This window comes from Erigeron canadensis, chromosome 6 (genome assembly GCF_010389155.1).
Source record: "Erigeron canadensis isolate Cc75 chromosome 6, C_canadensis_v1, whole genome shotgun sequence".
NCBI lineage: Eukaryota > Viridiplantae > Streptophyta > Magnoliopsida > Asterales > Asteraceae > Erigeron > Erigeron canadensis.
This window is the reverse complement of record NC_057766.1, coordinates 37,442,761-37,514,849: the sequence shown is the minus strand read 5'-3', so window position 1 is coordinate 37,514,849 and position 72,089 is coordinate 37,442,761. Positions and strand designations below refer to the sequence as shown.

Below are 72,089 nucleotides of genomic sequence, written 5' to 3'. Positions count from 1 at the left end.
TACGTTAAGAACATGGAATTTAAACACACACATAACTTATCAACAAGATAACCATACTACATTGGTTAATTTTCACATAATAAACATGTTGAGTCTTCATAACTTTTTGTTGATAGACCATATCCTTAATTCCTGAAAGTTCCATATTTTTATTAAAAACATACAAAAACAAAAATAAAACTCACTATTTTTTGTTTACCTTTAAAAAAATTGTTGTGCAAATCCAACGGTTTGGTTTCGGACCCAAAAAAAAGGGGCTATTTGTTTGGAAAGTTTTTCAACTTGTCCAAAATAACTTTTTTGAGGTCCGAACAAAAAACTTATCTATTGTAGAGATTAAAACCAGCTAAAATGTATATATGGGGCATGTACCGGCTAGAACCTTATGTGTATCTGATTGATGCCTACCTAAAAGCCATGTGTATATATCTCGACCTACTTCATCCCTATTTATTTATTGGAAAAACAAATATGCTGAGCAGCCTGTTTCTAGCATTAAGCATTGTCCCTCACGATCTCCCCATGCTAATTACGTGTATAAATATAAAATCTCCCTCCTCTTAAAATCTGAGTGGCAATACGCAGCTAGATATATACTTGTTAACCCTTTATTTATTATATTAATAGTAACTTTAAATTCATATAGATATAAAGAAACTCTTGGGAAGGGTCTGATCATATTGAATCAATTTAACCCAATTAATAATCAATTTCATATTTCCAACAAAAACATTCAAGTTCTTCTCTAATTGATATTTTCAAAATAACAATTGATTTATCAATCAAGATGTAGTGTTACCATTCTTTAACCCTTATCTCTATTCTTCTTCCCCTTTTCTTTTTCCGGCCACTTCAACTGCAGGACCGCCGCCCCATCTCGCCGGAAAAAATGGGTTACACCTCAAAACACTATAAAAGTAACCTCCATCATCATCATCTATGCAATAAAGAGCAGCCATCCAACCCCCAACACAATCCGATGCCACCTCTACCGCCACACCCACGTTGCGCAAGGTAACACCGCGCCGCGACAGCCCCCCAACACCACTCTTTTTTGGTTTTTTTTGTTTCTAAAAACCCACCAAAATCCGTCTTCTCTTTTGCTCAACCACCCATATATAATCTTGATTAAAGATTCAATATTCTATTTTTAGTTTAATTTTTGGGTTCAAGAAGATAGAAATTGGTAAGATTGATTGTGTTTCACATGAATTATGATTAGATGATGAAATCCCACATAATATGTATTAAATCACTAGTTGGTTTTTGGTCTCTGCATTTTTATGAGATGATTTTTGAAAATAGATATAGATACATATTTGGAAGAGGAATTGGTAGGTGAAGACCAGGGACAATCATATATGTGTGTATCTATATATGAAAAAAAAAACAAACTCAATATAGAGTAAAAGAAAAGAAAAAAAGAGAAATGAGGTGGAAATTATAGATCATCAACTTGGCTAATAAAAAACATTCAAAATTCAATTTAAATTTAGAAATGACTCGTTACCTTGTCGCGGACCCTATAAAGAAGTTTTAGCCGGTTTTGATCCCCACGATAAAGAAGTTTTTTGTTCGGACGCCAGAAAAGATATTTGGGACAAGTTGAAAAACTTTCCAAACAAATAGCGAGGTGTTTTTATTTTTCCTTTATAAATACTTTTGAACTAACCAAAGGCATGATCAATAGCGTAGCCACTAGGAAGCTGGCCGGTGCTTAGCCCCACCAACCGACCGGTATTTCCAGTTATAAATACTTTGCCAATCGAGCCACCCCAATCTCTAAATCTAGGTGGATCATAAATAATCCCACATCTACGTGGTGATTGTACTAAAACTATATGAGCTTTAAGATGATTGCAGTATGCTTTATATTATATTTAATTATGCACATTCTTGTCTACCTTGTTGAATTGACTGGCTCGCTGCCTAGCTTTAGGCTAAATAGAGAGAAAAAGCATATTCAGGGATATTACAAGTCCCCAACCTAACCATAAACCCTTTATAATTGAAAAGAGGGAGAAAGCATATTGAGAGATATTACAGGTCCCCAACCTAACCATAAACCCTTTATAACCGAAAAGGTAATATTTATATTGTTTATACATATATTAGATTTAGACTCATGTCAAATACACGGGAATTTGAGGGAATTTTGACACGAGTATAAATATAGTTTATGTGTAAAAAGATATAGATATCACCTTTTCAATTATAAAGTATTTACGGTTAGATTGGTACGTAGTACCTCTCAATTAGCTTTTTGTCTCTAGTCGGCCTAGAGTCATCTGATTCAGCAAGTTACAAGAATCCGCATAATTAAATAACACATAAAGCATAGAACGATAACCTTAAAGATCATATAGTTTTAATACAATCCGGAAGGACAACTTAGATCGGAGATTAATTAATTTTGTTCCACCAAGATTCAGAGATTGGAAGTGGTTCGATTGACAAAGTATTTATAATTTCGAACCTTTAAGTGAAAATAATTGCGAGGCTAAGCATCAACCAGTTATCTAATAGCTACACTATTGCTTAAGCCATTGGTAAGTTCATATATATATATACCATAGAGGAAAGTTAATTTGAGTACACATGGAAAAAGAAGTACAAAAGTATACTCCACAGACGTTGGATCAAAGCTTTGGGCGGATCAGATCAAGCCTTCTTCCTCATTCTTCCTCTTTCTCCAGTCAGCAGCCCGCTTTTTCTCCAACGAGACTGTCGCCGCCAGCCACCACCTCCTTTTCCGACAAGACAACCACCACCAGCCACCATCATCTCCGACCACCCCGTAGCAAGGGTTTTGCCCGTACCGTAGCAAACCGTCACCATTTATTGGACCGCCGCCCATCAAATCCATATGATTCTCATATGCGTCCCTTGACAACCAGTTTAGAACGGATGAGGGTCACTGGCCCGTACCGTATCCACCCGAAAACGAACCTGATTCTCGCCTGGAAGTCGCCGGAGATGTCACTGGAGGTGGTGGCGGTGGTTGTTCGCCAGAGAAGAAGGAAGAGGTTTGGCGGTGGCCGGAGAAGAAGGAAACTTTGGACTCAAAATAACCCACCCCACTTACCATATATATACAAAGATTCATATCATTTGGAGATACAGTAGCACCTCGGTTTTTATAATATCCGGCTTGGTTGGCTAAGACTTAGCTAAAGTACATCTTTTGTCTTACTGGCAATGGCAGTATCGTAGTTAAAATAATATCTAACCTAGAATACAAATTAACCAAAAACATATACCTATATATTACCATCGCCACGGCCGCTAAACTCTTTTGGATTTATAACATGTTTGCCCAATTACCACCCACCACTTTCATCAACTTTACAAGACACATCCAAACAAAGTTATAAGGCCGATGCCAACGGCTCTTCGTGGGCTTGTTCTTCAAATTCGTCGACGAGGAAGAGGTTGGCAGGGAGGTGTTCGTTGGCTTCGTCGATGGGGGTGCTTCGTTCGGTTGAACTTGGACGACGAAGGGGAGCGTGGTGATGGTGGGTCCGAATAAAAAAAAAGCTTTTTTATTTTTAAAATCTAGCTAACGGCTAGTTGTTTTTATTTTTATTTTTCTATTTTACACCTCTATATAAACTAATCCATTCATTTTATTCTTTTTCATTCCAAAAAACACATACAAATAAAAATCAATCATCCATTTTATACAACAAAAATGTCAAGTTCCGACGAAGATTCAACAACCTACATTCAAAGGTATTTTATAGATCCACAAATGTTGAACACATTTGTTAATTTTGTAGAAGAAGAAGAAGAAGAAACAGAGGCCGAGAGTTCCAGAATGCCAAGAGCACCAAGAAGATACATAGCCAGAAACCACGCCGATGCGGCATCCCGTCTTTATAATCATTACTTTGCCCCGGAACCCGTCTTCCTTGCTGATTATTTTCGCAGGCGTTTCCGAATGCCCAAAGAAATGTTTATTCGTATAGTGAGGGACATACAAACTTTTGGTGCCATACAACCATTACCGCCTCACTTTCAATACTTTCACAATCCCCCTTTCGATGTCGCGGGTGCTCCCACTCTAAACATTTTTCAAAAATGTACTTCCGCTGTATGCCAGCTGGTGTACGGTGCTTCCGCCGACCAATTAGATGAGTATTTGGAAATGGGTCGACAAACGTCATATGATGCTTTGAACAATTTTTGTAAGTGCATCGTTCAATTGTATCACGATGAGTATATGAGAAAACCGACCCAAGAAGATGTTAATCGACTGACCGCGAAGCATTTGGAGGTGCATGGTTTCCCGGGGATGCTCGGCAGCGTTGATTGTATGCACTGGCCATGGAGAAACTGCCCCACTACACGGCAAGGCCAATACACTCGTGGCGACAAAAGACACCCCACAATCATGCTTGAAGTAGTTGCCTCGTATGATTTGTGGATTTGGAATGCTTACTTTGGACCAGCCGGTTCGAACAACGACATAAACGTACTCAATGAATCTGACTTGTTCGACCAACTCCTTGAAGATAAAGCTCATGTGGTAAACTTTAACGGCGAGCAGTTTACAAAGGGGTATTATTTAGTCGACGGTATTTATCCTGAATGGTCTACACTCGTGAAGTCTTTCAAGTGTCCCATGGACCCCAAGACCTTAAAGTTTAAGCGCTATCAAGAAGCTGCAAGGAAAGACGTAGAGCGTGCATTCGGAGTGCTTCAAGGTCGTTTCCATATCCTCACTTAGGAAGCGCGTCCGTTGAGCGTCAACAAAATTAAGCGTATGATGTACAGTTGTGTGATTTTGCACAACATGGTTGTTGATTATAACGGTCGTGCAATTAGTTCATTCGATTAGATTTAATTCCGGAGGAGAGGCCAGTTCATACTTGGACCCAACGAGTTGGAACACAGTTACATATGATGGGGGAGTTACGTGATCGAGCGACGCACCACCGTCTTCGAGGCGCTCTAGTCGAACACATTTGGAACTTGCCTGCACAACACCGTCAACGTTGAAGTAATTTTTTTTAAATAATAATAAGTTGTCTTTTATTTATTTATGAAACGTGTTTTTTAATTTTCTAATATGTTTTTTTTTTAATTAATGTAATGTGTTTGTATTTAATTTAATGTAATGTAATGTTTTTTTATAAAAAAGAATTTAAGTTTGTGTTGTTTATTTTGATATATTAAAATAAATAAAAGTTGAGGAAGAGGTGGGGTTGGTAGTAAATGAGGAAGAAGTGTTTTAGGGGAGAGAAAAACTGATGTGACAGTGAGGAAGAGGAAGGAAGGAGTTCATGATTGACAGAGGCATAAGAATAGAGAGAAAAAAAGAGTAGAGTAGTATTTAGGCCATCTAAAAAGAGATGAGGAAATTAGCGTTATCAGAACCCGTGTCGGAGGTTTGAGTGATGAGAGGATAGTAGTGGAAGTGGTGACGTTAGCATCGAGAGTTGTGTTACAACCGCCATTACTTCTCCGGTATAAACTACAGTCAGATCCTTGTCAGTGAAGGCCAGGTTACGATTAAGTATATATAGATTTTGGCCTTGGGAGTTTGACAGTAGTGTCGGTGAGAAAAGAAAAAGGAGAGGACCGAATGATAATGGATTTAGTTGTTTGTGGAATTGGTGTTTGACACTTTTTGACTAAACGTTTTACATGGAATTGTATACAACAGCTATGTTCTGTGTACCGTAACTGCACGAAGTGTTTTTAAATTTGAATGTATTTCAACATGTTTCGAATGTAGGAAAAGTGAGTATACTTAAGCTTATACTAAATTTTTAATATTTTTTGTTTAGTGAATAAATGTTTGGGTCCATGAATTTTATAAATTAAAAAATTTAGTATGTAAATATTTCAAACTTAACCTTGTGTACCTAACAGACGTATATATCCATTCCTTTTGAATATTATTACACATTTTATTTTGAACATTGTTGAATAAGTATTACTTTTGTTAAGAAAAACTTACACTTCGTTTTTAGGCAATGTAACAACACTTTTAATCTTATTAACCTCTGTATTATAGTTTTTAATTAATGCATAGGTTTTACATATTATACATATAGAGATTAGTGAAATATTCAATTGAAAACTATTTTTTTTTTGTGAAAACTAAAAAACTGACCAAAACACACTGTGATCTAAATTTTACACAATGTGTTTTTATTGTGTAACCTAAAATACGTTGTGTTAAGTTTTAAATCACGGTGTGTTTTTGATAGCGTTGTAAATCGAAAAATTGTTCAAACACACTGTGATATGAATTTAACACAATGTGTTTTTAATATGTTTTTCGAAAACACATTGTGTTAAATTCATACCACAATGTGTTTTAGCAGTTTTCTAGTTTTCACGAAAATTTTAGTTTTTAAATGATCATAACCCATACACGTTAAATAAATTAACTGTAGTGTCAAATGACTTTTAATCTGATCCGTGATATTTGTTCCAATGCAACATAAAATTTTAACTTTGCCACAAGGTATTATTTCTTCATAAATATTTACTTTACTTATTTCTAAGTATATTTATTATACACATCATCATTATTTGAAAATAATATGAAATTACAAATTACGTTATAATCGTCTATCCAATCTTGGGTATTTTGTTGCTTCAAACCACATCCCACGTAAATGTCTTTTTGTAATTAAAAGGGTCTAAAATAAAAATGGTATAAGAGTTTAAACTTTAAAGCAAAAGCTATAGTATTTAAAAGGGTCCAAATTAAAAAAAGTTATTACAGTATAAAATTTGGTAGGTTAGGTGTTATTGGTTTTTGCCAAATAAATCAAGTGTGTCTTGTCCACCCGCCGGACTTCAATTATGTGGCTCAGCTATTTAAATTTTAAAACCGTTTGTTAATTTCATTTACTAGCTACACGTAAATATTAATGCAACTACTCACATTTAATGATTTTTAAACAACTCCATTAGTTTGAAAGATCATAATAAGACATGAAAAAATTAAATCGGGTATAACAATGCAATGAATGAACATACTTGCTAACTACTCTAATTGATTGAAAGTTAAAGTCGGTATGCTTTTCTTATTTAAATTAAGTTTTATGTTTCTTTTATTATATTAAAACATAGCTGCTCTAATAATTTATTGACTAATCACAGCTTTTATTTCTTAATGTTGACTTTTTTTCAATTTTGACTTTAGTTTACACTTTTTTGTTTTCCATCATATATTTACACTTTTTATCCAATAGTTTTAATATAATAAATAAATAATAATAACTTATATATATCCGATAAAATAATAGCTAATATTTATTCAATAAAATAATAGCTAATATATATCCAATAATATGTTCTATCATATATATAAAATTAATTATATAAAAATAAATTAAATTTATTGTAAATATATTAAGATTTTAGTAGTAATTGTATAATTTTAATTTTAATATACATTAAAAGACAGTTGAAATAATGACTTATTAACCAATCATATGGCTCGATTTCATCAATTTGACTCTCGCTGATTTTATCATTTAGTTTTTACATAATTTTATTTAATTAATAAAAAACAAATAACTAAAATAATTATTTTTACAATGTTATTAAAACTGGTTTCTATCTATAAAATCCGGTTTTCACACACGAACAGTTGTATATTGCAGTATCTCGAGTTAAGTCGAGAAGGGGCTTTAAGGTGCTAATATGTGACAAAGATGACAAGACAAAAAACACTACAACAAAGTTCGTATATAAATAAGTCTTTCAAATGATGAAGGAGGATATATACTTCCAATATTCATTTATTACATTAGTTTCTTTTTATAAGCTTAACATTTTTGGCATTTGAATTGAACACTCAGTATCTACTTATATCTTCAACTTTCACTTTATAAACTTTTATAAATTACATGTATTAATATCTAATATTAATAATATCGTAAGTCTCGTGTTCAGTGTTGGACACGTGTCTAAAATCTAATACCAACTATGTCACAAAGTTATGTAGTATGCTCATCTATTTCATTCTTTAAAACATACCTTGAAAACCTATCCAAACAAAATAGTGGTAGCCACGTTTTTAATTTTGACATTGGGGATGTCACACTTGCCTTATTTTGCGAAGTTTGGCGTTTTAAACACCTAACTTTTTTGTTTTACAAAAAGTTTTGGCCAAAATACTAGAGACATCATAAAGGATGAACATATTACCATCCGTACCAATTATTCCAAAATAGGTTTACATTATATTTCTTCTATACACCTTTTGATTTGTTTTAACATAACAATGAAGTCATACAAAATGCTTACTTGGAATAATCAAATCAAAATTTACACTTATATTACATACATTGTTTTTAAAAGTTCATTATATTGCCAACATGAAACAAAGATATATTATAGAGTTAATTTCAAAAATCGTCATCGTGGTTTTACCAAAAAATCACGTTTCATCTTTTAAACTTCAAAATGACATAGTCCTTTATACGCCGATAATTGTCACGTTTCGTCCTTTAGTCGATCGTATAAAGGATGAAACATTACCATCATCCGTTAGATTAAAGGACGAAATGTGACCATCATCCGTTATATTAAATGACGAAACATGACTATTATCCGCGTATAAAGGACTACCAGTGTCATTTTAAAGTTTAAAGGATGAAACATGATTTTTTGGTAAAACCACAAGGACGATTTGTGAAATTATCTCTATATTATATTTATAATTTCTTTAGTAACGCTCTTATGAGTTGTTTTATCGCACATGAACACTTATACCATTTCATTATTTAGTTAAAAAAGTCGTCATTTTAAAACTTAACACCTTTAAAACATATACCTTCTAACAAAATCCACATTGTTAAAAAATTGTAAAGAAAGATATATGTCCATTTATATTTTCAGTCTTAAACATCCTTCTAATCTATACTACTCTATAATTAAAACTAGCTGGGTATACGCCCCAGCTATATGTTTTTGTTATGTATGTATTTGCGTTAAATCAATAATCACTTAATTAAACGCCACTTTCTTATGAATGTGATGTGACAAAATTCAGGTGGTGCGATGTTTTACTTTAATATAAAATTTTGTTTTAGGACCAAACTAAAACATTTGAAAGTTTTGTGATAGAATTTGGAAATGCTAAAACTCTATTAGTACATTACTTTAATTATAAAATTTTAATACAGTATAAAAGATGAATTTTGGAAATCCTAAAACTCTATTTGTACTTTACTTTATCTATAAAATTTTGCTATAAGATTAAAGTTAAATGTTTATAAATTTTGTAATAAAATTTGAAAATGCTAAAACTCTATTATTCTTTTCCATTTCCTTTAATATAAAAGATGAGAAATAATTAATCCCCATAACATAATAGCCTAAAAATTTTTCTAACTATTAGATGATGACATATGGAAAAATCAGAGGGCAAGATTAAGAAAGAAAATTAGTGAATACCACATGTCACCTTCTTAAAGTGTTACGAGGATTTTTAAGATATTTTGTTAAGAGGATTAGTCATTTTCCATTAAAAGATAATTCAAAGGTAAAAAGACAAATACCAAAATTCTCCTTTTTCGTTGAAGCAGCGGGAAAACACATATACATTAATACATAGTGGAACATAAAACCCTTGTTTAGTTTATTTTAGAGTTATTTGCAAAATTGGTCCCTGTGGTTTACACATCTTAGCAATGTGGGTTCCTTTTTAAGTTTCATTGTAATGGGAGTCTCTATTTTGAGAATTTTTTGCAAAATCGGTCCCTTTTTAACAGGACCGTTAGTGGATGTCATCAAGTCTTAACAGAAGGGACCATCATTGCTAGTAAACTTAATAAGGACCCTCATTGCTAAAATGGAAAAAGCCTAGGGACCAATCTTGCAATTAACAATTTGATATCTTTTTTGATTTAATTCAAGGGATTGAAACATACAATTGTCAGTGCGTCAGATCCTTAACTATACTTTTTAACTTTTCTATAAAAGAATGAAAATTAATAAATACTTAATTTAAATATAACTATTAATATACTTTAGAATTTCATGATTATTGATAATTAAACTATTAAAAATATTATTCTACAAAAATATTCTAGAATTTGTAAATGCTCCAATTGTTGATGATAATCAAAGGGTAGAGTTCCAGATAGAAAGTTCTTTAGCATGGAAGGGAAAGAAGGTCCATTTTTTTTTTTAGTTTTTTATTTTCATTTTTATTTTTTTCACTTTTTTCATTCTTTTTTTAATTAACTCAATCCATAAAAAAAATATTAAAAAAAATATTTAACCCGAGTTAGTGAGTTATACATGTAAGGGTACCGTACGGGCTTCGCCTTTAAGGATATTAATAAGAGGTAGCTCGTGGGAGTGACAGGTCATAGAGGGTGATATGTCATAAGGGTGATCGGTGATGGGTGATCTACCTAACGGGTTTCGCCCTTAGTCATCATGGCTCCGCCATAAACGGAAAGGCTTCGCCTATAGTTTACGGGCTATGCCCTTTAAAAAAAAAAGTTAAAAATTTTTAAAATTTTTATATGAAATTAGTTAATTAAAGAAGAAATGAAAAAACTGGAAAAAACAAGCTAAAAAAAATAAATAACGAACATTTTCTCCTTTAGACCATTCTTATTTGATCTCTATCCGATAATCAAATCCACATAATAATTTATATTCACGTCTTAAAATAACAAACTGTATTACTTGATATATAAAAAACATATTAAAAAGTTTGTTATGATCTATATTAAAATAAACTATATATTTAGTAATTAATATTTATTAATCCACCAACTACATAAATGTTTAACATATTACATAGGGAACTAAAAAACCATATATGGTAATTATATTTTTTTGAACAAGTTTACTTTTTGGTAATATCAAATTTCAAACATATAACCTCTAATTTCGTAAATATAAATAATAATAATAATAATAATAATAATAATAATAATAATAATAATAATAATAATAGTTTATATATCAATTATTTTTCAAAGTAAAAAGATTATACAAGGTACATATTCATTATTAAAATTTTTGAGTACACATAAGTTACTAGTTAGGGATCTAACACACTGACAATTGTATGTTGCAATCTCTTGAGTTAAATCAAAAAAGATATAAAGTTGTTAATTGCAAGATCGGTCCCTATGGTTTTTCCATTTAAGCAATAGGGGTCCTTTATGAGTTTACTAGCAAAGATGGTTCCTTCTGTTAAGACTTGACGACATTCGCTAACGGTTATGTTAGAAAGGGACCAATCTTGCAAAAAATTCTCAAAATAGGGAGCCCCATTGCAACGATACTTAAAAATGGACCCCTATTGCTAAAATGTATAAACCACAGGGACCAATTTTGTAATTAACTCTTTATTTTATTTAAAGGAATCTACACCCACATCTTAGTTTATTTTATTTAAAGTTAAAGAATTTTTTTTGGGAAATGATATTACTACAACACATTTTTGCCATCTACAACAATACATGTATCATGCAGTTGTATTCTGTGCATAAAAATCTATACATTCGTTGTACATAGCAAAATTCTATTGTAGAAATATCACTTCCCATTAATTTTATGCATTGCCAACGGATATGACATTGGGTTTTGAAAAAAGCAATGTGCATTCTGCCTGTCTTGCAGATTCCGCCTAATTATCATTTGATTTCTCCTAGGGGCGTGGGGTTGATGGCGGCATAGGCCAGCGACGCTACCCACTCTCCCCAGCATTGTCTCCCTTTTTTGTAAATTCTGGTCATGTTGATCGTTTTTTTTACGTGTCACCGCAACCGAGGTTTGTTATTTGACTATGTTATCCAACTTTTTGTCATCCGTTATTATATATGTATGTGAATTTGCAATAAGTGCAACATATATATGTTTCCATCAAGTTTGATGTCAAAGAGGATCTAAATCCTCTTCAATATGTTCTTATTATTTAACCCGACACTCTAACATATGTATCTCCTATTAAGTTTTTCCTTCATTGCTTGTTTATGTTGCAAATGGTTTAATGCTTCCACGCTAACAATTACATGTAAAAAATGACAACATGTTGTAATTATGCCCCATTTGACCTTCAAAGAATTTTATACCTCCCGTTTCACAATTATATTTTATTTGAAAAAGAAGACAAATTTTCCCCCTTAACAAACGCAATAGCTAAAAACTATGATGACCAAATCGTGGCTACATGTTCAAACAAACCATGAAAAGTAAGAGATTGTCGAAGTTGTGCATGTGTTTTTAGAATAAGAATTTAACTAACACTAGCTATCAATTTCTTACACAAATGTTTATTTTCAAATTGGCGTTGTCCCGCCACCTAACACGTTCTATATTGTATCCGTTGTACCGTATAGGTACCCAATTAATGAAAACAAAAATGAATACGTATATTAATTTATTTAGTTTATTTTTTTGGTCCCTTACAATATTGGTTGGGCCTTAGGCTTTTGTCTCTTTTGCCTTGCCTCAAAACTGACACTGCAACAAATATGTCATTTTTTCATACTTATTTTTTCATACTTTTAAAAACTGTGAAATTTTTTATTAATTTAATCACATTTAAAAATGTATAGAAATAAATTTCATTTAAAAGTGTGAAAAAATTTAAAAAATCACAATATTTATATACTTATACATGTGGAAAATAAAAGTTTATACTTTCAAGTGTGTAAAAATATAGCAATTATTCACACTTAATAGTGTGAAAGTTAGTTATTAACACCTATTTTCTTCACACATAGAGAGTGTCAAAAAATCATTTGTTAGAAATTGATTTTCACACGTATAAGTGTAAAAATATTTGACAATTGTTCACACTTTTAAGTGTTATAATTTTGTTTGCACATTTATAAGTAATAAGTGTGAAAAAATTACAACTTTTGAAATTTATTCACACTTTTAAATGAATTTTTTCTCTACACAATTAGATATATATGTGATTAAATTCATTAATTTTTCACACTTTTTATAACCAAGTGTGAACAAATGAACTTTTATTTGCAGTGCGGCTTTGATACTAGCACTACAACAAAAATGTCAATTGCTCACATTTATTTTCTCGCATTTCTAAAAAGTATGGAAAAAATATTTTAATTTGTTCACATTTAAAATTGTATAAAAAAAAGTTCACACTTAGAAGTGTGAAAAAAATTTAAAAAGTCATACTTTTTTCACAGATATAAATGTATAAACAAAATGTTCACGCTTAAAAGTGTGAAAAAATATCAAACATTTTCACACTTAAAAATGTGAGAGCTAATTTATCACACTCAAATTTTTCGCACTCCTCTTGTGTGAGGAAATTTTGTGTCACAAATTACTTCCATGCTTTTAAGTGTGAGCAATTATATATTTTTACACACTTAAAAATGTGAATTTTTTGTTTCTACATATATAATTGTGAAAGGTTTTGATTATTTAACTTTATTCATACTTTTAAATATGAGTTTTTTTCAAACATTTATAAATGTGAATAAATTAACAATTTTTTTAACATGTTAAAAAAATGCGAAGAAACGAGTGTTAATAAATAACATATTTGTTGTAGTTGTTGGTATATGATCACGTTACATAAACGCATGTCCGGAAATCATTTAAGCCTACGGTGTCACACAAAATGACACGTAAACACTATGTTATTAATTAGTATATTAAAGTAATATATTAATTAATATGATCATAAAATAATTAATAAACATAAGTTAATAGTTATATAAATGTTTATTAATAAAAAGAGATGGTTTAAATTATAAATTAGAAGTTTCCTAATTATACAATTTAAGAAAGGGGGCCGAAAATTAGAAGGAGGTTTCCTAGATCTCGTCCAACTTGGTCACCAAGTCAAAAACCCTTTTAATTAATCCTTATAAATAAAGATCAAATACTAAAGGTTTTCCATTAATTCATTCAAAACAATTAGTTTTGAAAACCCTAAAGAAAATCTCTATCTCTCTCTTGGCTTCGGCCGATCCTCACACACAAATGGGGTTTTTGGGTTTTGTGATTTTCGGTTTTATGCCATTCGACTATCTATATGAATCTTATGTATAATTAATGCCTAGCATTAATTGTGGTGTAATTTTGTTTACGACAACTATTTAGTTTCAGTTTATGGGGTTTCGAAATAAGGGAGATACACAACGGGTTTGTGAGTTCGTGATCGAATAATAGCATAGATCATATGGGTGTCAAGTGTGTGATCGTTAATTGTGGTAGAATTATGTTTACGACAACTATTTAGTTTCATTTCATGGGGTTTCGAAATAAGGGAGATACACAATGGGCATGTGAGTTTGTGATCGGGTACTAGCATAGATCATAAGGGTGTCAAATGTGCGATCGTAAAAGGATTTTACTTTAAACCTTAATTAACATAAAGAATCGAGTAAAAATAACATCCCTCCTAACATGATGAGTCAACCAAGTGAGTCATTCTTGTGTCTACCCCGAAACATTACTAGACTAATTATTCAAATTTTAGGTGGGAGCCTTTGCCCTCCATATGGTACCACGAAATGTAAATCAAGCATCAAATCAAACAAAATTACACAAGTGTATGTTTGCTTTTATTGCTAAAATCCAAAGAGAAAATAGACGAAATGGTGGAAACAAGCATGTTGGCCCTATATAAGTGAATTATTAAAAGCGTGCAATTTCTTTTACCACTAACAATAATTCGTCACAATTTGTGCATAAACTTTACTACACTTCGTTACAAACAAACATAAAAGATATATTCCCACACGTGTTTTCTTTACAATGTCAAGTTTGTAAAATGACAATATGCATAAGTATTTAGCAAAGAAAAGAATAAAATACTCTATTAATTACTTGAGAGGGAGAGCAAACATAAATCTTATGAATGTTAATTTGTAAAATGACAATATATATGAAAAGGATACAAAATCCTTATGAACGTGGTTAATTATTTATATTACATAAGACAACTTTTGATATAAGAAGATTATCTTTGAGCCCAAATTGAAAAGTCAAACTACAACAACTGAAGTACACTTAAGAGCCGTTTGATTCGCAGAATTTTTTTAAAAGTATTGGAATCTGTTAAAGAAACTAAAATTTAATTAAATTGGAATCTAAATAGATTGGAATATGATGGAATTAGAATTCGATTGAATTATAATATTTTATGTTTGGTTGAGTGGATTTGAGTAAAATTCATAATAATAATTATAAAAATAATAATAATAAAAATTGAAATTGAAATATATATTTTTTTAATTTGTAATATTAATAAATTTTACAAAATATAGAAATTTATATAAAATATTATTAATTTTCTATAAAATAATACATTTTTTATAGATTAATATTAAATTTTATAAATTAAAGTTACTTTTTATTAAATAGTAATAATTTTTTATCAAATAATAAATACTTTTATACAACAATATTATAGTTTATAAATACTTATATAAAATATATTTTTTTTCCAAATAATATTAAACTTTACAAGCTAAAATTAGATTTTTATATAAAAAATGACTTTAATAAGTAGTAATAAACTTTATAAGTATTAATAACTTTTTATAAAAATCTAAACAACTTTTAACTAATACAAAGTAATTATTAACAATAATATTAATAATGTAATAATTATTATTATTATTATTATTATTATTATTATAGTTTTATAAGTATAATAATTATAAAAGATTTAGTTTTATCAAAACTTGAAATTCAAAACAAAAAAAAAACTTGAATTCTAAAGGAATTTCAAACTTTCTATAAAAAATGTGAAGGAATCTTGAATTTCATCATATGATGGAATTTGAAGGAATCCAATTCCATACGAACCAAACAACTAATGGAATGGAATCTGAATTTCATTCTACCAACCAAATAGGATATGGAATAAAATTCAGACTCCAATTCCATCAAATTCCTTGAAACTATACGAACCAAACACCCCCTAAAAGTTTGAATCACATTTGTTATTCCACCTTCATAGGGTCTGGTTTTAATCAAAGTGATCACTGACCATTTTTTTACTTTAAGAAAGTTTTGAACTTTTTTAAGAAATTAGTTAATAATTATAAAAAGTTATTGTTTTTTTATCATAAAAACACAATAAATACGCTTCCAGTTTACCTAAAACACTTAAAAATATGTTATTTGTTGTTTAAATGTCTTCTCTTTTGTTTTAAACTTAGTGGTCGAATACGTAAGTTGACAAGAGGTCTAAGGTTCTAAAATAACATCTTAGTTAAAGATTTATAAGAGACTATAAAAAAATAATAGAATATAGTCACAAAAATACCTACGCGGGATTAATTAGGTCGGCAGAAGATATCTATCAATAAACTAAAACAGGATTGAGATGTTTTTAAAACGACACATGACGTAATCCTTGATCGACATGTGTCATTTTAATTTATTTTATTAAATTAGTTTTTTTTTAATTCTATATGGATTCAATTTCCTTATTAGACTTAGGATTAAAGTCTAATTTTTGGCTTATAGATACAAAACTCATTATAACCTTATTTAATTGATCGTTTTCTCATTAATAAAATTATGTCTTTCACTTTCTAAATTATTCAACTCTTATTACTTATATTAATTGTAATAAGTTATTAAAATGACTTTAAAATTTTGAATTTACGATCAGAAATCACAAGGTTATTTATCGTCATCCACTATGTTTACAATTTTCGATTTTGATGTGATCGTAAAAATTTTAGGTAAATTCAAAACTTTAACTAAATATATATATATATAAATATTATTTATCATTATTGTTTATTACAATATAATTTAGCTTCAATTATCGATTTACTTTAACCACAATTTTTTTTGATACAATCATACCTACGAATTGAGGTATATTCGAATTTGTTTATAACACAATCTATATAATTACCGTATATCGTACAAGTATTAAAACTATTATAATATATTCAACGTAAGATATGTTCATGGCACCCATGAAATACGTCCCTATGCACGCAACATGTCGGCCTCACTGAATAGACAGAAACGAAATTAATTTTCCACATGAATGTAGACACACCAATGGGATTTAGCCATACATATCAATATATCTACTTAGAAAATAATGGAAATATAATTATTGAAAGATATCTATCTATGATATCATTTGGTCATTTGGTGCTAGCTAGCTATATCAATGGTGATAGCAACTGGATTGATGGTGAGTGCAAAAATTGATTACCAAACAAGAAACATACCAGGAACCCAGGAAGGTGATATATATATATATTCCATTATAATTACCTTACTATAATCTATATATCTTTACCGGTGAAACCAACTTAGAGGTAGAGAGACTGCTTGCATAAAGACCTCCAGTCAGACCCAATCCTTATATGCTTGTGTTTCTACCGAGAGGTAGAAAGACTACTTACATAAGGACCTCAGGCCAAAACAAAGAAATAGCAAGTGAGCGTAATGAATTTAGTAATCATACTTGTCGACTAGTATTTTACTTAGAAGACTGGAATCAAATGCCAACAATGGCATTTACCATTACCAATGTATGAAGTACCGGAAAATCTTGATTATTAAGTATGCATGCTTTACAAGACAAAAATGATACATTTTTCTAATAAATAGCCTAATAATCCTTTTAAAACCTTATAACATGACAAATGTAATTCACTCATTCTCTATCCTAATCTTATCATTTGATTCTACCAAGTGTCATGATTATATAGTTAGGGGAATTTTTAAGAGATTATCTAGCAAGATTTATGATTTTCCTTTACAAATAATGCATATTTCCTCCGATAATGAGCCCTATGCACGATCAATTTGTCGTTTATCGGAATGATGATGTGTACAAATCTTCATTCTTACTCTATCATCTAAGTTTTTTTCTTTGGAAAATGATAAATTCTCCTAATCCAATAACCTAATAATCCTCCTAAAGCATTAAAAAAGTGACATGTGGTATCCATTAATTGTCTTTCCTAATCTTGCCCCCTAATTTTTCCACATGTCATCATCAAATAGTTAGAAAAATTTTTAAGCTATTTTGTTAGAAAGATTAATCATTTCTCTTTTTCTTTTATGTAAATTTTATGCTCCATATGATCCATAAAACTGTTGACCAACCTTTTGAATCTAGTCTTTATCAACATGGAACCCAAATCGAGAAAAATTTCATCCATTTATCTCTATACAAATGTAAAATTTCACAAGAAAAGTAGAAAACCGAATATCATGGGAAACTTGAACTAGATAAAAGGTTTCGAAAACACTCAGTGATCAACTTATGTTGAAAGTTGAAATTAAAACAATAAAACACCTAAAAGTGGAAGCCCATCACCCTCACAGCAAATAAACCCAAGAGGAAGTAACTGCCTAGTGGGCCCTAATGAAATAACGAGACAAAATATCTACACGTTGTGCCGATAAGACGGTGGAGTGATAAATCATAGGAGTTGATATGTTCTAGTGTGTAGTAGCCAAATGCCTTAGTCGTACGGGCTCTGCCCTCAGATTTAAAAATTCGTCGAAATTATATCGAATGACATCTCTAATAAAAGAGTATGAAATTTTAAGAACAACCATATAATTTTTGTAATTTATCGATGTACAGTTTTTGAGATAAAAGATTTTGAATGAATTAGATGAATAAACTGATTTATTGATGAGAGAGAAAAAATGAGTGGTTGAGATTTTGAAGAGAGAGAAAATGAGTAGTTGAGATGTATATAAATGTATTGTACCTTATGCATTTGTAGGTGTACATTATTGAAAAAAGTTTGAAGGGAATAAATGTTTTATAATGAAAATTCGTCGAAAGTATATCGAATAACATATCTAATGAAACAGTATGAAATTTTAAGAACAACCATATAATTTTTGTAATTTATCGATGTACAGTTTTTGAGATAAAAGATTTTAAATGAATTAGATAAATAAACTGATTTATGGATGAGAGGAAAAAAATGAGTGATTGAGATTTGAGGAGAGAGAAAATGAGTAGTTAAGATGTATATAAATGTATTGTAATTTATGAATATGTAGGTGTACATTGTTGAAAAAAGTTGAAAAAGTTTGAATTGAATAAATGTTTTATAATGAAGTAGAGATAAGTACAAGTTTCTATAAATATATAGAAAAGTGTGATTCTTTGTTTTAAGATATCAACTTTTATGTACACGAATTTTGCAGTTTTATCCTTGTGTTTAATTCAATATTGGAATTAAGTAAGTTAAACAATTTTATATAATTTAATGCATTATCAATTAGTTAAAATCAAGTCAAATCTCTTATATATAAATAAAATAAGATTCTTATGACATCATTATTTTTTAAATAATGTTTACTTGTTACTATTACACTTATTTAAATCAAGTTTATCTTTTTTATCTTTTTGATTTATGACATCATTATATTTAAAGTTTAAATTATTTTCTAACTGATTTATAATTTATGTCTTTTTCTAACGTAAGCCCAATGTAAATTAAAATGTAATTATTTAATTTATTTTTTTCAGATTTTTTTTGTTTAATTTACTTATGATACTAAACTTTCCTTCTTTAAGTTTATTTTATTTTTATTTTTTTTAATTTATGTTGTCATTTTTTATAGAAAAAAAAAATTAAGTTCTTATGTTCTTTTGAAAACTCTAACAATTTATACATGGTCCTTTAAATTTTCATTATTTAAATAATTTAATCATGATAGATTTTTAAATTATCTATATATTATGCAGGTTAATAAGCTAATTATATCTATACTCATTTATAAATATTATCACACCCTCCATTTTTAGAGATAGTTACATACGGAATTACTAAAGTACCCTTAATAAACACCCATGATGGAAAAGGTTTTTATAAAAAACCAAATTTGCCCTTAATGAATTAATTTATGCTCTAAATCTTTATTTTAATAATCAACACTTTAAGTCTTTATCTTCTAAAAAATTTCCACTATCACAATTACATAAACCTACACCACTTGACATCGCCACCATCACCAATAGTACCATCACCGACACCACTAGACCGTCTTCCCCACCACCGCCGTCGCATTGCTCAGGTACCATGCTCTTATATTCGAAATTTAAGGTATACTATTTCGAGATTATGAGTATGGTTGAACTATCTCATAGTTCTTAGAAATCGACGTAATTTAATATTACAAAACTTTTATTAATAAGCCCGGGTTGAACCCGGGTTATTAGCTAGTTAATTAGAAAGTCAACATTGTTATAAAAGTAAATAAATTAAAGGAAAATGATTGATTATCTAAAAAATCCACTTAAAATTACAAAAACATGACAAGTGGATTTTACATCCTCTCTTTCCTACTATCATCTTTTGATATTAACACATGTCATAATCTTATAATAAGAAGAATTGATTAGGAGGATATATTTTCTCTAAATATAAATAAAAAATCAACTAGTTTAGTATATAATATCATATTAGAGGTTAGTTATTATAAAATAAATATTAAAGTAATTAAAATAAATAAGACAAGATTTTAACCCTTTGATCATGATAAAATTGATGCACGGAAATTCACATATATATTGATGCACAATGATTTTTATAATGTACAGTGATTTTTATTAAAAAAAACCTATTATTTTATTTGTTTTACTTTAATACTTATTTTATTTTACTTAAAACTATATCATTATAACACCCTCATTGTACTTTTGATAAATGTATTACAATATACAAATTATATACCTGGCGGAGTGACCGGTTTGTATAAGCCAGTAATATCACCTCCCATTCTTTATCTTACGCAACTACCACAATCCAAACCTGTCGCGTGCCCTCATTAAATAACGTAACTTAAAACATCATTACATCAAAATCCATCTTAATGTTACTATACAAGCACAGTCTTATTTGTTTCGTTACCCTCATTTCTCCGAATGGTTAAAATTTAAATGAAACTCACTCGACGTATTAATTTTTAGTTTAAACAATTCCGTACGAAATTGCGTATAGTTGTCATTGTATACATGAATCTCTAGCGGAGAAAAAATACGGAGTATTAAAAAGGTGAAAGGATAATTTGTTATAGAATATATTCTCTCCGCCACATTTTAAAAGTCTTAATTAGTTTGATTTTATTTATTTTAGTTTTTTTTAATTTCAATTTCAATTGTAAATATTTTTGTGTGTATTATATAACAATAGATATATAATTTGTGAATTAATTAGGTTTAAATGTAATCTTGCAGTCACAATTTAAAAAAAAAAAAAAACTTAGAATATCAGAGCAAGAAATTTATAATTCAAAGATATGCAGTATATACTACCTTGGTTAATATCGTCTTGATTGTTAGTTGTAATACTGGGCGAAAACTGTACGGGAGCAACTACTTTAAACTTTATATGTTGTACAAGACATGCCAAATATACTTCGGATTATTTGTAAATAGGAAGATGCTATAATAAGTTCTTGGGGGCTAAGGTTTTACATAACGTGCATAAAAAGATTGTATATTTTCATATTAAAAATCCACCCCTGAATTTTATAATTAATAACTTTCTTTACTTGTATGAGCAGACACGATTACACGACGAGAATCAATAGTACGTATCGATATCATATCAATAGAAATTTGAAAAACGCTTGGTTTTAACTCTCGTACATACCTTGGCATGATGAAGTATGAATTAATCATCTCTAGCTTCTTCAATTGCTCTAATTACCATTTCCTGATCACCCATGTGACATGTAATATAAATAACGACTATACTAGAAATAATGTGTGATGAGTCGAAAGAGAGAGATAGGGAAATATGTATATATACAAGATGTCATTTAATTTTGTCTGCAGATACATCTGCACCTCTGTGCATCTCAAGCCTCGAACCCCTGATGAGAGAAATTAAGAGGGGAGTGGTGAGTAGTAAGGTGCAGGTGCAAATGCAGATAAAAAACTGACCATCTTAATTAAGGAAGACATGTATAGTACATACACATACACCACCATATATCAAACACACACACATATATATATATTGCTTTTTCCTTCCTTGATGAAATTATACAAGCAACAAACCGAATTTAAGTGAAATATTCTTTTTACTTCTCATGTGTGTACTTTAGGCATAAAAACTTGCACCAAAGCCGAGTGTACGCAAACTATTTGACCTTTTATATAAAATGCAAGTAAAATAGTCAAATTGAATAATACGAGTAATAATATATATAATAAACAGGGGTCGGATAATGTAAAACAAGTATTAAAGTAAAAACAAATAAGACAAGATCTTGACCATTAGATCATGGTTAAATTGATACACGAAGATTCACGGAACAATTGATGTACGATTATTTTCATGATGCACGGTGATTATCACTGAAGAAAAACCTATTGTTTTACTTGTTTTACTTTAATACTTGTTTTATTTTACCTAAAACCATAGTATATATATATATATATATATATATTACAAACTCAAAATTCGTATTTAATGTAACGAACATGTGTATGTTTTTATCTATACGAGCATGATACCCGCGCAATGCGGCAGCGGCGGTGGGAAGGCGGTCTAGTGGTGCCGCTGATAGTACTATTAGTGGTGGTGGCGGTGTTAAAGTGGTGTAGATTGATGTAATTGTGATAGTTGACATTTTTAGAAAATAATGACATAAAGTGTTACAGTAATTATAAAATAAATGTTTAAAGTGTTAAATTAATTTATTAAGGGCAAATTTGATATTTTATAAAAACTTTTCCATAATGATATTTTATTAAGGTTAATTTAGTAATTTTGTATGTAACTATTCTATAAATAGGGGTGTGATAATTTTTATAAAGAAGTATAGCTATAATATAAAATGTCAATGATAATTCTGGTAATTCAAAGACAGAAATTACTAAAAATAAAAATGAACTTTTTACTTTATAAGAGAGTAGAGATAAGAGCAACAAACCGGCACGCGATAATTAAATTTTATACCATCTCCATGTGGTTAAGCTAGATTAGGGTTGTAAACGAATTTAACGTAAATAATAGCTATGAGCTGTTCAACGAAAAGTGCATTCGTAATTTGTTTAAATAATAAACGTGCATTCACAAAAATCCGTTCGTTTAACTAAATGAAAGAACATGAACATATATAGCTTTCATTTGTTCATTTATGTTCATGGATCTTCAATATATAATATGTTCGCAAACATTCATTCGTTATGTTCATTCATGTTTGTCAACATTCATTCCTATATATTCGTGAGTATTTGTTAATTTAAGTTTGCTTTTATGTATATATAATTTTATTTATTTAGCTATATACGAGTATATACTTTTAAGTAACACTTGAACATTTGTATTGAGTTTTACTAAAAATAAATATATGCTTTTTAATTTGTGTTCGTTCATGTTTGTTCGTTTGAGTTCATTAATATTCTTCATTCACGAACATAAGTGAATGAATATGAACACAATTTTATGTCCGTTGATCTGTTTGTGAATTGTTTATTATAAAGGAACGAACATGAACTATTTGTTTGATATAATTGATATTAATAACAAGGAAGCTAGTCTTAGAATTAAGTCTCACATATGACGAAAAAGATAGATTTAAAACATAATTATTACCGAAAACAAGTACATTAAAATATATTAAACTTATCTCATATAAGTATTTTATATGATATAATAATTTTTAAGAAGATTAATCATTTAATAAATGAATGATTAATCTTCTTAAAAATTATTATATCATATAAAATACTTATATGAGATAAGTTTATTATTAAATGGGGATTTGTAATGATAAAAAGATAAAATATCATTTGTCTCTTGAAATTTTAACAAAGGTATACATTGACTATTTTTTTGTATGTAAGAATGACAATACCCAACTACGATGAATTTTTTTTTTTTAACAACTAGGATGAATTATTTTAGCTAGAGTGACAACCTTTTTTCTGAGTGATAAAGATCTTCTAAAGTTGTTTTTAATTTTATAGGTAAAGTTCAACACATTTTGACTTTTGGATTAAAATCAGGGTCAAGATTCAAATATGACTTTTGAATCTTGACTTTTGATTTTAATCCAATGATAAAGATACCAACTTTACCAATAAAGTTGGTTTTAACTTTAGAGGATCACAATCCATAATTAAGTAAAATATATAAGTCACGATATACAATAAATAAAATAAATATCAAAAATTTCATCATAAAATTTAAAAGTCTTCATACATTTTTTAATGGCATTCTAATCATACTCCTACTTCTAAGAGGGTTGGCAACTCACCTCCGACTCCTTTTTTCACCACTCACTTTTAACCAAACATATTATGTCACCTCAACTCCACCACTCATCCAACTTTTATTGGCATCCGACCACTCACTTCACCACTCATTTTACAATTTTCATTTTATTTAAACATTCAAATTTCATCAAACTAAAAACATTACATAATAAATAAAAATAAAACATACATAATACTTAAAAAACATTACGAAAACATTACATAATAAATAAAAACATAACTAACATAATAGTTTTAAAATACATCAATACTAACACTCGGAATAGCCCAATTCCACAGTACCATCGTTGTCGTTACAATGAATGTAGCGGTATGGTTCAGGTGACCCGACAACGTCGCCAGGTGAAGGAGATACGTATTCCTCCCACAGGTCAGAGTAGTAAGGTACATCCTCACCCTCATCGACACTGCCTTGCCAGAACACCCTGTGGTCTAGCGTGGATGTCAAAGTCGTAGAGGCGGTGGTAAGCTAAAAAATAACTTGATTCAGCCAATCCATCTTCTGACGAAGATACACGAGATACTCACTTTCGTTGCGGTTAAGAACCCGATTGGGAGTCGTCAATCGGTCAATCCAGGCTTGGTAAGCCGCCTTGTTTTGAGACACACTCTAAATGACGTTGTTTACTCCAGTGCGGTGTCTGGAGTCGTAATTCAGGTGGATTTGGATCGCCATTTTAACATCACGAAAATTCATTAGATTGTTAGCCATAAAGAAGGAAGATTGTGGTAAAATGAGACTTGTATTAGGAGGTAAAGTATTTAAATTTAGAGAGTTGTGTGTTTAAATATGTAGTGTGTAGTATATATGGCAAAGGTGAAAAGGTAAAAGAGAAAAAGAAAAAAAAAAGCGGCAAACGGCTCAAAAGTTTCAAAATCCAACCGTTGGACCTCGATATGCATGCAAGTATTGGATGGTCGAGTGCGTGGTGTGACAACTCGTTTTCATACCACGACGCGTAGTAGAGTGTTGGCGGCGGTGTTGAGTGGTGGTGCCACATCTATAATGCGCCCATATTCCATCCGTTGTCAACCCCCTAAATTACACGTATGTCTCTTAACCATGACACTCGAAAAACCCCAACAAATGTGAGAGGTGTGACTCGAACCCAAATGGATCTTTCCAAAGTCAAACACCTTGTCAATGAACCACCAACCTTTTTGGTAAAAAAAAAAAAAATGTCTTCATACATTTAACCTTTGTTATTGGCTTATTGCTAATATAATTAATATGCATGGTTGAGTTAGCAAATGTGCATTGTATATACGTATTCTAGAAATGTGTACGTAGTAGCTCTCCATAAACATAATGTATATGTTTAAAACCGACATTAATAACTTTGGTTTGAGGTTTTCATGATCAAACAGATATTGTTTTAATAAGGCGTCTGGTATTCCGACCATATTTTTGTAACCCGATCAGACTATTAATGATAGGGAGCCGCTTTTACTCTACCAGATTTACCATTACAGACAGGGGGCCTACACTATTTTGGAACGATATGGTCGAGATACCAAAAATGTTGGTAGGGATACACTAGGCGTTTAATTATAACTCCACATATTATGAGGGCATTTAAATATAATTTGATTTTATAATGATACACCACAATGAACGTGTTTAACTTTTTATTACGTTGAACATTATTATATTGTATATTTTGAGTAAGCTAATATTATAATAATCAATTTCGATCTACATATTTGTTTTCCGTTTCAATAGAAACTTTTCAAGATTATCTACTAAGAATATTTTAAAGTCATGATATTTTATAATAAATTTCCATTATTCTTTTTTTGCCTACTTTTAATTAATATTGAATGATGTCATAAAAAAATCAAGAGTTATATATTAAGAAGTTTTCTTTAATATAAAATGACATCATAACAATCTTGTTATATTAATATAAAATAAGAGATAGTATGGAAAAGACATATATAATATATAGTTTTGATATGTATCGAAAATCTTTACTTCTCCTTAAGGAAAAGATGAATATTTGTATGTGTCATATATATTTGTATCATTATCATTATTTATAAATTAAGAGATATATCTCTCTATTTTTTTTTTCTTTTCCTTTTTTGAATATTAATATATGAGTTTTGCTAAACAAAGCCCTAAATGCTTTCGTTAAGGTGCATTAATTAGTTGTACACTTATCATAAAATTCAGGGGGCCGACATTTAATATGGAAACGTACAACCATTTTATGCACGTTAAATGAAGCCCTAATGGCTTCCTTTAGTATTTTCCTTAATATATATATAATGTAACATAAAGAATTAATGGCATCTAGCTAGTTTTGAGTCTAACTAGATTATAACCCGTGTGAAACACGGGAGAACTTATAAACATATTACATTTATACGTATAAAAAGTTAGCACAATGATATTAAAAAGAAATACTTAAAATCTATATAAACTGACACAATTATAAATAAACTAAGAACAATCACAAATAACCGGTTATTTATAAATCAACAATAGTATAAATATAACTTTAAAGACTAAGGTTTGACACTAGTTTTTCATCCACCTGTCAAGTGTGTTTTAGTTTCTATGTAATATCACAAATGATTATATTTTTACATATTACGACATGCTCTTTTTTCCATTGAGTTGAAAGCTAAAAAGTTTAGCCCAATGTAAGAAAGTAGTTAACTACGTATAGACGTATAGTCACAACATTATAAGGATCTATGATATCCACAAAATAATTCACAAACATGTAATCACCATAGCGAAGTTATTGGTTTCATAACGCCTCCTTCATCAAATTGATACTTAAATGGGAAAATTTTTTGGGTTGTATTATATGTCTGCTTCAAAAGTAAGACGCTTTTACCCCGAATGTTCCAAGATTCATTGGATGCATCGATGTAAGTCACCCTATCAAACACAACTTGATCTGTCATGATATTATATATAGTAAATTGAGAGCAAAAATTTAATCTTTATTTTGCTAATGTGTAGTTAATGTACCAAACTCATACATTTTTTATATCATGATAATGATTGTATATCAAAATATCTCCGATCAGCTCATTAAAACGATTCACATTAAACTATAATAATCATATTTTTCAACCTTGATCATATATCATCAAGTATATAGTTATATTTCATAACGTAAGGTTAATTTAAACTATACTCCAATACAAAAATTATTTGTTATTAATTATATGTAAGAAAATTATTTATGAAAAATAAAATATCATGGAAGATGGATCATAATATTACTTGACACAAATCAAGAAACTCTACACATAATTGCTAATACTTGTTAGAAAAAAGTATTAAAAACTTAAAGGCATATATAATTTTTGAAACAATCACTATTTATAACAAAATAAGAAAACCTAAACCTTTTTTTTATATATATATATAATATTAATTCAATTTATAAGAAAATCAAATATGAAATTAAAAAATAAAATAAAAATGATAATACATGTTGTATGAGATTGATAGTCAAAAAGGGTAACAAAAGAATTAGACATATTAATTTTAATATGGTTAGATAAGTAAAATATTAACATTAATTAATATGTATTGTTGAAGCATTATATATGTAGTTAAAAGAATAAAAGAGTATTTGACTAAAAGTTGAGTCAAAGATGATGTCATCATGTTGATTTAAGGGTGGATAAAAAAGAAGAAATTCAATAGGGTATAGATTACTTCATTTTTGATTTAAAGTTTCTCTTTTAATCTTTACCAGTTATTTAACCCGGTTTCAACCTGGGCTTATTAGGAGGTAAAGTTTGTAATATTAAGTTACGTTGATGTCTAAAAACTTTGAGATAGTTCAACCATACGCATAATCTCAGAATAGTATATCTTATATTTTGAATATATATAATTAGCTTATTAACCCGCATACCATGCAAATAATTTAAAAAATCTACTATGATAAAACTATTTATATGATGAAAATCTAAAAGACCATGTATAAAATATTAGGGTTTTCAAATTAAAAAAAAACTATTTTTTTTAGTAAAAAAAGACATCATAAATAACAAATATAAAAATGAAATAAACTTAAAGAAGGAAAATACTTAATAACATAAGGAAATTAAACAAAAAATCTAAATTTAAAATAAGATGATGTCATAAATTAAGAAAATAAAAAAGAAATAATTCATATAAATAAGTTTAATAATGAAAAATAAGTAATAATGATGTCAAAAAAATATAGAGATACCATAAATCCTTTAATTAATTAATTAATTAACTAACGTATAAATGCATCCTTATATTTTTAGTTTAATGCACGCTGAAATGAAAATATAGATAGTATATAAACTCAATGGTGTACGTTATGCCTGTGATATATATATATATATATTTTAACAACAAAAGTAAATTTTATTGATCAACAAAATTGATCAACAAAACTAGCCAGGAACTAGTTAAATTACAAGTACAATACATGTAAAAAGAATAGAAAAGTAATACAATTTTATTGATGGCTGATATATATATGTAGAAAAGTAAAGCCACAAAAAGCAAAGTACATACGTGAAGACTGTTAAGAATCACGTGACTGTTATGTACCAGTACTACTCATCGGCTAGCTAAGGATCACGTGACAGCAAATGGAGTCCCACGTGGGAATAACACTTGCACTGGCCCCAAGAGCCATCGGTGGTCCACCCGGCCCGTCTTCAACCCGGGTTTTTGACGCTTTACACTCTCCACCTACTTTCTTGGGTTTTTATGTTTTTTCGCCATTCATCTCATAAATTTAGTTTTTAATTAAACAAATAAGTAGAGAGTTAATGTGAAAACTAAAATAAGGTTGAGAACGGTGAGAATCACAATTTTCCTTCTTTTTTTTCCCTTTTAATATTTTTTTTTTAAATTTTTTTTTAAATTTTTGGTTTTAAAAAAAAAATATAAATCTATATAAAGGAGAACAATTAAATAAGAACATTTTTAAAATAAGAATACGGTGGGAACACTTAAAAGCTACATTTTGATACGTTAATAGTCCATAAAATAATGTATTGTATAACTAATTATCATTATTTAAGTGTTTAACAACATATTGATCTGTCAAAATAAAAAAAATCATGTTTTTTGTTTTGTGCATCCATCATCTTGGATGCATATTCATCAAAATGATGCATCCAATAAAAAATGTGACCTTTTTCAATTTCGACGGATCAATGCATTGGTAAGCACTTAAATAATGATAATTAGTTGTACAGTATGTTAATTTTATGGACTTATAATGCATCAAAATGATGTTTTTAAGTGTTCTCATCATTCTTATTTTAAGAGTGTTATTACCGGATTGTTACCCTCTATGTAAATCATTATTTAAAAATATACGAGTATTTATATATATGAGTTACATGTTGAAAACGTATATATGTCTTTTTTACAAGAGTTAAGAAAAAAAAAATTTAAAACTTTTGGTAAAAAAATGTGTTGTCAGTTAATTATCTCTTCTTTTATAAAATATTAATAGATTTGTAATTTGTATGATTATTATAAAATTTTATTAATTTTTTTTTTTTTTTTAGTTATTTCTTTAATAATGAATTTAAAAATTTAAAATCATTTATCATTTTCTTCTATATAACTAAATAAGGGTAATTTAGACTGATGTGATATTCCTTTTCTTTCTCAAAGTAAGATTATTACTATGTGACATATTGTTCCTAAAAGGAATTCTTTTAAGTAATATATGGAACTTTACGTGTAACATAAATTTCGAAAATATTTACTTATTATTATACTAAAGTATTTTTTGATAAGCTTATTACATTATAATCGTTAATGGTTAAAGTAACATATATTATCTACGTATTATGATATTACCGCTTATTTAATATAATATTACCGTCCAACGAACGAGTTTAATTTAATTTTTCATATAAGAAAGAGAATGATTGATCCTCGTAATATTTATTTGAAAATCATCTTAATTCATGAGATGATGATATATGAAAATTTAAAGAGTGAAATTAATAAAGAGATTAAATGAAATCTGTTTGTCACACTCATATAGTTTTATAAGAATTTTTAGATTAAAGTTTAAAAAGATTAATACGGAGTATTTTTTTTAAATAAATAAATACAAAGGTCAAACTTCCAAAAGGTATGCGCATAGCAAGTCCCACAACCCGCTTCTATTTCCCCTCCCTCACCCCAGACCCCACCTGACTTTGTCGCGGATGTTTGTTTGTATTTTGCACTTTTGACCCCCTTCCCTTTTGGTTTTTTGTATTCTTTTCCTTTTCACTTTAGTGTGTGTGTTTGTATGGTAGCTTTATATTCATGGACGTGCGGGCCTCTTCGGCTCCAGTGTTTCTTCCATAGATAAGAGTTGAATTATGACTTTCATATTACCCCGTACTTTAAATTATTGATCTTTTTCCTTATAAACTTGGTAATTTACAAACTTCCAATACAGATTATTATTATTATTAAGACTCATAGAGTACATAAAGTTGTTTTGAAATTCTGACCCCTGTGATTATGTTTTACTCGTGCTAAAACGCTATAATTGGAAATAAATATTTTTTTTTATCTTTATCTTTAAATACAAAAATACAACTGAATTTACAAGTTTATCTTTATAATATCAGTTTGTTTTTTATATATCATGTCTACCAATATACTAAAACATGATTGTAATATTCTTGAAACGACATGTGGTGAGATTCTTGATCGACACTTGTTTTTTTGATATTTTTTTTTTTAAATACGTAATTACATAATCCTAATCCAATTATGTTTCTAATTTGAAATTAACTAAAATAGTAAAAAATTATTTATATGTAAACAACAACATATTGTAGTTTATACGATTATCTATATAATCTTTTAACAAGTAATAATATAAATTCATCTATGGAAATAATATTTTTATTTTCTATAATCAGTTCCATACAATGTTTTGAATATTTAATAGGTAATTAAGGTCATGAGCAACAACAGTTGAACCGGCCAGCTGGTCGAGATGCTGCCAAGTCTTGATATTAAAGATGATCGAAAACGACTCTTGGCAATTAATGGAATTTTGAAGGTAACTCTGTTTTCATTAATGCTCATTTACGCAAGTTCATTAATTGATCATCACCTTCGAGTAACATTATCGATCTTTCAATGGAACAAACTCATTCCAAAAAAAGTTAACATATTTGCTTGGAAGGAGATCGAGTCGTTCATAACGACTCCAAGTTAAGGAAATTAAGTATCGCAAATATTTTCAACTCGATTGTATCCTCTTCTTTTCTTTAATTTGGATAACTAATCACAACGTACAGAAAATATCAAGCTCTTGGTGAAGATTGGATAGAGAATCCCGGCCTATTGGATAGATGATCGACTTTGTGCTACAAAATGCCGGTTTCAAACTGTTTTGTTGTGGTTTTTGATTGATTGGCTTCGACTCTTTTGGAATGCTGCTGCATGCTCTAAAGATCGAGAGACATCATATATGCACCATATTTTGAAGTGAACTTGTGTAGGATCGTCATGTCTTGTTATTGCTAGCATGGTGTTATATGTTGGTGCTTTCTTCGGGACTAGTATGGGACTACATCAAAAACACATGGTCTCGGAAGCACATAGTTTATGAACTTTGTTGTATCGTTAGAATTAATTTGTATCTCTTTGTACTTGTGTTTTTTAATATAATTTCAGTCTGTTGTTCCCAAAAAAATTTAAAAACTCCATTGATTGTAGAGTAAATTTTTTATTTTAATTTATTGATAGATTATTATTATTATCAAGTTAATTGATTTGGGCTTTTCAAAAATTACTTTTTCATAACAAGGATGTTCATTTATATTTCCTGAATGATTTTTTACCTTATGAAATTTTAGGCTATACGTTTAATTTGGGTACGAGCATATGATTAAATGTAGGTTGATATATTTAGCTTCTTTTTTTTTTTTTTATATGCTATAGTCTTTTCAAAAATTATTTATGGTTTATAAATGTTTAAACTTACATTACATGGTTTATGCATATATAAACTTTAATATCATAAGGTGTAACATAGATATAAATGACTAAATCTAGTTTAATACATGACTAAATCTAGTTTAAAAGTAATAATCGACCCTAATGTACAATACATTACACTCCGCGCGTAGTATATGTATAGTAACCATAGCTTCAAGACTTATAAATCCAGATAAAACTAATAATGATTTCAAATAATAGAGAACCTGAATTCTATACATTTGAAGTTTTCGTAGTCTGATTGATTTAAAATCTCAAATATTTTCTTATCCAGTACTTGATATAAGGCTTGTGATTCTTTTATGCTATTTTTAACATCAAAAGATTATGTTAAAGTTGTTGTGATGACGGGAAATATTCCAGGGAGTCCCTCATGTACGCATGGCACATGTACATATATTCCGTTATAAATCATTCGGGATTGTGTTTTAAAATTATATAGAGCATCAATTCTATATATTGTTCCATGCATATTATTATATTAACTTACTCATTCTATGATTTGATATAAATTTGAAGACTAAAATAATATATACCGGCCGTATCATATCTATTAATGATGATGACGAGGATGGGAGGTTTAATGAATACGACCATTTTCGTTATAAAAAGTGCAAGATCATGTACGTCCATCGTTTGCTATGGCGTAGCCACCGTTTGCCTTGAGAACATGATTATCATCGTGTATCTGATCAAAAGGGGTGCTGCAATAGGGGTGCTGCAATAATGCCACATACATATATTGGTAAACCAAGCTCAGAAGTGGTAATTAAGTATATCTGACCAGATCGATGGCCATGTGTTCTAGTAAAAGGATCAGGAAGGCACACCAGGGTGACCCTTTAGCTAGGACCGAATAATTAGTGAAACAACCAATTGAGTACCTATTAAAGTCAAAATGGACCAGCTGCACATAACGGGCCGAGCCAGGGAATTGCTAGGTTATGCCATTTATGATTTACCTATCATGTAGCGACTAAATTTCATACAGCGTTTTAATCACCTTGAACAAAATTTTGCCTGTAGCGGTATCAAACTGCCTAGTCGTATCACAAATACATCTATGAATATGATTATATGAATGATCCTTTTAAACCAATTCGAGTTGATTACACTAGTCATGGATACCGAACAAAATTTCTGTCAAGATTACATTGTATACATATGCTGCCTGTGCCCATTGACGACGCACACTCATGAACTTTTTAGATTGATTTATATGGCCACATACAATGCGTACCTTTCCAAAATGACAAAATATAGGGAATTATCCTTTGTGGTCCAAAATCAATATATCATACAAAAATGCCATGCCTTTATGATGAGAATGGGGCAAACGGACTAGTTTCATAGATTTTGTCGTTCATAAGACCTTACTGCGAATCATATTGATCAAGATTAATGGAACCTGTTCCTATTTTTATTGGGGAATAAACATGACTCATGCTTAAATTGAATCTGTTTTTTATAAGTTTGTTAGTGGAATTCGGGTTGTTGGCTGTTTTTTCTGGAATTAAAAGCAAAAAAGATGATAAATTAACAAACATATATTGTCAAACAGTAGTGGTATCTGCACCGGCCACAGTATAAAAAGGAAAAGCCACTCCACTGCTTGGACGAATGTTCTTCTCATGATACTGTTGTTGTGGTGAATATTTTAGCTGATACAAAGGTCAATGTGCAGCTCATTCGACTTATAAAAAGAACTTCTTTTAGAGCTTAAAAGCTAATCAAGTTCACTTTAATTAAGCTCTGTCGAATCGATAAGCTCGACTAGCTTGTTCAACTTATAGTTAAACGTTACAAACGAGTCAAATTAAAAAAAATAATATTTCAAGTTCAACTTATAAAACTAATCAATAAATTAGATCGACCTTCAAGCCTCCAGGAGCTCGTTAATCTCTCAAGTTGTTTACACCCATAGTAGATTAATTTTGCATTAAACATGTGCATCAAGTGAAAATAAGTTTACAGAAAGTCAAAAATCCATTGGGAATATATGACACTGAGAAACCCCAACCAAAGCGGAATTATGGTAAAATACATGGCATACATATGAATAAAGTTGGATCTTTGGGCTGTAAGTGAGTAGGTCCTAATCGACCAAAGAAAAAGTGTATTGTATATCGCAACCCACCCATTTTGCCATCTCTCTGATAAACTAGCAAACCATAAAAGATTTGTGTAATGTGATAAAATTAAATGGTACCATAACAACCTCTAATAACCTTCAAGAAAAACAGAGCAAATCGATAAACTAACAAACCACATTTCAATGCTAGAAGAATGAATTGATGCATTAGAAATTTTTAGTAGCCCGTTATTCAACTTCAATAGATATAATATATTTGAGATTTCATATGTACTAGAAGATTTTTATGTCTCACTCTAACTCATCAACATTGACTTCAAACTGTTCCCTGGTTGAGAGGATCTTGACACTAACCATACCTCTTTGCCACTTGGAGCTTCCCACAAGTATCAATCTGCGTGCATTTATTCTAGCTGCTTGCTTAAACACCCTGCCACAAAAACGGAATACAATTAGAAATCCTTACATCTGTTTTTTTTTTTTTTGTCTCAAAAAGAATATATAAATAGCTCAAGAAAACGGCTAAAACAGGTTCAAAATCACCAAAAAAGATCTTAGTGTTTGATAAAAATAATACCTTCAAACTGCTAGTAACGAGCTTTTCATTAAGGGGAGCCAAAAATAATACCTTCAAACTGCGTCAAAGACTTCATGGACAGAAATTCTAGTAGATCCTCGATAGCCTCGTTTGATAACTCAGCTGACATCAGCTCTTTCTACATCTCCTCCATGGGTATTTTACCCATCTTTTTCAAATAAATTTCAAAACAGACATTAAATAAACAAAAGTGTAGGTACACTATATACAAATATGCAGTTGGTCAATATTAAATGAAACACAGAAGGCAGAATACGTTTGGTCTCACCGATGTTTGTAAACAATTGCAAATGGGAAGCTAAAATAAATCAGAATAACAAAATAACAGATTTGCAGAAGAATGGGAACCATTTATAGTTCATAGTTGAATATAGCAATTCCATTATAATAGTGTGAAAAGTTCATAAGATCGATCATCTTTACTAACCTTGTCTACAACAATGAAAGTTTTGGCAAATGAAGTTTCTGGTACTGAATACAAATTCAGCACTTCCTGCAAAACCTGTATGAGAGACATGGAAACAAGCTGATTAGTAACTTCAGAGTTAGTTTCAAGACAGATTAAGTCCTGCCAATGAAATTGTACTACTTAAAGAGAACCTGCAAGAAAAGGGGGGCATATTTACTATGGAGTATATCTGGGGAATTTTGGGAGCTAATATGCATTAACAAAAAATAAAGTAAGAAGATAATAATGAAAATCAATCCACACCTTTCTGCTAAATATCTTCAAGACTACATCTTTCGCAGTTATCCCAATTCGCTTGAAAAGTGTAACAATTGCTGAGATAAGCTCAGCTTCTCCGTGTTATAAAACAGAAAACCCATTTTAACTTACTATATTATATACTATTATAATTATAATACAGAATACAAGAATATAGCCAACTACCTACACAGCTTGAGATTATAGCATGTCTAAAATGTAATAACGGAATTTATTGCTCTGATTAAAGTAACATTTTTAAACCACGTGTACAAGACTACAAGCACATGCTACTTGTGATGTGATATAAACAATGTCCCTCCTGGATTTTTTGTTGGGACAAAAATTGTTACATCTAATTATCAAACATAAGTACACGAGACATAAAACAAATCAAAGGTTTATGGAAACACACAGAAACACAAAAAGGAAAGAATAAATTAATAAGAACATACGGTTACATTAAGCACACCATATATATCCATGTTCCATTGGTAGTGCTCACGACGCCGTCCCCTGGTCATGTTCTCATACCGCCAACATTGTCCAACAGTAAACCATTTTATTGGGTGGGGTGCACAATTTCTGGACAGAAAGAAAAAAACAGGGAGATCAATTCTGGCATCCGTGTACCTGGATAGACTAAATCAAATAACTAGAACCATGAAACACTAAGGAGAGTACGTACCCTTCTGCATGACAAGTCTAACTACAGAAGGAGTAAGCTCTGGCCTCAACGCAACTCGTCGTTTTCCTTTATCCTCAAAACAGTAAAGCTGCATTGAAGTAGTTGCAACCATCCATGAGAACGAATCTTTTTCAGTTTAACTTGAAAAACAGATTAAGCTACTTATGTCCCAAATCCTTTTAGTCATTTCAAATTCCAATTATTGAATTGATGTCTGTTATCTTACTGTACAGATTTCAGACTACACAAATTGGAAAACTAACCTGCTCCGATATTTCCTCCCCGGTTTTCCTTTTATAAAGATCCTCTGGTTCTAGCACTGGAAAATCAATCTCTTCAAATCCAAACAACTGAGATACCTGAATTTTCAAGGAACCAGTTAGCATTGAGCGAAACTATCTATACGAGCTACTTGTGTATTACGAGTATACAAATAGAGAAAATAAATCCTTAAAATTTAATGAAGAAGAAAAAACCTCTCGGAAGTTATTGAACAGCCAATTACGAAGTCGCATTTCTTCAGGAGGGAAATCTCTTGTTCCTTTAAGAGGATTCATGTCTATCTTTTGGACTTGATTAGCCATCATATATATACTCTATAAAATTGGATACAAACTGTTAGTTATATAAGTACCGGTTAATTAACAGATCAACCCGGTACACAATAGTAATAGTATTGATTACGGTATAAATCAGCAAATTACCTGTCAGCAGGAAGCAATCGAACAATAGAGCAAAGGATAATAGAAGATATCACAAAAACATAAAGCCGTGCAACTGAACGACTGGAATTAGAGCTCCAGTAAATTAATTTTTGAGAAATACTACAAAAGTCTGGAGTCTGGAGAGTGTGGTATGGTGTGTTTATATATATTTACATAGGAAAGTTTTATATCTCGCATTAATTAAACTTGGACACCAAGTTTAGTTTTTACATTCTCACGTAATCATCAAAATTAAATTGGAAATTTTTTAGGGAAAACATGCTCTGCAAGTAATCCTTTTTTGGGTTTTAGATTATTTTATTTTTGCTAGGCAATATCATTATGATTTTAAATTTAAGTACTTGCTATTATTATTATTATTTTATTATATATATAAAAAAAAGCAAGAATAAATCCATGATTTTAGATTGACTTTTCAATATTGATATCGAGCTTCATGTTCTACGTTCATTAATATGGACCTTAATTATTTAATTATTACATTTAAAGATTGGGTTACCCATTTACAAATATTAGTTTGTTGGATAAACGAATCTAAGAGCCCAAGTTTAAGCTCAAAAAATCGCATTTATGACTATAGGGAAAAAAAAAACCTTCTTTTGGAACTTACAAGCTTTTTTTGAACATTCAAATTGCTTTATTAATAACAAGACCCGATAAGAAGCTAGGGAATACAAAGGGGGGAGAAGTAGATTACATAAAGATCAGGGAACATATACTGGGATAGAAACGCAAAACCAACTAGAAACGCGAAACCAAAATACATAAACGAGAAAAACATGGGGTCTAAAGGGTAAAGGAACACCACTTAGGCCAATCAATTACATGTTTGCCTTGTCTCAGTGAAAGCCATTGGAAGCTCAGGTTCTTGATTTCCTTGAAGCCATAGCGAAGTGAGGGTTGTTTGCTAGAGAAGATGCGTTCATTCCTCGTTTTCCACAAAACCCAGCAAAAAGCAAAAACGATGAGGTTGATGAGCTTCCTGTTTTCTGTCCGAATGAAGGGATCTTTGTAAATGTCCAGCAGCTCTCTAATGGATCGAGGTCTGGGGGCAGGAATCTTGCACCAGCTCAGGACGTTCGTCCACACAAGGTTTGCAAAAGAGCAGTTCAGAAATAAATGGTCAACAGTTTCTTCAAAGCTGTTGCACAATGGACACATTTTGGAGGTGATTTGGATGTTTCTTTTAGCTAGACAATCTAAGGTCGGGAGTCGATTTAAGTGCATTCGCCAGCAAAAAACATTGATTTTTAAAGGTGCAACTCTATTCCAGGGAAACAACCAGTTATGTGGCCCATAAGCTGCCATATGGAGTCTCTGATTTAGGGATTTGGTTGTAAAATGTCCACTCGGGTCTTGTAGCCATCTCCAGGTGTCTTCTGAGTCGGTAAGCTGATACTCCTCAAGCAATGAAAGTAGTGTCTCGAACTGATGTACTTCAGATGGAGTAGATAATGGGCGAATCCAATGCCACTCCCAACGGGGATAAACACCGTTTCCAGTGCATTTCTCACTGATATAGCATGCCTTGGTTTTTTCTAAATTGAAAAGAGCTGGGAACGACCTATATAATGGGGTGTTCCCAATCCATGTATCTAACCAAAAACGGATCCGGTCTCCTTTACCTAAACAGCCTACAATCATGTTCTCCAAAGAAACATTAAAATGGATCAAGTGGGTGTTTAGCTTAGCAATGGTCTTCCAAACACCCACAAGATTGTTTCTAATTGGAACCGGGGAGCAATTCTTTTTGGTGGAATGCAGGGTTGTAATTACATGCCCCCAAAGACTATTTGGATCTTTGCGAAGACGTCACCACCATTTGGCAAGAAGTGACAGATTCTTTTCATATAGATTACCCAACCCTAACCCACCCGATTCAATTGGACCAGTGACTAAATCCCAAGCAACCCATGGGATCTTTTTACGTGATAAAGTACCACCCCAAAAGAAATTCCTACGGATAGATTCAAGTTTTGAGACAACTCATACCGGGGCCTTATACAGGCAGAAGTAGTAGGCTGGGAGTGTCAAGGCTGGAACTTACAAGCTAATCAAACTCACTTTAATTAGGCTCTTTGGAATTGATAAACTCGTTTGACTCGAAATAATAAACCAAACTTATAAATCATTCAAGCCAAATATTAATATTTCAAGTTTAACTTATAAAACTAGTTAAAATAAATGTAGTTGAAGCTCGAGCTTCAAGCCTCTATGAGCTCCTTACTATTTCAAGAAGTTTACCCACAATATAGCTTCAATTTACATCAAATATGTGTATTAAATGAAAATAAGTTTACAAAAACCATTGGGGATATAAGTATATTTTTCGACTTGATGATACAATGGAATCCCCAATTTTAGCAAAATTATAATAAAATAGGACTAATTATTTAGAAAGTCCCTCAACTTGTTACTCAAACCTTCAAACCTTTTCTGAGGCTTGAACAAAAAAAAGTTTTATTTGAGGGTATGAAAACGGCTAAAATTACTATAGTAGGACCGTGACCACTTTTTGCTGACGTGAACAATAACTAGCCGGTTTTATCCTTATATTTAAAGGTTAATTACGTGAAAAGTCCCTCAACTTGTCACTAAAACCTATTCTGGGACTGCAACAAAAAAAGTTCAATTTAGCGACTTTTTAATATTTCCTTGTACCATATCAACATGTAGCCACTCCATTTTATAATCACCGCTGTCGGCGACATAAACTTCATTGGATACGAAGTTACCAAAATCTAAACAATGATTTCATCCCAAATCACTGGATCTGCAAAACCCATCTACCAATTTTACAAACACACACAACTATCAAGAACTACCGCCACACACACTCGCTTTCTCCGCCATCCCAATTAACCCTTCTTTCGCCTCTCCGACAGCAACCACCGGTAGCTTCGCTACCCTTTGATTCCAGATCTAGTTTTGGCTTCCTCACAACTAATTAGGTCTCCCGTGAAGAACTTTTTTGGGTGAAAAACAAATAAGATTGATCAATTTAAAAGTGTCAGATTTGGGTATTAAGGTTCATTATCGGAATAGTAGTGGTGTTTACGGTGGCGGCTATGGAGATTTTACGGTGGTGTTAAGTAAAAACTTCACATCGTTAACTTGGGTTATTTAATAAGAGTTGAACATGAGAATGGTTAGATGGGGACAAAAATACAATCACGATTATTCAAATTGTTTTATGAGTTTTGTAGCTGGATCTTTGGTGTTTTGTATAGAGATATGAGTTGGAATTTCCATGTAATCCATAAATGAAATAAAATAAAAGAGAAATTACATTTAATTTTTTTTTTGACCGGCTACTTACACTTGACCCCATAAAAGTAGTTTTAGTCGTTTTCATACCCTCAAATACAACTTTTTTTTGTTCGAGTCCCAGAAAAGGTTTGAGTGACAAGTTGAGGGACTTTCCAAGTAATTAGCCTAATAAAATACAAGGCATCAACTTCTATCCATCAGAATAAGGCAGACTAAGAATGTTATTAATATTGGAGCCCAATGGAGATTGAAATGGATGAATTGTTGGCTTGTGTAGTATTGATTTGTTGTATTGAGTGTGTTATGCATGAAACTGAGTTGTATAAGGTTTGTTGTTGTTCTTTTATGTTCTCTTTAGTTACATTTGACATTGTCTTTAGTTTGAGTTTTGGGTCTGTCCAACTCTCTTTTGTTGATTATTGTACATATTTGATGAGCTATATAATTTACAAGTCTAATTAAAAATAATAAAATAAAAAGTACAATAATAACAAAGTCTTAAATTCATTCATAAATAGATAAGAACTTTTAGATGAATTTCATATTTGATTTAAAATCATTAGATCAAATTTAATTATTTTATTTTTGTTAAAAGACAATATTAATATTTTTATTTTATATGATTACATAAAAAAACTCCCTTTAAATTACAAACCACTTAAATGATGTTAATATTATTTTGGTTGGATGATATTTAAAATCATATGAACTTTTTGACATGAGTAAAAAATGATTTAAATGATTTTGTGAATCAACATCATCTAACAAAGACATCATATCATTTTCCCTATTATTATTAACTAACTTTTAGTTAGAACTTTTATATCAAAATAATTATATCTTTATTAAATGTATTATTGAATTAGACACTTTAAATAGCTGCCTTAGTTTCCAGCAAACCCTAACTCCCTGTATCCCACTTTCCCCGCCCTGCCTTCATCAACCGCCACCGCCACCCCCACCCCTGGCCAGCCAATCGTCAAAGATCTGGCAATCAGCCACCATCCCGTACCTCTTTTCATCATCTTTGAAGATACAGGATTTCAGCTCACTTCATCAAGCAACACTGATCTTAATTTTCTATAATAATCCAAATCCATAACAGAAAATCATCATACATTTTGCACTCTTGTTTTTTTATATTTTTCTGATATCAAATCCACCGAGAGAAAGTGAGAAGATTGTTGCCGTACCCAAAAGAAAATGCTAATAAAGGTTGGTACAGGGGAGCCCCCTCCCCCAACCTACAGTTCTAGGTTTGGTTAGAATTGGTGATCTCGGAATACTTAAATGTAAGTCTTTGTTCTTGTTCTCCTCTTTTTTTTTGAAAGTCTGTCATAGTTAAGAACTTAAGATTATACAATCCATGGCCATTAGGATATGCTGATAGTCTGATACTTCTATTAACATGTTTTCCTAATTCAAAACAACTCTGAATAACAACACTGTCGATTACGGATGTGTGTGATAAACTCTTTTTTTTTTGGCACCACTTTTTATCCATTATTCGTTATATAATCGGCTGGCAGGTGTCAAAACAACGGAACACTTACATTGGATGTACAAGAGAATAGGACCAACATAATGTGATGAATATTCTTTATATTTTCTAGGAACGTAAAAACGGAAGTCATTGACCTTTCAGTACACATGGCATTAGGATCAACATATGTGATGTATATGGTTATGCAAAAAATAGGATCGCCTGTTTTATTAAGATCTAATTATGATTAAATATAAAAACTTTACAAGTGCTAGGGGAAAGGATAATACTCTAGAAATATAAGTTGACATGGAACTAGGGCTGGCAAAACTTACCCAAACAAGCAAATGCGGGTAACATTGGGCAACTTTTTCCACTCATGTGGGTATTCTCCCTAAAATCATACAACGGGTATGAATGGGTATTTCAAATAAGCCTTGAACTTTCTGTGCGGGTCAAGCGGGTCGATCGAGCGGGTTAACATTGGACATCCAAGGAATCAAACATGGAAAAAGTAAAATAAATCTACAACGTACGGAGATGTTGGTGGCAAACCAGCCAATTGAATGACGATGATGGTCGCCGGTGACGACAGCCAACTGAAATCGATTGACGGTGGCGGGGATGGCGATTGTCGCCGGTAATGTCGCCGTAAGTCTGAGTTTGACTTTCTAGTTTCTGATGTTGGAAGCGACTATGTTCTTGGTGGTGGTCACGGTGGTTGGACCGTCAAAGCTTTGGACTGTTGAAGCTTAGTTACAATATATTAGGGGTATTTCAACTTTTTTGCTGATAATGGTCGTGATCTCCAAAATATGTATGATTTTTTAGGGGTATTACAATATAAATATAATATATATTTACTGTCATAGAATCGTACAATACAAATTTGATTTTTTCTGTATGATTTTTAAGTTTATAAAATGATGGGAAGTGTTAAAATAATATTATTAATTTATTTCATTAAATAATTTAATTTATATTTTATGAAGACAAATTATAAAAAAACTAAAAATTATTTTAAAAAATTCGGGTTGACCCGTATCCGCCCCGCACCCAACCCGCTTTGACCCGCACCCGTTCGACCCGCATTCCAAAAATTGCCCGCTTAAACCCGAACCCGTTTTGACCCGTTACCCAAACTTGCCCGCCCCGCCCATTTTGCCGGGTTTACATGGAACCAAAGCTTCGTGCATGGCTTTATTCAAAAGGCAAGACAAAAAGTGCTAGGGGAAAGGATTGAACACTCGCACCAACTCCTTAGCCTTATGAGCTATATTGGTAGATATGATTAGTCATTAGCGTGTTCATCTAATTTTATGTTGTTTTATGTTTTCATCAGGAAAATGAGACAAAGTTGCTTTCGACTAATGAAGTTAAAACTATGGGAATTACGTTCTTTTTGTGACCTTTTCAATATTAAAAGAACCACTCGTGATAGTAAGGTAAGTCTTTATCCAAAAATCACTGGTGTACCATATTCTTTGGTAAAATACTATATGTTCGAACCATTTGTCGTGTTTGTATTTTCAGGAAGTCGTTGCGATGAAATTGATAGCTTTTCTAAAATATCCACTTAGAAACCGTAACGAATAAAAGGTTTGTTTTCCAACACTCATGAGTCATGAGTACCAGTGACTTTAGAGTATTTACGTTCGTTTTGTCACTCAGCTGCCTGAGCGACTGAACCGGTTGAGGATTTACGTTCGTTTTGTCAGCTTTTCAATATTAAAATAACAACTCGTGATAGTTGGGTAAGTCTTCATCCAAAAATTACTGTTGTACCATATTCTTTGGTAAAATACTAAATCTTTCGAACTGTTTGTCGTGTTTGTATTTTCAGGACGTCCTTGAAGAGATGTAATTAATACATTTTCTGAAATTTCCACTTGAAAACCCTAACGAAGAAAATGTTTGTTTTCCAACACGCATGAATCATGAGTACCAGTTCATACAGATACAGGAGATGAGGAGGATGTAGAGTCAGATACAGGAGGGAATGCCCAATTCATGAAGTTAGATAAAATGTTTGTTCCAACACGCATGAGTCATGAGTACCGGTTCATGACGAGGATGTAGAGTGAGATACAGGAGGGAATGCCCAATTCATGAAGTTAGATAAAATGTTTGTTTTCCAACACGCATGAGTCATGAGTCATGAGTACCCGTTCATACAGATACAGGAGATGAGGAAGATGTAGAGTCGGATACAGGAGGGAATGCCCAATTCATGAAGTTAGATGGATAGAGTAGCATTGTAATGCATTGTGATTTAGATTGCTCGTCATAGTTTCATTTGTTAGATCCATGTATTTTTGATATAGTTTGCGTGATCTGGTCTGTCTAGTCACTCGGTTCATTTCCTGCATTACATGTCCCTTTTATTTACTATGAGGGGGGCCGTGAGGGCATTTCTTTGTATCTCTTTTATTTCAGTAATGTATTCCAAAGGGCGCAAGTCCTTTTATCCAAAAAAAAGAGTACACTATGGAACCTGTTTGAAGTTAACCATGAACTCAGGTAATTTATTTTTTTATTTAGCCAAGTTGCATATGTTATTGATCTTTTAAGTTTGCCCATCAAATTGTAAAGAAAACTTTAGACAAAGTGATTGCAATCATTCCAAATGACCCTTTTTGAATATCCCCACCCATTTCTCGCCTTAAATAAATAAAATGCATTTGCTAAAATACATGTAACTATCAGGAAAGGAAGATAGTTGGACTGGCAATGAAGGGGTTTGACTTAGGGGTCATTTTTTTGCATTGTCGCAAGCTATTTACGCACTTAATGACAACACTTGAGTTCCCTATAGAGACAACAAGTTGACACGTATTTTGCAGGATTCACTTGGAAAACAAGTCACGCCCTCATGGTAGCCTGTCTGGTATGACATACCTAATTTTTTCTGATTCATGTGAGATTTGACATTTTGACTTTTATGTTTTGTAACTAATGATTATCATATTACCATAATCCAAGGGAGTATGAACACTCTATTCGTAAAGTTAGTTTAGCAGCAAAATCATGACGTATCTCTAATTTTTGTGGCTCAGCTCAGAAGCATAATACTCCAGAAATCCAAGTTGACATGGAAGCAAAGCTTCGTGCATGTTTTTTTCAAAAGGCAAGACAAAACGTGTTAGGGGAAAGGAACAAAAGAAATCGTTCAAAGCAACAATCATCAAACAAAAGGGGACATGAAACGAGTCTAAAAAAATGAACTGATGCATTAGAAATTTTTAGTAACCCGTTATTCAACTTCAATGGATATAATAATATAATATAATTGAGATTTCATATGTACTAGAAAATTTAGATGTCTCACTCTAACTCATCAACATTGACTTCAAACTGTACCCCAGTTGAGAGGATCTTGACGCTAACCATACCTCTTTGCCACTCAGAGCTTCCTACAAGTATCAATCTGCGTGCATTTATTCTAGCTGCTCGCTTGAACACCCTGCACAATAATGGAATACAACGAGAAATTCTTAAACTTAAAATTTCTTTTTTCTCAAACAGACTATATAAATAGCTCAAGAAAACGGCTAAAACAGGTTCAAAGTCACCAAAAAAAAATGGTGAGCATAGTTGACGCAACAAATTTTAGAGATTAAAGACGTGACAAAAGAGTCAACCTGACCCGACCTGCACACAAAAATTACATGTTTTGACGATACGAGGACAATTTGCCACCACTAGAACCAGTACCGTATCTGATACAATAATACAGTGACACGAAAACATGTATTCAATGGGAAATTAGAGCTACTTACCATTTAAGCGGCTTGTTTTCCAAAACTAAATCAACACATTGACCCTTTCCTCTAAGAACAGTAGCAACTATCGCAGCTGCACCTTGAAGATCAGGATCCAGTGAACAAACAATGTTCTCCACTTCAAGAGGAACTTCTGGTAAAAGTTGCCTCTCCTTCAGCAGCTATAATAGTTATCCATTTTTAATGAAAGTAGTTATGCAAAAGCTGGAATATTTGAAAAGAGGTTATATGACACGCAATGAAATAAAGGTGGTTTAACTCACTTCTATAACGACAGCATCACCGAAGCCAAAGCCACAGGCAGGAATGTCATCACCCCCAAAAGTAGAAAGCAAGCGATCATATCGTCCACCGCCACAGATGGCACGCAGTTTACCTTCTCGATCAAAACCCTGAACAGATAGCAATTATAATTTAAAATGATTAATGTAACGATTCATGATCACCTCAAAAAAGAAATAAAAGATATTCAAGGTTTTTATCTTTAGCAATAGAAAAAAATTGACCTCAAATACAATTCCAGTGTAATAAGCTAGGCCCCTAACAATGGAAGCATCAAACTGAATCCATTCCGAATAACCAAACTTTTCAGCAAGTGAAAATAGCTGTTTTAGTTCACCCACAGCTTCCCCTGAACCTCCAAGTTTCTCTATGGAAAACAGACAAGATAAAGATGAGAACTACTACGGTAATGTAACATATCCTCCAGTTTTCCAGACAATGCCAACAGTTAGAAAACACAAAAATATACCTCTAAATACCAACTACGCTATGTATATGAGCATGTTGAATGTCACCAGAAAACTAACTTCAGAGGTATATTAATAAACTTTAAATTCATTATTCAAAAAGCTAAAGTCACATCACACACAGCAACCATGTAACAAAGATTACAAAAATAGAGCTTCTAATATTTTCTCATAGTTCAAGAAAGCTCTTTACTAGGACAATGTATTTATTGATATTTTGGTGATAATTAATAGATTAAGAAAAGCTAAAGTCTCATTACACAAAGCAACCATGTAACAAAGGTTACAAAACAAAGTTTCTAATATTTTCTCAAAGTTCAAGAAAGCTCTTTAACAGGGAACACTATTATTAATTGATATTTTGGTGATAATTACTAGATTGTGAAAAATAGATTGCATGTCAATTAAAAATATTTCATCAGATATCATAAGATAAATTTTCTGTAGCAGAGCCAAAAATAATACCTTCTAACTGCGTCAAAGACTTCATGGACAGAACTTCCAATAGATCCTCGATTGCCTCGTTTGATAACTCAATAGAAATTAGCTCTTTCTTGATCTCCTCCATGGGTATTTTACCCATCTTTTTCCGATAAAAATTCAAAATAGATCATTTAATCAACAAAAGTGTAGGTACACTATATACACAATATGCACATAAGAGGAGATGCAAGGGTTGACTGTGCTTCATATGCAGTTGATCAATATTACATGAAACACAGAAGGCAGTATACATTTTTTCTCATGAAAATTAGTGAACAAATGCAAACGGGAAGCTAAAATATCTTGGAATCACATACCAAGGGATTTACAAGAAGAACGGTAACCATTTGTAGTTGAATATAGAAATACTATTATAATAGCGTGAAAAGGGCCTTGTTGGCACGAAGTCGACTCTTGATGTTTGAGGTCATGATTTCAAATCTGAGGGTAGGTACACATATTTAACTTGGAAGCTCAAAGTTCATAAGATCAATCATCTTCACTAACCTTGTCTATAACGATGCAAGCTTTGGCAAATGAAGTTTCTGGTACTGAATACAAACTCAGCACTTCCTGTAGAACCTGTATGAGAGACAGGGAAACAAGCTATTTATTAACTTCAGAACTTGTTTTAGGATAGCTGTAGTCCTACCAACTACATTATAGTACTTAAAGAGAACCTGCAAAAAAAGGGAGGGAATTTACTATGGAGCATCTAGGCATTTTTGAGATAGTTTATATCATACCAGCTAATATGTATTACAAAAAGATAAACTAAGTAAACTGCCAGTGAAAAAGTTCATCTGTTCAGAGAGTACATAAACAATCCATTGAGCTATTTAGCTTTTTCATTAAGGACATGTAATAAAAGTTGCACCAAGTGTCCATTTAAGAACTTTTTCATCTCCGAGCAAGTCATTTTGGCATTAACTCCTAATAAGTTATAACCATCTTTGAGAAAAATAGACGGATAATGTAATTATGACCTATGAATGGCATGTCTAGTATAGATGCAATATAGGACGAAAGTGTGCGCTAGAATTACATTAAGTATACACAGCAAATTTCAATCCAAAGATCAACAGAATCCTTTCTAGAACAGTAAGACTATGCCATAGTATAACCTTATTCCCCCTTATGCAAGACACCTTAACCATCATATAACCAGCAATCAGTCCCATATATAGTGCAAGAAACATCTTCCTAGCTATATCTGCTAATATATTTGTATGAATATTAGTTTTTTTTTGTCAGAGGTTTAAATCAACCCCAAATCAACCTTTTCTTTCATGGAACATGACAAAACAGATAATTGCTAGTCATATTTGAGCTTAAGACCTAAGGAGCAATTAAGCAAACTAGCAAAGCAAAAGTAACATGGGTACAATTTTGTTTGCAGCATTATAAAAGCTGCTAGTTACAGTTATGCTTTGCACAGCTTCACAGAAAGTTAAGGCACATGTTATAAAGTGACAGAAGACCTCAAACACTAATAATGAAGATCAATCCACACCTTTCTGCTAGATATCTTGAAGCCAACATCTTTCACAGTTATCCCAATTCGCTTGAAAAACGTAACAATTGATGAGATAAGCTCAGCTTCTCCCTGTTATAAAACATAGAACATTATCACTTGCTAGATTAGAAATAAGATACAAGAATAACTAACCAACTAGACAGCTTCTCAACAGATTATAGCATGTCTAATAAGTGATACGACGGAAGTTATTGCTCTGATTAGAAGAAAACCTTAACTATTTTGTTGGGACAGTTGCATTTCTAAACCAAATGTGCAAAAAGATAAGAACATGCTACTTGTGAGATGTCATATAAATTAAGAGTTATCCCGGATTTTTTTGTAGAAAGTAAAATAGTTACATGGAATTATCAAACATACGTACACGAGACACACAACAAATCAAATGTTTGTGTAAACACACAACAGCACAAAAGAGAAAAAAAGAAACTAGTAAGAGCATACGGTTACATCAGGCACACCGATTATATCCATGTTCCATTGGTAGTGTTCACGACGCCGTCCCCTTGTCATTCTCTCGTATCGCCAACATTGTCCAACAGCAAACCATTTTATCGGGAGGGGTACAGATTTTCTGGAAAGAAAAAAACAGGGAGATCAAATTCTGACATCCGTGTACCTGGATACACAAAATCAAAGATACCAAATAAATAACTCAACACATGGCTCCATATTTTCAAACCATAAAACACTAAGGAGAGTACCCTTTCTGTATGACAAGTCTAGCTAGAGAAGGAGTAAGCTCTGGCCTCAACGCAACTCGACGATTTCCTCTATCTTCAAAACAGTAAAGCTGCAGTAAAGGAGTTGAAACCATCCATGAGCACAAATCTTGTTCAGTTTGACTTATACTAGTAATAGATTAAGCTATATTCCAAACCTATTTACGACATTTTAAATTTCTATTATTAAATCAATATCACTATTCTACCGTACAGGTTTTGGACTACACAAATGAATAAACTAACAAGTTAAAGCCTTGATACGTGCCACAAGAATGAAAGTATAGCTGAACCTGGTCACGTATTTCCTCCCCGGCTTTTCTTATAAAAAGAGCCTCTGTTTCTAGCACGGGATAGTCAACCTCTTCAAATCCAAACAGCCGTGACACCTATTTTTAACAGAACCAGTTAGCATACGTGTGTTTCAGTCAAACAAGAAATAAAGAAATTAGCTTTAAGCGACAAGAATATCCACAAGCACAAGCACTAGAGTATTCACTGCATTACAGACAAACCCAACAGCGATGGTCGGTGTGGGATTATACATAGCTTAATTGACTATACTCTATGAGCATTCCTATTGATAATTCACTTAAAGGAAGGTCCACTTGCATTTGTCAACATTAGGGATAGATCAATGTTATCAAGCATTCATGCAACAAATGAGCAGAATCTGCAAAAGAGATGAGCCCATACATAATGGTGTTACGATTCCACATAGTCCAAGTATGGGATTGGTTGGTGGTTTAAAAGTTTTGGTGTTCCCTCCTCCGCTGAGCTAGCTCATTGAAGTGGGTTATACACCTGGCTTATGGCTTGACACGAGCCTATTATGGGACGGGTACATATCAAATAGTCTCAAAAGTTAGGATGAGAAATCCCAAAAGTTGGATCATTTCTTTAAAAATGTCAGCTCTTGAGTCTCTTAACACTGTAGAGTACTAACACTAGAATAATCCAAACACCCTTTAATAATTCAATGTTTTTAGTCATCGCATTGTGCAGGTACCGAGTACTAATTAAAGGCTACTAATGAATTATAAAAAAAAAAAAAAATTCAATCTATAAAAATATAAATAAAAAATAGATAAAACCTCTCGGAAGTTATTGAACAGCCAATTACGAAGTCGCATTTCTTCAGGAGGGAAATCTCTTGTTCCTTTAGGAGGATTCACATCTATCTTTTCTACGTAATCGACGGTCTGAACCGGTGGGGAAGATACCGAACCGGACCGGCCGGCGCGTGGGGTTTCAATCTCAGGTGAGGTTGAAAAGGAACGGTGTTTGTTACGAGTGAAGAGAAGCGAAAGGCGGTGGTGGTGGATGGCAGAGAAAGGGCGGAGAGTGGCGGTGATACGGTGGTGGTGGTGGAAGATAAGGTGGAGACATGGAGTTGCCGCACCAGCCGCAGCCATTTTTGCAACAATCGTTAACCGTTTGTTTTGAGAGTTTTGACTTTTTATCGGATTTTGTTGTGTTTTGTGTTTGGAGCGTATCGACGAGATTGGTCCCTGTAATTTGATTAGTTGCACCTAAACGAACAAGGTTTTGCAAACTTAAAGCTATAAGTTATAGTCGTAACTATTTTTACAAAAATTGTAGCTAGTACTTTTAACTTTTAGAAGTATGTAACACGGTAGTTATAGTTATAACTTACAAATATAAAACGACGAAAAGCAACACTAAAAGCATCTAGCCAAAAGGATAGAGTATTGTAGCAAACAGTTTCCAACTTAGATTGTTTCTATCTCTTTCATTTGGATCAATTGTCATGGTAAATGTAGTAAAATCGATAGAGTTCTAGTATGTCCTGATTTTGTTGCTCGGTAACCATGCCTTGGTAAATGTAGTAAAATCGATAGAGCTCTAGTGTGTCTTGATTTTGTTGCTTGGTGGTTGAATGCCTCGCTACCTGCTCATAATAGAAATCTATCTGGCCATTGTCCACTCACTCTTGAATGCTTCAACGTAGATTTTGGCCCAATACCATTTAAGTTTTTCAACTCTTGGTTATCCATGGAAGGTTTCAATGAAGTTGTTTTTAGTGTTATTGATACTGATTTTGGTCAGGGTCATCCTGATTATATATTGGCCAACAAACTTAAAGTATTAAAAAAGAAAATAAGATCATGGATTGCTGCGGATAAAGAAAAAATGTTAGGAGACTAAAAAGAGTGGAGAAAAGTTCTTGGTTGTATAGAGAAAAAATTTGAGTCAGGTATTATATCGCCTGGTGATCTGAGCATTCATATGGATTTGAAAAGGAAGATTTTGGAGGCGGAGGCAGTGCGGACTAGAGATTTAAAACAAAAGGCAAGGGTTAGATGGGGATTGGAGGGTGATGAAAATTCAAGTTTTTTCCATGGTTTGTTTAAAATCCATTCTTCTGTAAATAGGGTTAATGGAATTGTAAGTGCAACCTAGAGGGGGGTGAATAGGTTGTACTCGATTTTTAACTTGGTTTACAAAACTTTTTGATTAACAATCAATCTTAACTTACTAGTTACAAAACTTGCATGATTTGAACAACAAAGAAGTTAACCCTTGTAGCTATAACAACCAATTGAATCCTTGAGAAGCAAATATGATAACAAGATAATGAACAATAATACGAAGATAAGGGTACGAAAGTATATCACCACATGAACACCACGATATATAGTGATTGGGGTCGGATGTTAACTAATCCACCTTAATCCACTCCTCGATACGCAATCGAGATTTTATAGCACTGTCTTTCTCCAAAACCGGTGGAGAGTCCGCAATACAATCTTGACACTTCAAGATGAGCCAACAATTCCTAACCACTAGGAATTTACCAAGTCTTGACACTTCAAGACACACCAATTATTCCTAACCACTAGGAAATCTTCAATTCTTGACACTTCAAGAATTTGCCCAACTCTAACCACTAGAGTTTAATTTACACCCAAATAATCTTGACACTTCAAGATATAAAGTTTCCTAACCACTAGGGAACACAAGCTCTTGACACTTCAAGAGAATACACAACAATCACACTCACTAGTGTAATTGAATACACAATTCGTAGGCTCTCAATTATTTCACTAGATAATCTCCTCACTACAAATTTGACACTCTTGCTAATAATCAATGATATGAGATTTGAAATATAAGTATGAGTTTTTCCAGGAGTTGTAGATGCAAGAGGTGTGTTCCCAAAGTCACCAAGTCTTCAATATATAGCTCAAAAATGTTTTATGACCGTTTGATCCGGACGGCTCTTAACTGAGGCTGTCCTCCAGGGCACAAGAGCCGTGCCTTAAACAAGAGCCGTGCTATACCTAGAACTTCACAAAAAGCCATGAATTCTTCCAATGATGTCTCCACTACAACCAAGCATCTTCCCATTGCAAGATTAATACAAAAGAGAATAGGAGAAAGAAAGAAAGATGCTTACCATGTATGGAAGAATGGGGATTGAGAAAGTCACAAGACAAGATATGGAAATGAGAAATCCATCCACTAATTTTCAAATATATATCCAATATATCCAGATGTTGACTAAGTTTGACCACTCAATTTTGACTATGACACATATTGACTTTTATTGACCTCCAACACTTAGAAATATTTTGGCCTCCAAATTTTGGTGACAAATCAAAGTGTTTGGATTTGGAATTTGGAAATTGCAAACATCTTAGGATGGTAATATATGATTTAGAAGCAAGTATCGGGTCATGAACTTAAGTAACGAACGCTCGATAAATCTCATTGATTTGTACAGAAGGAGCACGGCCTTTGTTTCAGTAAGAGCCGTGCTCAGGAGTCGTGCCCTGAACAAGAGCTGTGCTCCATGATACTTAGAAAAATTTTCAACCTCAAATTTGATGAAAAAAGAAACTTGTTATTTTTGAAATTTGCCACTTGTAAACATCTTAGGATATCAATATAAGGTTATGGAGCAAGTTTGGGTTCACAGAAATGTGTAACAATGGCCCGGTGAAAAACTAGTGAATTGGACAGAAGGAGCACGACCTTTACAGGACATGAGGCCGTCCTCTGGAACCGTGCTCTGAACTGAGGCCGTGCCAGGGTTTTTCGACAACTTGCTACATTTAACTCAAACTTGACGTTTTCATCATTTTTGGTTCCGAATTAGCGTATGTGTGCCCAAATCATTATTAATATCATCTTACACATTCTATAAATTGTTATGGCACACCACACATTGATCGACGCTATAGATAGTGCTACTTTGCGTCTTTATAAATCGTTTTATAGAGGGATGTTGAAGAATGTAAGAACATACGTATGATCAATTATATATAACACTTACTTTCATGTGGTATGTTCTCAATCAGCATCAAAACTAAGGAGTGCATTATAAATGTTATAAATCTATTAAACCATGTACGCACCAACAATAATGTTGATAGAGAACAAATGGACTACTGACCCTAAAATAATCAAGTAGGAAGCCTTCCGATTTTTTTCTAAATGCTTTTCCGAGCAGTTTTCTTGCAGGCCTACTCTGACCATTTCCACACATAGACAGGTTTCTGTTGATGATTGCAGGATCCTAACTAAAAGATTTACTATGGAAGAAATAAAAACTGCTGTTTGGGATTGTGGGTCCGATAAAAGCCCAGGACTATATGGATTCACATTTGCCTTTATCAAGCATTTTTGGCCTAAACTATCTGGTGACTTTGCTGCGGTTTTTCATCATTTTTTTATGCATGAGAAACTTAACAATAACTGCAAGTCCTCATTCATTGCATTAATACCAAAACGAAGTACCCCTTCTTCTTTTGGGGATTATAGACCCATCTCTCTTATTGGTTCGATACAAAAAATTATTTCAAAGGTCCTGGCCAATCGACTGAAACTGGTAATTAGCTCGGTGGTTGAAGAATTCCAACTCGCTTTTATTTCTGGGCGTAAAATTCTTGATGGCCCTTTGCTTCTAAATGAGCTTATCTCATACTTTAAGGCTACAAGAAAGAAGGTTCTTTTGTTGAAACTTGATATAGAGAAAGCTTTTAATTGTCTAAGTTGGGACTCTGTCTTCTCTATTCTAAAGCAAAAGGGATTCCCTCAAAGGTGGATTATGTGGATTAAAGGTTGCCTAGTAGGATCCAAGGCGTCGGTGCTTATTAATGGATTTCCCACCGCTGAGTTTTTATGTTCCCGCGGTTTTAGGCAAGGAGATCCATTGTCGCCGTTCCTATTTATTCTGGCTATGGATGCTCTTAGTTGGATGTTAGATAAAGCTTCGGTTTCTGGGCTGTTTCATGGCATCTCATTACCTAATGGAGGTCCAAGTATTTCTCATTTGTTATACGCGGATGATCTCCTTATAGAAGATGAATGGTCAAGTGCAAATGTTGTTGAGTTAAAAAGAATAATGTGCTGCTTCTATTTGGTGTCAGGTTTAAGAGTGAATTTAGAAAAAAGCTCACTTATTGGAATTGGAGTTGATGATTCTCAAGCTGCAACTATGGCTGAGAATGCGGGTTTTAAACTTGGCAGCCTTCCCTTGGACTACTTGGGGTTTCCAATAGAAGCTAATATGTCGAGAGTTTCTAGTTGGCAGCCTGTCATAAATTCTTTCCATAGCAGATTGTCTAGATAGAAAGGCAGACACCTCTCTTTTGGTGGAAGACTCGCCCTTATCAAGTCGGTATTATCTAGTCTTCCTCTATACTATTTCTCACTTTTCAGAGCCCCAAAAAAAGTGATCGAGATATTAGAAGGGATCAGGAGGAAATTTTTTTGGGCAGGGGGAGATGAGAAACGAAAGATTCATTGGGTTTCATGGGGTCATGTTGTGGCTCCAAAAGATAAAGGCGGACTCATAATTTGCTCTCTTGAAGCTACAAATCAAGCTCTCCTTGCTCGGTGGTGGCCTAAGTTTTTTTCAGAACCACAAAGATTATGGTGCAGAGGTATCTCAGCAATTCATGATGGTCACGAGAGTTTTCTTGGCTTACCCTTGAACAAAAGGGTTGCTGGATATTGGAAACACATTATGAAAAATGGAGCAATGCTACAAGAAAAGGGTATTGATATCAGATCCTCCCTTGACAATAATAATGATGACGAGCTTCAAGTGTGTTTCAAGTGTGTTTTATAAGGCGTAAAATTGAGGAGATTCAAGGGCCATCATTTGATATCAAGTTTACTTGGAACAATTGGGTCCCTAAAAAAGTGAGCATCTTGGTTTGGCGATCTGTTTTGGATAGGATTGCAACGAGAGTGGGGTTGCTAAAAAGAAATATAAACATTGGAAATGATTTGTGTTTGAGTTGTAATTCTGGTTCTGAAACTACCGAGCATGTGTTTATTACATGTCCCGTGGCAAATGAGATATGGAGTAAACTAAGTGTGTGGTGTAATATTTCTCCTATATACGCCTTCTCCTTACAAGACCTAATGGATATTCCAAAAAGATGTGTCGGGGACAGTAAGAAAAAGAAAGCAGTTCATGCCATCATCATGATAGCCTTTTGGTGTATCTGGTTGGCCAGGATTAGGCTTACTTTCAATCACATTAAGTCGTCTCCAGATTATGTTATGGCTGAGATCAAGGTGTACTCCTTGTTATGGTTATCCTCAAGATCTAAAGGGGCGGCTACTAATTTTATCTCGTGTCTGGCTTAGGAGATTTTATCTTATTTTTGTTTGGGACGTATATGGTATATTGAGGAGTTGATGTAGTCTGTGTGCTATTGGATTGTTAGGTCCCCGGGCTACTTGGTAGCTGCATAAAAAGTATTGGTGTTTGTATCTTGGATCTTCTAGCATCTTGCTAGTTCGGTCATTATTTATAATATTTCATATTTTCCGTTTAAAAAATAATAATAATAATAAATAAATAAATTGTCATGACAAAAAGAATATACTAGTTTGACCATTATGAGTCCCGCATACATGTTGTAATCTTTACTTTCGGTGCCTTGCCGCAGACTTCTTTTAATATAATAATATTAAAAACTTCGTCGTTAGAAAAAAACGTCCAAAAAAAATATGGAAATAATACTTATGTAATTTTTAAAAAATAAAATCTCCAACTAAAGCAAAAGCTACTTGAAAATTTTATTTTAGAATTTTTTCTTTAAAAAAATCCTTGATTTGTTGAATCCAAACAAAGTTTTTAACCTAATCTTTAATATATACTAAAAGAGAACCCTTAATTCAAAAATAAGGTAATCTATACCCTTTATTAAATTTCTTTCTTAATTCTCCACCCTTAGATCAAGATGATGACATCATCATTGATTCAATCTTTAATCAAATACTCTTTTAGTCATTCAACTATGAATAAAATGTTCCAACAATACATATTATTAATTAATATTCTACCAATCACATCAAAATTAATATTTTTAACTTTTTGGATACCCTTTAATATGTTTAATTTTTTTAATACCCTTTTTGATCCACATCATAGTCTATCATTCTTTTAATTTTATTTTGATTTCATATTTGATTTTCTTATAAATCTTCTTACAGATTAGTATTATTAAAAAAAAACGTTATCTAGATTTGTTAACAAAGAATGATTGTTTCAAAAAGCTATGTCGATCCATCTTATAACTTTTTTAATATTTGATTTTTTAATAACTGTTAGCATTTATATCTACAGTAGCTAAATTTGTGTCAAGTAATATTATGATCTATGTTTCATTATAATTTATTTTTCGTATATGATTTTCTTACAAATAATTAATAACAAATAATATTGTATTGAATTATGGTTTAAATTAACCTTATGTTATGAAGTATAACTATACACTTGATGATATATAATTAAGGTTGAAGAATAGGGTTTTTATTGTTTATAGTGAATCATATGAATGAGCTCATAGGAAATATTGTGACAAACAACCATTATCGTGATATGAAAAATATATGAATATTTTACATCAACTAAAAATTAGCATAATAAAGATTACATCTTTGCTTCCATATCACTATATATAATATCATGGCACATCAAATTGTGTTAGATAGGATGAGTTACATCGATGCAATCAAGGAATCTTGGAACATATGTGTTAAAATTGTATATGGGTTAAAATTGTCTTAATTTGGAAGCAGAAGTATAAGTACAACCCAAAAATTGTTCCATTCGAGTCCCTCTTTAATGAAGGAAGCGTTAGGGAAATCAATAACTTCGCTATGGCTTCAATGAAGGTGATTACATGCTTGTGGATCATAAGCATAAAATCAGCTTTTACAAAACCACTACTATTTGTGTATTCAATTATCTTGTGGATACCGTGAATCCTTATAACTTTTTATACTATACGTAGTTAACTACATCCATGCATTGGACCAACCATTTTTAGCTTTCAATTCACTGGAAAAAAACGTATGTTGTAATCTTTAAAAATATAACCGTTGGTGATACTACATAAATCTATAAAACACTTGTAAGGTGGATGAGAAATAATTGTCAAACCATAGTCTTTGAAATTATATTTATACCATGGTTGGTTTATGAAAAAAACAACCTGTGTTTTCATTATTTTCTTTTATTTATTATTCTGTCATTGTTTAATAGCTTTTAAGTATTTATTATACCATTGTGTTAACTTTTTTATACGTCTAAATGTAATTTCTATTATATGTTTATTTCACGTTTCACACAGGTTATAATCTAGTTAAAAAGTAAAAATCCAAAATTAAATAAAATTAGGAATACACTTGTCTTTAAGTCTCACTCCTTATATGTATGGAGGTTATAGGAGGTTTTTCAAACAGTCTATTTAACATAATGTACAAATAGAAGTATAACAATACGCGGTTAAAAAAAGATATTCTAAAAAAAACCCTTCAAAAAAGCTCATGCCCAAACAATTCTACGACATAAGTGCATAACCCATGTTGGTGTTAATTTGATTAAATACTGGCCCAATATTACATGAGTATGTACCTTGGTTAACTTGGCCCAACAGATGTATGCCCTTCAGGGCCCGAATCGCAATTTGATTTCGTATATAGTTTTTTTGTCTTAGAAAATCAATTACGAATAGTATAATATAAAATAAATGGGTAGATAGAAAATATGTAAACTGTATGTTGATTGATAAATGCGTTCAGATATAATACAATTAAACTTTTTTAGTTCTTTGGCACTTGTCATAAAATAATGAAGAAACATGCATTAACAATTTGATGATTTATTAATGTACGAATCGATAAGTTTGAGTTTGCATGCCAAATTTATAATAAATTTTATATGATCGAAATGGATTTCTAGGATTAAGTAGATGCGCGAGATTGTCTAACGACAAGATTGTCATGTCCATCCAATATTAATCCTGGCGAGACGTTTGCCACGTTATTAATTGTTAATCATTACAAAGTATTATAGACATCGAACACTAACTGAAGTTATAAGTGATACAAGTAAGAAAAAAGGGCACGAAAAAGATAGTGAAAATTTCACCTATAACCCGGACACAAAAAAGGTTTTGAGAAATGCAAGATGAAATTGTACAAAACAAGATTGTGGATTATTGTGGAACAAGTACTTGTTAAAACACAACTATTGCATCACTTGTGAGAATTGTTGGGCGTTTACATGACACAAAAAAAAAGGGAACACGTACCTGTAACTCTGTAAGTAAATAATTCATCCAATAGTATAATGACCTATAATTCTGAATTATTTCTATTAAAATTTAGATTTGGATTGTAAGTAAATTAGTAGTTGGTTAATAAATGAAAGTTAATGGATTTGGTTACGTGTTCTGCTTGCAGTTTGCCATAACTCGATACGCGGAAGTTTTTATCCGATGTCGGTGTTTCTTACTCAAATACGATACGAGTGTTGGTTTGCCTCCACGTTAGCTAATGCTACGCTCGCATATATGGGCCTGGTAATTTAATTTTGGGCCAAATGTTATATGGGCCTCAGAGTAATTCATAACTTTATTTGTATAATGTTTTTTTTTTTCTTTTCAATGACAAATTTGATTTTAACGGCTTGTCTTTCTATGTACTTAACTCTAGATCTAAGGCAAAAAAACCTCTACTTTGATGAGAGCTTCGGGAAGACTCGAATTCAAATTTGAGAGACAATGTTTTTTTCATAATTATATGTTGTCGTATATTTGAACAAATTATTAAAACGTTCTTTTTTTTCCTGCTAGATATTAGCCTAAATCCTTTGTTGTGATAATCCTCTGCATCTGTTACAAATAAAAAGAACGTTACCATTAGTTTAATTAGTTTGAAAGTGATAACATTTAATGAAAGACGATTTTTGTAGGGGCCCTATATATTTGTGAATCATCAAACATTTAAGTTCGTCCCTAGTCTACATATAATTACTACATTTTTTATTTTTTAATACCACCAATTTATCGTGCTTGGGTGTCGCGATATCTATAGACCTAGGAAATTTGGTGATTGATAATCGTATTTAATTTCAATCATATCTGGTGTGTGTTTTTATTATCACGCATAGAGATAAACGTAAACGTCATAGTAAAAGTGGTAATAAAAGGATAAACGTGTATGAGTTTAACCCAACATATATGGTACTTAATCTAATCGGACCACAAATGGTAGTTGTATCCTTGAAAATGGCGTTTCCTTTTCTTTCACATGACAAATTCTTATTGGCTAAAAAAATATAAATAAAGCTCCCACATTGTACATTTAATATTAAACGTGTCTTTATATCAAATGTGGAAGAAGAAAAAAAAAGGAGAAATCACGAGAGAACGATGTACATTTAAAAAATTAACAAATTCTAATCAATATCAATAAGAAAAGTTATCTTATTGTTTCTACTATGGTTTCTGCCTCTCCGGAATAATGATTTAGTAACCGGTTGGTACAAGTAAAAAAAATGTTCGAAAAGGGCAAAAGGCTAATGTGAATCAATTGAATTATATATAACTATTGCCACCAATCAGTGGGCTTTAAAATTAATAGGACCGTCCGATTCACAAACCAATTAATCCGCATAAACCCTTCCTTCTTAAGTGGATAGTTAGTTACTAAATAATACAACATGTGGTCATTTAATTATGCTTATCTTTTATTTTGTATAATATACTTTTAAACACACGAAGCAGCATGCTTAACCCATCCTTTTTAAGTGGATAGTAGTTAATGTATAAAACATGTGTATACTTTGTGCTTGGTAAGTAGCCATATAGAAGTCTATTTTTATAGGTGTTTATGTTTCTTAAAAAACTCATCTTTGGACTGGAATACTGTTTGAAAATAATATGTGTTTGTGGTAATTAAAAGATCCATATTATTTCATTTTGCTTATAGTTTATAAATACAGAAAGTAAAAGAATATGGTGATTATAACCATTGTCATTGTTAATTGATCCATATATGATGCTGCCTTTATGTTGATATTAATAAAATCTACAATCTCATAATATAAATCTTTTAGTTATATAAAAAGTAGTTTATAAATGTTACTTCTTAACTATTAATGTATACTAGATATTGGCGTGGTTCACGGAGTTATACAATTTCAATGTATCGACAAAACTAAGATTGGTGACGGATGCTTTCACCGGTGATGTTTATATAAAAGCTATAATTTTAAAGTTTAAGAAAATAATTAATATTAGTTTCATTACATATTTGTGAACTTATCATATATTATTAGGGAACTCGCACGGCGGTGGTATGATGACGGTGGCGGTAGTTGCGGTGTAATGGCGGCAACGGCCGTGGCGAATTGTGGCGGTCACAGTGGAGGTGGCAGTGTGGTTGCGGCGATGACAGTGACAGTAACTATTTGTGGTGGTTATAACGGTAGCAAGTAATCTAAGTTATTGTAATAATAATTATTTGAAATAACAATTTTTAACAGAATGTAATTGAAGTAGATATTTATTTTTATAGAATTTTTAAAAAGTTAGATGTTTTGCAATTGCTTTATATATGAATTTGGTTGTCATAATTTAATCACATCTTTCAACTATTAAACTACTCGTAACATGTTAGAGACATGAATTTTATGAGGTCCATTCATGGGCTGTTATAACTTGAGTATTAGAGCATGCATCTCCAATGCATTATCTATAAGTTACTTTTTTTTATTATTAGATCATTAATTTATAATATTAGATTAAAATTGTTGAATAAAGTCATGTTAATAAAACATATTTTTTAAGTTAGTGTAAAAGTATTTGAATTAAGGATTATCAATCTTTTGATGAAAAGAGCTAGCTTTTCAATGATAAAAAGTTTTTCATCTACTTATTAGCATATAAAAAACCCTTTCTTCAACTTATCGCTACTTTTTATTATTATTAGATCATTAATTTATAATATTAGATTAAAATTGTTGAATAAAGTCATGTTAATAAAACATATTTTTTAAGTTAGTGTAAGAGTATTTGAATTAAGGATTATCAATCTTTTGATGAAAAGCGTTAGCTTTTCAGTGATAAAAAGTTTTTCATCTACTTATTAACATATAAAAAACCCTTTCATCAACTTATCGCTGTAAATGTAGTAAATTACCTTAAAAGTATGAAATTGCATGTTTAGGATTTTCAACCTATCAAAAATAATCAGTTGATGGCTTAAAGTTTATGATAGTTTATAGTGAAATTTAAATTGAAAAAAAAAAAGTATTGTAGATCTATAAAAAAAAAATGACTAACAAAAAATAGATAAATCATACACCATGTAAAAGAGGTATGCGTTTTCCGGTGCTGGAAAGTACAAGTTGAGTTGAGTGAGTTATAAAAGGTTGCTTATTAAGTATAACCCGAACAACGTACGGGTATTGTGCTAGTTATAGGTTGTGGATTACACATTGAAGAAAATAATATTTTAATTCAATTAATCAAAATGACTTTAATTTAACTTGAGGGGATGTCTATCTAAACAAAAATAGAAATGCTACGGGATGAAAGCAAATCTATTAGAAGATGTAAAAACAGAATAAAAAGGGTGTAGTCTCAAAGATAAAAAGCACAGCTTTAGCACATTTCCTTCAATACTGATTCGATGTCTATTTAATTCTGATGATACAACAACTAAATTAGTCGTATTATTGTCGAACTCGACTTATTGTGCCGTAATTTCTATGTATGTATTTAATTTTGAGTAAGAAATGTACGTTATTTTTTGTCAAGCGACATACATGTTACAACAACCGCTATGTACGAGCATGGAATTAATTTTGGAGTTGCATTCGTGTATGTGGGTCGTCGAGTGGGCATCACATTGTCACACAAAAATACAACCGACTAACATGTCGATCGCTCGAGCATGAATTAATTTACATATACTACAAAGTTAGTTACATAGATATACACTAGTGTATTTAACAAGTAGCACTACGTCATCGTTGTTAAAAGGGAATCAATCTGATTCTATAAAAGATTTTGCACCATTTTCTCAAATCTCAAGTACTGTATATATAATAGCATTCACCCTTTTGAGCTTTAGAGAAAAACTAATTAAGTTACTGCTTTAATAAGTTGAAGGTGGATTGCGAGGTAACCTTGACAATGACTATGACATCACTACTTAATTAGCATGTACATTGATTTTGCTAAGTCGACTGGCTCGAAGTTTGTTTTACTACCGATCGAGCCCATAATCTTCCAAAAATTAACCTTAATTATGCCCTTAAGATTGGTTAACTTTACTTGTTGTATTTTCGCCATGCCATTACATACATTTGGATCTTCGTTTTTTCAACATATATGTACTTTATTATAAAGTAAATTTACTTTTAATTTTTAATATTTAACTTAAAATTTTCATATTGACTTTACTTTTCGAGAATGTACATATTCTAATGCATGATGTATCATACATCACATTAATCAATAACTTTCAATACTCACAGCCGCCACCACCGCCGCTACCGTCGATTGCCAGCACCACCGGTCACCGTCACCACCGCCGCCATTTCTTTCACCGGCGCAACGTGTAAGTACCTTTCTTACATGTGTGATAATTTATTTATCTATAGATTGATTGTAAGTTCAAGCTAGTTTCATAATGCACATTTTATAACTAAATATTTCTGAAAATTATTCTTTAATTGTGTAGTTGTCTTTCAAAAATAAAACTGCAGTAAAAACAATGTGGCATTTTTATTCTTAAAACTATATTTCTTATAAAGTATTTGAATGACAGAATATATTATCAAGATGTCTTATTTATTATAATATATTAGAGACATATTTACTGGTTAATATTCTGATTTTGTTGGATAAAGATTATTTAATTTACAATGCTCTAGACGAATGTTAAATTCAAAACCATTGACTATAGTAAAAGTAACATATATATCTTGATATATTATTTTAGAGTAATAAGATATATTACGATTAGGACGTATGGATGCTTCTGGAATAATATGGTTCATAAACTTCATCAAAACCATTAAATGTAGCTAAACGTTTTATCTAATTCGTCCTCCCCTAGTAGAAACCAGGCACCCGCAATATCAACGGCGCCATAATTTTGAGACAGGAAAAATTATACTGTACTATATTCAGTCATACGTATTTGGTTATTGTTATCCCAATCGGTGGGTCAAAATAATCGTAATACGGGTCAATAAATCGACCCACATTTCTGTCGGTTAATAAACCGCCTTATCCTTTTGTAGCTTTGTCAAATTCGACCCACTATGGCCCCACCCATCATTCAGCATCCATATGTACATACAATACATGTACACATATAAAATAGATACACATAATGCATCATGATACATGATACATCCTCTCTGCCCCTATAAATACCAACCTTTGCCTCCAATTCCAATCTTCAAAACAATTTCATAACTTTCATTTCCAACCCCTTTATTTTCCATTAATTAACTATCATTCCATTTCTAATGGGTGAGGTAATTAGAACTGTCCAAACTCCAAAATTTCCACAATTTAATTTCTTCATTTTTTTCTTTCTTCCCATTCGTTCTTAATTGTTATAGTATTAATTTTTCGTATCATGTTAAATTAATTACAGAAAGACGATACCAAGAAAGAAGCAGCAGGTGATAAGAAGCCAGAGAATGCGAAAAAGCCCGATGCTGGTCCTATAACCGTTGTTCTTAAAATCGACATTCATTGTGACGGATGTGCTAAAAAAATCAAAAAATCCATCGACAAATTTGAAGGTATTTAATATAAATGCAAAAAAATAAATAAAATAATAACAACTAATTTTTTTGTTATGGATTTTGAGACAGAACTATAGGTACATGGTATACGGACAGCTTTGTTTATTCCGTCAAGTTATTGACATGACGGACATGTCAAGAAATAGAACAAAAAAATGAATATTTATTGGCAAAAAAAAATTATGAATGTATAACGTACGTTAGACTTAAAACAGTAGCTGTTATTTGGTGTAACTACTAAATGACAAAAAAAAAAAGAAAATAAATATTAAAAAATGTTATTTATGTTACAGGTGTAGAAAGTGTTAAGGCAGATACCGCCGGCAACAAATTAACGGTGACTGGGAAAGTGGATCCCACGCGCATCAAGGAGCGATTGGAGTACAAAACTAAAAAGAAGGTGGATATCATTTCTCCACAGCCCAAAAAAGAAGGCGGTGGCGGTGGCGGTGAAGAGAAAAAAAAGGATAACCCACCACCGGAGAAAAAGGGCGCCGATGAGAAAAAGCCACCCAAAGAGGTACCGGCAATTAATTAATTACTTTTATGATAGTAATATTGTTGAGTTATGGGTTATTAGTTGTTTAATTAATGGGTTTAAAACGTTAATTACTAATTTGTATTGTGATATTAATTTGAATTAAATTAAATTAATTAATTATTATGGTGGTGGTTGATATAGGCACAATCAAGTACGGTGGTTCTCAAGATTCCCTTGCATTGTGATGGATGTATACACAAGATTAAACGTCTCATTTCAAAGATAGATGGTATGTTAATTTTATGCATTTTAATACTTTGCTAAATATAGCCGTATAAGGTATAACTTATAATAAAATGTCGACTATTGAAAGTTATTTTTTAAAAAACGATTATTTGTATGTATGATATCGACAAAATATTGACGTATGCATTTTTAATAGTGTTATTAATAGAGACCTGAAACGGTTGTTTTTGAACCATACAATAAGGTCAGAACTATTTGGTGGGAATAATTAAGTGACATAATGTATAATAATAATAAGAACAACTAATTAAAGAAAGGGATGACGCACGTATTGAATTTAATAAGTGGATTTGTTAATTGGGATAAAGTTTAATAATATCTATATGTTTTGTCTTTTTGTAACAGGAGTTGAAGCTGTGGTGCCGGATAGTAGCAAGGATTTGGTAATGGTTAAAGGGACAATGAATGTGAAAGAACTTGTACCACACTTAAAAGAAAAAGTGAAAAGAAAGATTGATATTGTCCCTCCTAAAAAAGATGATGAGAAAGGTGGTGATAAGAAAGATGACAAAAAAGAAAAGGCCGAGGGAGGCGACGATAAGAAAGACAAGGCCGGGGATGATAAGAAAGAAAAAGCAGTTGGTGGTGGTGGCGGCGGTGGTGATGTGAAGGCGCTTAGTGGAGGCGAAGAAAAAGGCAAAGGAATCGAAGTTGTAAACAAGCTTGAGTATCAAGGACACATTCCATACACGCATACGATGCAAATGTACAATAATCAAAATTATTACAATCAAAATTATCACAATCAAGATTATGGCGTTTCGGCCTCTTCTAGCAATGGATATGTATACGAAGGTTATAATCATGCATATCCCGTGGGATACTCACATTCACCTCCATTGCCGCCGCCACCTATGTATCTTCACGACCCTCATGGATATCAACCTGGTACGGGAATGTTTAGTGACGAAAATCCTAATGCTTGTTCGGTTATGTAAATAAAATTACTATGAATGTTTAAGAAAAAAAAATGTATAAAGAAGTAGACGGATTGGTATAAAAAATGAGATAGGTTGTGCTTAGGTTATATAAACCAACTATAAACTGTCAGTTTGGTGACGGGTACGGTTTTGTATTATTATTTGACCTTTTGTAATTGAAAAGTATGGTTAGATTATAGATAATTCAATTTTGTGACCAATAATGTAACATCATCTCAAAATAATGAATGAGAAATGGTCCATCGTATTAAATAATATATATATGGTTGTACTGATGCCACACGACTTATTTATACTAGTATATAATACATTTTATATTTATTGATGATCAATGTGTTCCTCAAATTGTTTTTCTAATGTTTCATATAGGTGATGCTATTTGCACTCTTTTTAGAACTATTAGTAGTAACTAGGATGAGATTCCCTCAAGTCGAAATTCTAACTTGAATTAAGTTGAAGGGATCTTGATCATTGAATGAAAATCAAAGGCCAAGATTAAAAGATCATCTTTACATCTTAACTTTTCAACTTCATTTAAAAGTCAAGAAACTCTTAACTTGACCTCTCAAATTGAAAGTAACTTGATGAGATCTCCATATTAGTAGTAATATGCCATAAAATGGACTAAGCTATAAATCTACTAAAGGTTAAAAAATGAAAAAGATTCCCTGCCTATTTACATGAGAGAGCAATTGGTTGTGCCTGTATAGTTAAGTATGTAGATCACTAGATTGAGATCGATCCTATAACTTAGTGTATGGTATAATCATTTTTCTAATGTCCTAAATATATATAGGGTTGGAATTGGGTATAACTAAAAGTTCATAACCATATATGCACGTTGTTAGCAATCAAATGTAATCAGAGATTGTAATCATCCGGCTAGAAATTGAGTTTGAAGATGCCGCCCGAAGGAAAACTCGATTTCCAGATAATTAAACGGGTAAATAAAACTGTTTTGTTATGGTTACTCGGAAATGGTGAGTCTTTTTTTAGTCAAATGATATATGGTTTAAAAGAGTTATCTAGTGGCTGAATCCCAATTATTTTTCGGCCATCTTAATATGTTAATTTATAAGATTCATACATGAGACCGGCCTTTGAATATATGACAGAATACATTGCATTTGATAATTATTTCATATTTAGTTTAAAAGTTCTAATTAAATCCGATGGAATAAGAATCGATTACATTTTTTTAGTATGTTCGATAGATAAATAATGAAGAAATCATTATGTTAAAACGTAAATATTACTTCATTCGATAATAAAGTTGGATAAGAGGTAAACCCACTTACCACTAAAGACGGAGGCCAATAGCATTATCATCATGTCTTATAAGGTTAGAGGACATTTTTTATCTTAAATATAACCTGAAAATAACATATTTACACCATCATAGTATGATAAATCCTGTTTACATCTTAAACCCTCATACCGTTGAAGTGTTAGGACCCAATGGGCTAGGTGGCCCTCCATTAGGCCCTTACTTGCTTACTATATAATTCTCATTCTTTGTAGGCTTTAAATAGGTGTTTATTTAGTATTTCTCTTTAAAAATATTCTTTTAACTTGATTTTATTATATTAAACATTGTGTGAAACGAAGTTCTCTTAGTTTGTACAAACTAAAAAAAAGTTTTTTTTTAACTCGCTTCGATCTAAATTCTTTAATTGGCATATATTTATTATTTAGCATCTCTGGACGTTTGATAAAATATCGTGTTTAAGGGGGGGGAAACGCACTCAACATTCAGTTTAAACGACTCACCCCATCACACGATTGGTCGGTATATCTGGTTTTAATTTAATGTTCATGTTGTTTTCTTGTTTTACAAGATAATAAGTTAATTAATAAACGGCTTCTTATCGCTTGGAAGAGTTTTTTTCTTATGAGGTCGCCTTTTTCTTGTTTCCTTTTATCTCAATGGCCATAGAGGTCACATTTTCGTAACCTGAATATATTTTTGTGTCCTTTCATTCCTACAAAAGATGAAACTATCGAAATTATTATATGCATGTCCAAGTTATGGTTTCAATCCGGTTTGATACCGGTATAATCAGTATTAGCATTGATTAGACAATAACATCCAACTAAGCAGTATGAGGAGTTCAAAACACGCATGTCAGAGATGAAATCCATGACTCTCGAAAACTTCTCCACTAATCCAATCTTATAAATATAAGTAAATTCGAAGTCTAAGACCATATCAATGAGTCACCAACTCACTGGTTCACATAAATATATAGTTTGCTCATTATATATATACCGGTATTTTTTTTTAGTGTTAATTAATAATAAAAAAAAAAGATAGTTAAAAATACTTTATACACCATGTTTCGCTCATTGTATTTTCAAGTATGTAACATTCCACGTCAAACTTCATATACATTTTAACCAATTATTTTTTTATTCATCATTGGCTGGTGTAAAATTTTAAAAAAACATGTGGAATATTAACAAAACATATAAAATATATTGTTTGAATGTTTGGTAATGATGATGAATTTATGAGTTTTGAATTTTTAATGGTTTTAGATTTTGATTGTTACTACCAATAGAATGTCTTTCTTTATATTAGATAGATGTTCGCGTGATGCAGCAGTGTGGTGATGGTGTTGGCGGCAGTGGTAGCGGTGGTGATGGTCGTGTGGTTATTAATCTAAAAGTAATTAATTGATGTAAAAGGGGTACTGGAGTTATTTTTGTAGGTGAAAAATTGTAAATAATTTCATTAAAGGTATTATATGTATATTAGATATAATTATTTAAAAGAATAAATAAAATAGATGTGTAGTTTAGGTTTATCAAGTTTTTTTTGAAAAAATTAAAATAGATAGTTTTGTTATGAATTCATTGATTGTGGCTATCCGCATCCTGTAACTCATTCTCTTTTGTATACCATCCATTATTAATATACTGATTGTATTAATGTCATGTAGCCTATATAATGGCTTTGTATATGATGAGATATTAGATCAATGGAAATCATTTTTCTATTCTTCTTAGTTTGTTGTTTTCTTTATTGTTATCAATCTTTAATTTACAATACGTTATCAGCACGAATAGTCTAAATATTTTGAGTTCATATCGTCGATGAGTTTTGATTGAAAAGTTTTGAGGTATATTGATTTGCTTTAAACATGAAGTAAACCTTTTTCTCATCATTTACATTCAGATTTGGTTTTCTTTTAATCCAGTTCAATCTATATGCCTTGAAACAAAGAGTTTTTTTTTTCTTTAATTATAAATATAATCATTCGTTGGTGTTTGATACTATACATGAATATATATTAGGAGAAAATAATTATTTGTTGAAGTTTATATTAATCCCCTCTTTGTCGGCTACTAACTTTTTTTGAGGCAATCTTCTTGTCATCCCATATTTTCTTGAGTTATGATGTCAAATCATCAAATTCAATTTCGAATGTTAGCTTTTGAGATCTTGGTAATTAATAATGAGTTGATTGTACAAGGCCCCTCGTACCCTATTGTTCGATGTGGTGAGTCGCAGCTTTGTAATATCATCAATTATCGTCATCGAGGTAAATTCCAAACTTTAATTAAAATTCCATTATTCAATTAGCTATCGATCTATATGCACGAATGTGATTTTTCTAGATTTTTCCGTGTGTAATGATGTTATAAACCACTCAATTTATGATGAAGAAAAAATAATTCAACAATAGTTTGATGAATATATATGGTTATATTATGATATAGATCCCGAGAAGTCAAAGTTCTATCCGAAAGTTCTTATTGTTAATTGATTTAACTAATAGTTAACACCGATCATGTATTTATGAAATTTAATTTGTTTAAACACTCACATCTAGTTACAATAATAATTTTGGTTATTTGATTACCACCAGACAATAACAAGGATAAATAATTTTTTTTCAGTTATAGTAAGTTGATGTGTTTGATTAAGATTTCGAAAGACTACACATGTTATACTTATCTAATTGTTACAGAAGATGGAAAGTACATGTGACTTGGTTCTTGTTATTATACTTAATTTAATATATTATATTCGTGTTACATGAGGTTTATTGTTGAGTTAAGACTTTTAAAATCACCTTTTATGGTGACGAAACTGAAACGTTTGAATAACTCAAGCAATACTTATTAATAAGAAAGTATAATTGAACCAAGAGTTTTGTAGCAACAGAAATAATTTGTCAAAGAATTAAGGGATATAGAAATTTTTATTGTTAGAAAAATTAAAATACTTTATCTTGTTAAGACTTGTCTTAGCCTTCTTTTAATTTTGAGGTTTATTATTACCAATAGGTCATCGAACTTTATTCTTTTAGTAATTCATGAAGGTGTTAAAATACTTTAATTTTAATTAAAACGATTTCCATCAAGATAGTTTTTCTTATTGTATCATTTAATCAGTCATAAATGAAAACAATGATTTTTACAAATTTTAGTTATTATTATCCGTGAAATTTACGAGAAGTTTTTCATGTCTTTTATCTTACTTGTTGATTTTTAAAAAATAAAAAATTCTATGTCATGTAAAGCATAACATAGACACTATAAAAATTGTCTGCTTTGAACTATTATTCGTATTATTATTATTTTTGCATGGCTATCTAAGGATATTATGATTATATTTTGGGCATCAATGATCAATGTATTTTTATTCAAAAGAAACAAAAACTAAATACACTGGATGTGAGGTATATATGTATTTCGATAACTATAACTATATCCTAATTGATAGGTTGAGTTTTCATATTGATTCTATAGAGGGATATTGCATTACGGAATATTAATTGATCCAGCATTAGCTACGATAGATGTATTAAGTTAAACTTAAAGGTAGCCTTCAAAAAGACGCATCATACGATTTTATTTATGCTATTACATGAAACGTTTTCTGCGTATCACTTATGTGTTGTGTGTCGGAGCATGAAGCAAACTGATCAAAATATATATATATATATATATGTACTACTTGAATTATATGCTCGCTTTATATGGCTATAAGCCGATGTGATATTATATTTGAGTATGTTTTGTTATCATTTAAATGTTTTAGAAGAGCTGATGTAAGTTTGTTTCGAGAAACAAAAGTGTCGTGACACTAAATTTTTGGTATTATAGTTTATAATGAAGCGTGCACATACACATACATATGTCCATATATTATCCCATGGACTTTGATTATTTAATTAATGACAATGCATGTGACATGGTTAAGATGATAAACTGAAATGTTACTAGCTATGAAAAGACCAATTACTAGTAATATTGTGAAAAAAATGAAGATATCATTAAATACGCATTATGGGCAGATGCATATGAAAATTACATTTGTCTAAATGTTTGAATCATGAATAAAAAGATACGATATACAGTATAATTTCTATGTTCGGACCTAGATATTTTATTAATTTAACGAGTTATTAATTTATCGAGTGTAAATTTACAATATTTCTCTTAAGTTGGGACTTGAGAATTTTATAAATTTATCAAGGTTTTAATTTATCGAGTATTAATTTATAGAGGTTTTGCTGTATGTTTATATTCAATATTACGAAGATTGTTAAGAATGGCTGATATAAATAAAAAAAAGTAATTTATTAGTTGGATTTAAGTGAGTTATATTCGTATGTGCTTTATATGCTTTATAAAACACTCCATTGATCGTTTGAAAACATGATTTTTGTCATTCTTTGTAATAATATATATTGAATCGTACAAAGCTCAAAAGGAGTTGAAATCAAGTTAAGGGAGAAATTAGAGTTTAAAGTATCGTTGTATTAAATTCTCCAATCTAAACATATATGGTCATAAACTAGAGGTTTATGAATCAAGATTATTTGAGTAATTGGCATGACCGGATAGACCATCCCTGGTCAGTTATGATGCGAAATATATATATAAAAGTTAGAAGATTTTTCAAAGTGGTTATCTAAATTGTGGTTATTTGCTTAATAAGGATTGAATACCTTATTGGAACATAAGCAAATGAGATGTATGTAGGCCTATACATCGTCCAAAGGACCATTTAGTGTTTTAAATCGATGCATCATCTAAATGGGTCATTAAAGTCGCAACATAAAAGTTTGCGTAATTAATTGCTTATCTTATAAGATTGAGAACATGTTCCATTTTGTATTGACAATAATGATTAGTTATATAATGATCATTTGAGAGCAAAATGAGTAGTTTGGGGCCATGTTACTTAAC

The 72,089-nt window shown here is 31.4% G+C and overlaps 3 protein-coding genes, 3 long non-coding RNA genes and 1 pseudogene across 7 annotated transcripts in view; 5 read left to right on the top strand and 2 right to left on the bottom strand.

Annotated features, from left to right (window-relative positions):
• Positions 1–3,691: 3,691 nt before the first annotated feature.
• On the top strand, positions 3,692–4,729 carry LOC122604817. The gene has a single exon (XM_043777682.1). It carries the CDS (start codon positions 3,692–3,694, stop codon positions 4,727–4,729), a length of 1,038 nt encoding a protein of 345 aa, XP_043633617.1.
• A 26,158-nt stretch (positions 4,730–30,887) lies between these two features.
• LOC122605926 lies at positions 30,888–31,931 on the top strand. Its single transcript, XR_006324757.1, has 3 exons — positions 30,888–30,901; positions 31,159–31,272; positions 31,514–31,931. It is a non-coding gene; the product is annotated as an uncharacterized LOC122605926 (long non-coding RNA).
• A 2,519-nt stretch (positions 31,932–34,450) lies between these two features.
• Positions 34,451–37,337, bottom strand: LOC122602695 (annotated as a pseudogene).
• A 3,834-nt stretch (positions 37,338–41,171) lies between these two features.
• LOC122602696 lies at positions 41,172–45,033 on the top strand. Of its 2 annotated transcripts, XR_006324368.1 has the most exons (7): positions 41,188–41,587; positions 43,121–43,223; positions 43,312–43,377; positions 43,450–43,532; positions 43,622–44,298; positions 44,485–44,665; positions 44,835–45,033. It is a non-coding gene; the product is annotated as an uncharacterized LOC122602696 (long non-coding RNA). The 2 variants fall into 2 exon arrangements; XR_006324369.1 differs by lacking the exons at positions 44,485–44,665; positions 44,835–45,033 and having other exon boundaries at positions 41,172–41,587; positions 43,312–43,532; positions 43,622–44,323.
• On the bottom strand, positions 44,991–50,492 carry LOC122602694 (histidine--tRNA ligase, chloroplastic/mitochondrial). Its single transcript, XM_043775283.1, has 11 exons — positions 50,146–50,492; positions 49,345–49,440; positions 49,034–49,122; positions 48,774–48,903; positions 48,306–48,398; positions 47,300–47,374; positions 46,775–46,892; positions 46,067–46,209; positions 45,824–45,952; positions 45,558–45,721; positions 44,991–45,241 (listed from the first exon to the last, which is right to left on the bottom strand). The coding sequence occupies exons 1-11, from the start codon at positions 50,464–50,466 to the stop codon at positions 45,103–45,105; spliced, it is 1,497 nt and encodes a 498-aa protein (XP_043631218.1). The 5' UTR covers positions 50,467–50,492; the 3' UTR covers positions 44,991–45,102.
• A 13,323-nt stretch (positions 50,493–63,815) lies between these two features.
• LOC122603835 (heavy metal-associated isoprenylated plant protein 6-like) lies at positions 63,816–66,144 on the top strand. The gene is made up of 5 exons (XM_043776658.1): positions 63,816–63,881; positions 64,004–64,154; positions 64,451–64,677; positions 64,840–64,927; positions 65,290–66,144. The coding sequence occupies exons 1-5, from the start codon at positions 63,873–63,875 to the stop codon at positions 65,880–65,882; spliced, it is 1,068 nt and encodes a 355-aa protein (XP_043632593.1). The 5' UTR covers positions 63,816–63,872; the 3' UTR covers positions 65,883–66,144.
• A 3,001-nt stretch (positions 66,145–69,145) lies between these two features.
• The window catches only part of LOC122605957, a 5,476-nt gene continuing 2,532 nt past the window's right edge, over positions 69,146–72,089 (top strand). Inside the window, exon 1 of the long non-coding RNA XR_006324765.1 lies at positions 69,146–69,430. This is a non-coding gene — a long non-coding RNA (uncharacterized LOC122605957). The remainder of the gene's footprint in view (positions 69,431–72,089) is intronic.

What these genes read in the sequence shown, in the direction of transcription:
- LOC122604817 (XM_043777682.1), top strand. Translation starts at nt 3,692, where the DNA reads ATGTCAAGTTCCGACGAAGATTCAACAACCTACATTCAAAGGTATTTT.
- LOC122602694 (XM_043775283.1), bottom strand. Translation starts at nt 50,466, where the DNA reads ATGGCTGCGGCTGGTGCGGCAACTCCATGTCTCCACCTTATCTTCCAC. An exon ending in GGGAGGAAATACGTGACCAG is followed by an intron (nt 49,123 to 49,344) that starts GTTCAGCTATAC and finishes CCTTTACTGCAG; the next exon opens with CTTTACTGTTTTGAAGATAG. An exon ending in TCAAGATATCTAGCAGAAAG is followed by an intron (nt 47,375 to 48,305) that starts GTGTGGATTGAT and finishes TCTCTCATACAG; the next exon opens with GTTCTACAGGAAGTGCTGAG.
- LOC122603835 (XM_043776658.1), top strand. An exon ending in ATCCATCGACAAATTTGAAG is followed by an intron (nt 64,155 to 64,450) that starts GTATTTAATATA and finishes TTTATGTTACAG; the next exon opens with GTGTAGAAAGTGTTAAGGCA. An exon ending in TCTCATTTCAAAGATAGATG is followed by an intron (nt 64,928 to 65,289) that starts GTATGTTAATTT and finishes TTTTTGTAACAG; the next exon opens with GAGTTGAAGCTGTGGTGCCG.